This window comes from Bos grunniens, chromosome X (genome assembly GCF_055505025.1).
Source record: "Bos grunniens cultivar Pamir isolate PY7600 chromosome X, Bosgru_T2T1.0, whole genome shotgun sequence".
NCBI classification, from domain to species: Eukaryota; Metazoa; Chordata; class Mammalia; order Artiodactyla; family Bovidae; genus Bos; species Bos grunniens.
The window spans coordinates 120,878,771-120,950,859 of NC_141194.1; positions in this window are offsets into that span (position 1 = coordinate 120,878,771).

Genomic DNA, 72,089 nt, shown 5'->3' on the forward strand with positions numbered 1-72,089 from the left:
AGGGTGCATTCGAATGAAAAAAACCAACAAACAAGCAGAGACCGTTCAAGTGGGCTTTCAAAAACCAAACTAATGAGAAATTGCAGATAAAAGATAGTCACTCTCTCTCTCTACTGAAAAATAGCCTCTCAAACAGATCATCATTTTCTGGCATCCAGGGAAAGTCTGTTCAATGCAGTGTAGTGAGGGTGCCTTTGAGCATGAACTTTAAAATCAGAAATAAATGGGACTGAATTCCATACTTCACAGTGCACCATCGATATGACCTGACTTAGGCAGATCTCATATGTAAAAAATGGAGCTAGTGATACTCAGCTCCCTGGGTTGTGGTGAGGGTTGCCTCAACTGATATTATCTAGAGCCCAGCTCTCTGCTTTAGAAAGGAGGTCCTTTAGCTTTCTAAGCCTTCTTTTTATTAACATCCATTACTAATGTAATACTCTTGCTTGGGTTCTTAGGCCTTCTACGTCTATGCAACATACATCCTTTCAACTTTTTTTTTTTGTCATTTCTATATATAGTTTCTTCCAGAGAAAGATCATACAATTGTATAGACTTGTGAATTACAAGATCATCTGGGCCCACAATCCCAGCCTGAAATCCCCTGGTTTTGATCAACTTTCTATCCTGCTTAACTTTTCAAAACCTCACCACACAAACACAAGCCCCTGTCCCTACTGCCATGTCTGTGATTCAGGACAGTAGCATGAATACACTCTTCTTTCTGGGACCTGATGGAGACTGTGACCAGTAGGTCCTCCTTTTCTTGTAGGTAGTGGCATTTCCTGGCAGTAGATTACAGTTCTCTCAGACAGGGCATACATACAAATGCCAAGAGAGATTTGCTATAAGCTGAAGTGGAGCTGCCAGGGCAGTTCTCTAAGTTCAAATCTGATCCTTCCTGAGTGGATTCTTAGAACTATGGCCTTATAGTGTGGGCTTTCCCACACAAGGCTTAAGCCAAGAGCTCCAATTTGGAGACTGATGGACAGATCTATTCTCCAGGTGGAAGTGGCCATATCCTACTTTAATAAGGGCTTTACCTATTCCTTCTGTGCAAACCAGGAATCCTGCATTATTTTCTTGGCAAACATTTTCAGGCCTGAGTGAAAAATTTCCCAGCATTTCAGGGCTGCCCAAAAAATCTCTTGGGAAGAATTATAATGGCACCACAGGGCAGAAGGGCCTGCTTCCTTAGTTCCTGCCAGTTCCCTGAGTGAATCTTACTGGAAGCAGATCATTTGGGCTGGGGACCAAAGCAGTCTTTCCCAGTCATTGTGTGCTCTCACTTTAGAAGTAATGAAAACTAAATATTAATTCCTCCAGCTTTCCCTGAAGTTAGGGCAGCCACATACAATTCTAGCCAATGAGTTATAAGCTTCAATCTACTGAAGGATTCTGGGGAAATTTTTGCTTTCCTGAGAGCAATCTCATTTTGCCTTCTAACTTCCCTGAACATGGACCTGATATCGGAGCCATGTGGCCATGTTGAGACTATGAAGCAATAAGCATAGAGATGAAAGTGAACACAATCAGGATGATGACTATAAAAGATAGAGCCTGAGCTCCAAGAGCACTTTTGACCTGAACCAAAGCCAGAAACTGCCTTCCTTCAGACTTCTTGTTATATTGAGAAAAAAATATTATTAGCAAATTGTCTGCTACTTATAGCTGATGTATTCCTAACCAGTACTCCTTACATGGTTCCTTGTACCCTCAGAAAAGATCCACTCCTTAACAAGATAAATAAGACCCCACTTGATTTAGCCCCCTGCCTATGTGCCACGCCTTGTCCCTCCCACATTTGCCCTTTGCTTATAGGATCTGGTAATACAGAGCTACTTCTGTTGCCCTAACCATGCCTTGCTGTCTCAGCCTCCTAGCTTTATCTTTGCTGACAGGATACAAGCAAGAACTGTCTTCCTCATCTGGGGATCCCTAAAGTGCAGCACAGTGACATATAATAAAGAACTGCAGCAAATCACTACTACCTGACTCTCTTTTGATAATAAAATAATAACTTAATGGCACTTGTGCATTTTATGCATCATTTAATATTTCCACATCTCTTCATGTATGCAAAGGAGAGTGCCAGGATGATGTACTGACATCAACAGATCTTACAGCATAGTGTTAATTTAATAAAAGAAACCTCAGAAGAACACACCTAGTATGAGCCATCAATGTAAAAAAACAACCCAATGGAACTATGTTTATCTATCTGTGTGGATGTGTGTATATAATATAGCTAGCTAGCTATATGTGTATAGTCCAAGCACAGAATGAGCCTTGGAAATACAGATAACAAAACGTTAACAGTGATACGCCTCAGGAGCGCCAAAGCCAGGGGAATTACACTTAAACAAATTATTTATTTATGTATTTATTTATTTTTGGCTACCCTGGGTCTTCATTGCTTTGCACAGGCATTCTCTAGTTGTGGAGAGCAGTACCTATTCCTCTTTGCAATACATGGGCTTCTTCTTGCAGTGAATTCTCTTGTTGTGAAGCACAGGATCTAGGCGTGAGGGCTTCAGTAGTTGCAGCTCGCCAGCCCTATCACACAGGCCCAGTAGATGTGGTGCACAGGCTTACTTGCTCCATAACATGTGGGATCTTCCCAGACCAGGGATCTAACCCATGTCCCCTGCATTGGCAGGTGGATTCTCATCTACTGTGCCACCAGGGAAGTCCCCTACACTTTTTACTGTATAGAAATCTTTATGGTTTGAATTTTTACAGCATGGATATGCTCACACATAATTAGTGAGGTTTAAAAAGTAAACTTAGAAAGGCAGGAAGAGGCATACCAAAGAATATGGCAGACGAAATCGAACAAATTTAGACTCAAATCCCTGCTCTACCACCAAGTAGCTGTGTTGCCTTGAGTGATACACTTTACCTCTGTGAGCCTCAGTTTCTCATCTGTGAAATGGTGATTCACTCACTCATTCTTTCATTCACTCAATAAACATTTGTTGAGCACTTACTTACATGTCAAGCACTGTTGTGGGCACTGGGGATCCAATGATGAATATATGAATCTCTGTCCTCATGGAGGTACTATTTAGTGGGACAGGTAGAGAGAAATCAAACACGCAGACAAATCAATGCAAAATTATATGTGTGAAAGGGAAAATCTAGAAAATCCAAATAAGAATTTGATCTAATACAGATCAGAGAAGGGGGTGGTAAATTTTAATAAATGACACAGATTGGCTTGAGGTAAGTGAAGAAGGAGATTGCAGGAAAGGGGAAATGCATGTAAAAAGGCCTTATCATGGCAAGAACACGACTGGCTTAAGATTCTAAAATAAAGCTAGTGTGACTGGTGTGTGCGTGCGTGTGTGTGTGTGTGTGTGTTGGGGTGGTAGGGGAGGCAATACCAGTATGAAACAAGACTAGAGAAGGAGGTTGGCATCAGACCATATGGACCATGAGTTTGGCCTCTAACCTACCAGTAAGAACTTAAGAGTTATGTGATGCCATGGGAAGCTTTAAGCAAGAGCATTCTGATTTGAGTTCAAAAAAGGTAACTCTAGGTACTGTGTGGAGAACAGATTAGATGGGGGCCAGAGCAGAAGCAGGGACACCAGTTAGGAGGCCATTGCATTGGTCCAGGTAACAGATGATGTAGGCAGTGGCAGTAATGGAGATGGGGAAGCACATGGCCTCATGAGTAGGAAATAGGAGACAGATGCAACAGAACTTGGTAATGGATTAGACCTGATGATAAGGGTGTGGGGAAGGGAGAGAGAGTTCAGAGTCAGGGATGTTTCTGACTTGCATCCAATCAATAGATGGTGGGGTCATTTCTTCAGCTTGAGATCACTGGACAAGGATTAGGTTTTCAGGAGGCAGTCATAGGTTGGATTTTGAACTTGTTGATCTGGAGGTATTTTAGAGGCCCACCTCTCCTCCTCCACCTCCTTCACCTCCCCAATTCAAACACCATCATCAACAAGGCCTTCTCTCTCCCCCCTGACCTAAAAGTTCAGCATCCCTCCAATATTTGATATCAGACTTCCCTGGTGACTCAGATGGTAAAGCGTCTTCCTACAATGTGGGAGACCCAGGTTCAATCCCTGGGATGGGAAGATCCTCTGGAGAAGCAAATGGCAACCCACTCCAGTACTTTTGCCTGGAAAATCCCATGGACAGAGGAAGTGTGGTAGGCTACAATCCGTGGGGTGGCAGAGTCGGACACGACTGAGCGATTTCACTTTCACTTTCTGTTTTATTTATTTAATTTTTTTACCTTACCTCTTCTCACTATCTAGATATCTTTCTTTTCTTTCTTACCCACCAGAATGTAAGCTCCAGGAAAAAGGGATTTTTGTCTTTTTTTTTTTTTTGCTGTGCTGCAAGGTATGGGTGAACTTAGTTCCCCAACCATGGATCAAACTTGTGGCCCCTACAGGGGAAGCACAGAGTCTTAACTACTGAACTGCTAGGAAAGTCCCTACTTTCTAAATCCTTAGCATCTAGAACAGTGCTTAATATATAATAGGTGCTCAACAAATATTTACCAAGTGAACACACGAATAAATTCAAGAAGTCAAGTAGGCAAGCAGAAATCCTAGTCTGGAGTGCCCAGAGAAGTCTGGGCTATGGAAAGATGCTTGTCACCCCCTGGAAGAGAGGTCCTACCTGCAGCTATGGGTGTGGCTGAGATTACACAGCACAGGGAATGAAGTAAGGGAGCAGAAGAGTACCTGCCTCAGAGGATTATTGTGAGGATAAAATGAAATAATGAAAGTAAAGGATTTAACATGGTACCTGGCATCTGGAGGGCTTGCCTGGTGACTCAGATGGTAAAGAATCTGGCTGCAATGTGGGAGACCTGGGTTCGATCCCAGGGGTGGAAAGATCCCCTGGAGAAGCCAATAGCAACCCACTCCAGTTCTCTTGCCTGGAGAATTCCATGGATAGAGGAGCCTGACAGGCTACAGTCCATACAGTGGCAAAGAGTCAGACATGACTGAGTGACTAACACACACACATTGGCCCCTGGAAGGTGGGCAACCATTGCTAGCTCTTCTTAGTTTTGTTATTACAGAACCATGGACTTGAAGGGGGCAGACTGAGTGGGTGGCAGGATGTGGCCTCTAACATTCTCACTGGTGAGCTCTCTATTTTGCTAAGTGGGAGTCAAACGAGTCCCATCTGGGGCAGAATTCAGGTTCTGTTACTTGCTGTGCTGTATGAGTCCATCAAATTACCTAAGTTTGTGAGCCTCACATTCCTCATGGTTAGATGACTCCTCACAGGCCTGAGAGAATGTGTGTGGCACCAGGTCAATTCCCAGTCCCCAGTGTGTTGCCCAGTGTCACTAGCACACAGTCCAGGCTCAACAGGTCACCACTGGTGGAAAGTACACTGGGCTTGGAGTCAGAAGATACTTAAAAGCTCTTTGATTTTGCCCAAGCCACATACTCTCTGAAGGACATCATATCTAAGGAATGTTGTGAGCATCAAATGAGGTTGGTGTATTTTTTAAAATATTATTTATTTATACTGTACATCATTCAGAAAAAAAAGATTTGTGGTGGCTCACAGAGGTATAGCAACTTCAACAGGAGGGGAAAAAATGGATGAGAAAGCCAAGACAGAGATAAAACAAGTGTGGGAAAGTAAGAAGGAATCAGAGCTAAGAACAATATATAAAGTCTATTCCAGGGGAGTTCAAGTCTAATAAAATCATGTGACGAGTCACAGCCCATGGCAGTGGCTGTCCCTCTCCTGTTTACCTCCCCCCACTCAATACAGACCCGCTGGAGAGACTTAGGTGGTGTTTAAAATAAACCCGCCCTAGCCCCACACCATTTCTTGCCAAGATCCCTGAGGGTTCTCAGCAGAAGGCTAGGGTTGACCTTCTATGTCTGCCGTCTCCCTAGTGGCTCCTTAGGCTGTTCCCAGCAGATCTCAGTGGCCTACTTCCTCTCTCACATCTGCTTGATGTCTGGAGTGTACCTTTAACCAGCTCCTGCACATGTCATGTGTCTGCTCTCATACCCCAGCTATTCCACTAGTTCCACTAGTTGTAACACCGAGGATTCCACCCCTGAAAAAAAGCCCCTTTCAAATATACACCCACCACAGCTCAGCCCTCGAGGGGGACCCCCAACTAAAGGGGGCTGTTTGGTAAGAGTAGACCTTGCTGTTGGGGCATTGTTGCAACTGAGATTGGCACCCTGAACTCTGGAGCACCCAGAATGGCCCCAGGATCTTCAAGGCGAGGATTCAAGACAGTCTGATCCAACTTCATTGAGCGCTTGCCATGTGCTCATCACTAAAGTGAAAAGACGAAATACCAAGATTAACTACACTCCCTGGCCTGCCGTAGCTCACAACCTAGGGTGTTACAAAAAGAGTTATAATGTATTGAGTGCTTACAATGTGTCAGGCACTATGCTTTCCATGGATTGTCTCATATCATCCTAAAAATAACTCTGCTAAGCAGATGCTATTATTATTTCCAGTATAGAGATGATGAACCTAAGGCTCAAAGGGCGAGTAGCTTTGCCTAAGCTCACAGAGGTGGTACACTTTTCTCAGTCTGGTCTCCTAACTTCCCCAAAGTGTCCTGGGCATAAAGGGAAACGAGAGATCTAGTCTCTTTGGTGGCATGGAGATAGCGACAGTGGACATGCCCCAGGGCTCAGGTTTATTGCAGGAGCGCTTTGACCCTCACCAGTTGATTGGACTAGGTCAAAGGCAGACCTGAGGAAGGTCCCTGTGGGGGGTGGTACTGCTCCTGGAAAGGCACAGAGGCAGGAAAATATGGGGCATGTGTAGTGAAGCCGGTAGAGAGCAAGACAGAAGCTAGGGAAAGCAAGCAGATAATGGCAGTGACATTGGAAAGGGACACTGGGGCCAGATGTGAGAGAGGGTGTCCTTTTCTTGAATGCCCAAAGTAAAAAAAGATGAACACTAACTGCCCTAGGCCTCAAAGAAGACACTCACCTGGCTGACTGCCTCGCACAGACAAGGCCCCTCCTGGCATCTAGACAGGTCCGAGTTGCCACAACCAAGTGCTTTCTCTTGGGCCACCTGTTTCAGGGTCTGTGCCCTGGGCAAGCTCCTTGACTTCCTTCAGAAGCCATATGGCGCCTCCAGTGGTGAGGAGAGCTGCTCACACCCGATGGGTACCACTGCTGTTCCTTTTGGACCATCCTCTGAGCTACTCACTCCAGTATTCTTGGTTTTCCCTTGTGGCTCAGCAAATAAAGAATCCGCCTGCAATGCACGAGACCTAGGTTCGATCCTGGGTTAGGAAGATCCTGTGGAGAAAGGAAAGGCTATCCTACATCCAAGGAGCGGTGGCTGCGTGGGCGCAGGAGGGCCGAGAGGAGCTACTCCATGTTCAAGGTCAGGAGGGGCGGCTGTGAGGAGATATCCCTCGTCCAAGGTAAGGAGCAGTGGCTGCGCTTTGCTGGAGCAGCCGTGAAGAGATACCCCACGTCCAAGGTAAGAGAAACCCAAGTAAGACGGTAGGTGTTGCGAGAGGGCATCAGAGGGCAGACACAATGAAACCATAATCACAGAAAACTAGTCATTCTAATCACATGGACCACAGCCTTGATTAACTCAATGAAACTAAGCCATGCTGTGTGGGGCCACCCAAGACAGGAGGGTCATGGTGGAGAGGTCTGACAGAACATGGTCCACTGGAGAAGGGAATGGCAAACCACTTTAGTATTCTTGCCTTGAGAACCCCATAAACAGTATGAAAAGGCAAAATGATAGGATACTGAAAGAGGAACTCCCCAGGTCGATAGGTGCCCAATATGCTACTGGAGATCAGTGGAGAAATAACTCCAGAAAGAATGAACGGATGGAGCCAAAGCAAAAACAATACCTAGTTGTGGATGTGACTGGTGACAGAAGCAAGGTCCGAGGCTGTAAAGAGCAATATTGCATAGGAACCTGGAATGTCAGGTCCATGAATCAAGGCAAATTGGAAGTGGTCAAACAGGAGATGGCAAGAGTGAACATCGACATTCTAGGAATCAGTGAACTAAAATGGACTAGAATGGGTGAATTTAACTCAGATGACCGTTTTATCTACCACTGCGGGCAGGAATCCCTCAGAAGAAATGGAGTAGCCATCATGGTCAACAAGAGTCCGAAATGCAGTACTTGGATGCAATCTCAAAAATGACAGAGTGAGCTCTGTTCGTTTCCAAGGCAAACCATTCAATATCATGGTAATCCAAGTCTATGCCCCAACCAGTAATGCTGAAGAAGCTGAAGTTGAACGGTTCTATGAAGACCTACAACACCTTTTAGAACTAACATCCCAAAAAGATGCCCTTTTCATTATAGGGGACTGGAATGCAAAAGTAGGAAGTCAAGAAACACCTGGAGTAACAGGCAAATTTGGCCTTGGAATACGGAATGAAGCAGGGCAAAGGCTAATAGAGTTTTGCCAAGAGAACACACTGGTCATAGCAAACACCCTCTTCCAACAACACAAGAGAAGACTCTACACATGGACATCACCAGATGGTCAACACTGAAATCAGACTGATTATATTCTTTGCAGCCAAAGATGGAGAAGCTCTATACAGTCAGCAAAAACAAGACCAGGAGCTGACTGTGGCTCAGATCATGAACTCCTTATTGTCAAATTCAGACTTAAATTGAAGAAAGTAGGGAAAACCACTAGATCATTCAGGTATGACCTAAATTAAATCTCTTATGATTATGTGGAAGTGAGAAATAGATTTAAGGTACTCGATCTGATAGATAGAGTGCCTGATGAACTATGGACGGAAGTTCATGACATTGTACAGGAGACAGGGGTCAAGACCATCCCCATGGAAAAGAAATGCAAAAAAGCAAAATGGCTGTCTGGGGAGGCCTTACAAATAGCTGTGAAAAGAAGAGAAGCGAGAAGCAGAGGAGAAAAGGAAAGATATAAGCATCTGAATGCAGAGTTCCAAGGAATAGCAAGGAAAGATAAGAAAGCCTTCCTCAGCGATCAATGCAAAGAAATAGAAGAAAACAACAGAATGGGAAAGACTAGAGATCTGTTCAAGAAAATTAGAGATACCAAGGGAACACTTCATGCAAAGATGGGCTCGATAAAAGACAGAAATGGTAGGGACCTAACAGAAGCAGAAGATATTAAGAAGAGGTGGCAAGAATACGCAGAAGAACTGTACAAAAAAGATCTTCACGACCAAGATAATCACGATGGTGTGATCACTGACCTAGGGCCAGACATCCTGGAATGGGAAGTCAAGTGGGCCTTAGAAGGCATCATTACAAACAAAGCTAGTGGAGGTGATGGAATTCCAGTTGAGCTATTTCAAATCCTGAAAGATGATGCTGTGAAAGTGCTGCACTCAATATGCCAGCAAATTTGGAAAACTCAGCGGTGGGCACAGGACTGGAAAAGGTCAGTTTTCGTTCCAATCCCAAAGAAAGGCATTGCCAAAGAATGCTCAAACTACTGCACAATTGTACTCATCTCACACGCTAGTAAAGTAATGCTCAAAATTCTCCAAGCCAGGCTTCAGCAATACGTGAACCGTGAACTCCCAGATGTTCAAGCTGGTTTTAGGAAAGACAGAGGAACCAGAGATCAAATTGCACACATCTGCTGGATCATGGAAAAAGCAAGAGAGTTCCAGAAAAATATCCATTTCTGTTTTATTGACTATGCCAAAGCCTTTGACTGTGTGGATCACAATAAACTGTGGAAAATTCTTCAAGAGATGGGAATACCAGATGACCTGACCTGTCTCTTGAGAAACCTATATGCATGTCAGGAAGCAACAGTTAGAACTGGACATGGAACAAAAGACTGGTTCCAAATAGGAAAAGGAGTACGTCAAGGCTGTATACTGTCACGCTGCTTATTTAACTTCTATGCAGAGTACATCGTGAGAAATGCTGGACTGGAAGAAGCACAAGCTGGAATCAAGATTGCCGGGAGAAATATTAAAACCTCAGATATGCAGATGACACTACCCTTATGGCAGAAAGTGAAGAGGAACTAAAAAGCCTGTTGATGAAAGTGAAAGAGGAGAGTGCAAAAGTGGGCTTAAAGCTCAACATTCAGAAAACTAAGATCATGGCATCTGGTCCCATCACTTCATGGGAAATAGATGGGGAAACAGTGGAAACAGTGTCAGACTTTAATTTTTGGGCTCCAAAATCACTGCAGATGGTGACTGCAGCCATGAAATTAAAAGACGCTTACTCCTTGGAAGGAAAGTTATAACCAACCTAGATAGCATATTAAAAAGCAGAGACATTACTTTGCCAACAAAGGTCTGTCTAGTCAAGGCTATGGTTTTTCCAGTGGTCATGTATGGATGTGAGAGTTGGACTGTGAAGAAAGCTGAGCGCCAAAGAATTGATGCTTTTGAACTGTGGTGTTGGAGAAGGCTCTTGAGTATCCCTTTACTGCAAGGAGATCCAACCAGTCCATTCTGAAGGAGATCAGTCCTGGGATTTCTTTGAAAGGACTGATGCTAAAGCTGAAACTCCAGTACTTTGGCCACCTGAAGTGAAGAGTTCACTCATTGGAAAAGACTCTGATGCTGGGAGGGATTGGGGGCAGGAGGAGAATGGGATGACAGAGGATGAGATGGCTGGATGGCATTACTGACTCAATGGACATGAGTTTGAGTGATCTCCGGGAGTTGGCGATGGACAGGGAGGGCTAGCGTGCTGCAGTTCATGGGATTGTAAAGAGTTGGACAGGACTCAGGGACTGAACTGACTGACTGACCCACTCCAGTATTCTGGCTTGGAGAATTCCATGGACTTACGGTAAGTCCATGGGGTCGCAAAGAGTCAGACACCCTGAGGGACTTTCTCTTTCACTTTCTGAGCACTGGGCATTCTGACTGCCTGGCATGCCCGGTGCCGCCCCTCACTGTTCCTCCAGGGCAGGGTCCCGGGTGCATTCATCTCTGTGTCCCAAGAGCCCAGCACACTTGCAGGTTCAACACCCTGCTCTGGAAGGAAGGAACACATGGGAAATTCGCTCACCCTGATAACCTCTTTACCACGACTCAAAACAGTGAAGACCACAGGGGCACGTGGCCATCCTCCCAACTCTGCACCTGCTGTGTTTCATGGTTAGCAACATCCCCAACAATCAAACCTGCTTCGATTCAATGAGCAGTTCCAGACTGCTATAGGGCTGGACAGATGCCATTTGGGCTGGAGGCGGGGGTCGGTGGTAGAGGGACACAGCACTCACCCCAGTAGACTCTGGAGATCAGATACGTGCAAGGTTGAGAAAAACTGGGCTCTCCAGCTGCTAGTGCCCAGCTGGCTCACCCTGGATAGCTCAGCCTTGCCTTCCTCTTTGTTCCCCACTCTCTGTGGGCAGCCACGCACACTTGTGGGGCACAGTGGCTGTTCTAGTGGCAGTGGGCAGGCAGGGTGTGCCTTCCCTCCCACACGTGTTCCAGCAACACAAAGAGAATTGGTGATGACTCACTCCCTGCTTCCCTTGACCCTCCTTCCCAGCGTTTCACGGTTCAGAAACAAGGCCCAGGAAAGTTGGTTGCAGCAGAGGAGTGCCACTCTCCCCTCCTCCATCATGACTGTCCCCCCCAAGGGGGAGGGGCTCAGGGCTAAGGTTGAAGTAGGACACATGAGTCCCTGGAATTCTCACAGAACATTTGCCTGTGCTAAAGCATTCTCCCTGCTTCAGAGGGGGAGGAAACAGAGCTTCCGAAAGAGGGAAGTCATCCCTTACGTGAGGTAAGATCTGAACCTCCCAGGCTCCCGGCTCCAGCAGTGCGGCCCCGAGCCTCTGTCTATACCCCTGGCCATAACTGCAGGCTCAGCGGATGCTCTCCACTGTACTCCGAGGTCTGGTACCCACACTGGTGAGGAAGCCAAGGGCCAGCCCACCGATTAACCTGCCCTAAGAAGGGAGAATGGCCTATAGAAGATGAGGAACTTGGTTCTGCTCCCATTCTGTTCTCACAGTCATTGCCTGAACCCCACTCTCCCCTGCCAGCCCACTCAGGACCCTGTCCCCCACCCGGGAGTACTGAGAATGACAGGCGGCAGAATGAATGCAGTCAGAAGGGCACGGCCTTATTTTCATCTTGATTTGTTCAAAGTTAAAATGGCTTTTTTCCTTGGATGATTCAAGACACACACAGTTGTAAAAACACACGAACAAAAAACTACAGAAGATGACAGAACAACAACAACAAAAATCCCTCCTAAGCTCACCATTCATGGCCACTGTCAACATTTTGGGCTATACTTTCACAGGCATTTTTCTAGACACAATAACATGTTTGCAAAAATGGGATTATACCACTCATAACATTTTGTAGCCTGCCTCATCAAAAATTTCACAATACACGTATTATTTCATCTATTCCTTACAACAACCCTGTGTGGTGGGTATCACTATCCTCCTTATTAACTCGAAGGGACTTAAGGCCTGGAGAAGTCATGCAACTGCTACCTGGTACAGCTAGAATTTAAACTCTCTGCCTACTCCTAAAACCCATTCTCTCATTCATTAAAAAGTACAGTTTAGCACACATTACGACCCTGAAATGATTAAAACACGGTGGCGCAGGTGTCAGAGTCACCCGACTTCTTCCAGTCATTTATATCCTAGGAATGGTTATTGGGCACCTCCTAGATGCCAGCCTGTATCCCAAACCCTGGAGAGAGAGCAGCAAACAAGACAGGGACCCTCTTCTCTGAGGCAGGCAGGGAAAAAAACCCTGAAGTAGATGTGCCATGTAACATCAAGAAGTGGGGGGAGGTGCCATGAAGACATATACATTTAAGGGGATACAGAGTCACAAGGGGGGCTCTCTTGTTCCCTCAGAGAGGGAAGACCTCTTTGAGGAGGTGATAGCAGAGCAGTAACCAGACTGAATGAAGAGAGTGAGCTCTGTGGCTATCTGGGAGTAGACGGTGGTTCCAGGAAAATGAAATAGCCCACGTGAAGACCCTGAGGCAGGAGTATTGTTGGCCTGTTTGAGGACCAGCAAGGAAAGCAGCAGGTCTGTAAGGCGGCTTACAAGGAGAAGAGCAGGACAAGATGGATGATGCAGGGGATGCAGGCAGAGAATTAGGTCAGGCAGGGCCCTGCAGGCTATGGTCAGCCTTTTAATTTTGTTCCAAGTCTCGATCAGTGTAGGGTTTGGAGCAGAGGAGTGACATGACCTGAATTCCTTTAGAAGAAGGCCACTCTAGCTGCAGACTGGAAACAGTAAGACAGAAGAGAAATCTGGAGGCAAGTGATGAGGTGTCTGGTGTGGGAAACATCAGTTTTACATCTAACAAGTGACTGAATTGGATATGGCTGTGCTGTGAAGGGGAGAAGGCAAAGGCAACCCATTCCAGTACTCTTGCTTGGCAAATCCCATGGATGGAGGAGCCTGGTAGGCTGCAGTCCATGGGGTCGCTAGGAGTAGGACATGACTGAAGTGACTTCGTGGCAGCAGCAGCAGTGCTGTGAAGACAAATACTACATGACTGCTGCCCCTGCCCAGCTCACTGGGGAGGAGACAAGGCCAGCCATGCCACATGGGCCAGCTAAGACCACTTCTATACCAGGAGTGCTGGAAACTTCGGGAGAGAGTGCTTCCTTTTGCCTGGGGTCCGAGGTGAGGGAAGCCCTCACATGGGAGGCTGGATTCGGGTAGAATCCTGAAGGCCACACAGGAGATGGGCAGGAAGGAAGAGAGGAGGTGGATCCAGGTAGAGGGATTGAATCAGCGAAGGCTCAGAGGGACACACTCCCCAGTTCACCTTTCAGGGTTATGCCCAATCTGCTCAGTTTGACTATAAGCAAACAGTCAAGTCAGCCAATCTACCGACTTTACTTCCCTCTCCTGCCCAGGGACTTTAAACATGGTAGAACGCTTTAAATTGCAAACCACCAGCTAGTACAAGGGTTGGCAAACTTCTCCTGTAAAGGGCTAGATACTAAATATGTGAGGCTTTGTGGGCCATATGGCCTCTTTTGCAACTACTCCGCCATTGTAGTGGGAAAGCAGTTGAGGGAGCTACATAGTGAATGGGCATGGCTGTGTTCCAATAAAACTTCAATTACCAAATCAGGCGCTGGGCCAGCTTTGGTCCAGGGGCTCTAGTCTGGCAACCCCTGAGCTGTGCTCAATGTCCCCAGCCCTTACATCACAGGTGCCTATTGAAGGGACGGGTGGCCTGACCTACAGTCATTCATTCTGAGGAGCAGACAGTTATCAATCCCTTCTGGAGCTTACTGATGCCACTCAATCAGTTTTAAAGAAAAAGGTGCAAATGGGGGTATTTTATGCCAAAGAGGATGTTAATGCTTATAACAGGAGACCAGGCTGAGGTACTGGCCCTAAGAACCACATCTAAAATAAAGTAACGATTATTATCAGGTAGATGAATCAAGAGATAAAAGGCATATACTTTTCCTTTGATATTTAACCTGGAATCTACATACAGCCCTGACAATGTCTTTCTGTCTCTCTGTCTCTATTTTAAAGTTTAAGCTTAATTTCAAAGAAATGTCTTAAAGTACGGTATTGAAATAGGATCACTCCAGTAACTGCCTATCTATCTATCCAATTCATTTCCCAACTATTAAGGAAGACAGAAGAAAGAAATATTTATAGAGCAATGCTGATTTCAGGGCACTAATCTTTGTAATTCCCAACATGATCATAACAAAACCCAGTTCTGCCCACAAAAAGGCAGGCTCTGCAAAAGCCAGACCTTGTTCTTGAAATGGACTGTTAGCTTCCATACTGGGCCACGTATTGATTAGTTGCCATAGTTTATTTGTCATTTTCCTTTTAATTTCATCCTAGAGCATCACCCTTGGCTAAATGTCTTGAATGGCATCACTTGATCAGACATGCTGTCAGTTCCAAGATTTCCAGGGACTTGATGCCCAGAACAACGGATTTGTCTTTTCTCACATTGGTCATGTTGATGACCAATGGCTTTGCATTGGAGACATTTTCTTCACGGTCTTGCCACAATGCCTCTCTGAGGAAAGGACAGCTATTTTCAAGGAAATCTGAAAGAATTCATTTGGGGCAGAATGAGAACTTTCACACAAGGACAAAGCTCCAAACTGACGTCATCATCTTTGTCATCACTCTCACTTATGGGTGCTTACTCTGTGCCAATCATGGCTCTATGTGTCTTCATATCTTTCCATTCATTAAAGTCTTACAACAACCCAGAAGGTATTAACCTCATTCTACTGAGACACGAAAAGGTTATGTGATTTGCCTGTGCTCTGACAGCTCAAAGGTGGTTGCCAGGCTCTGAACCCAAGCAGTTAGGCACAAGTCCATGCACTTCACTGCTAAACCAACCAACACTGCCTTTGGTTGAGTTTTAGAGAGGATAACTCTTAGTTTTGATTTATTATCCAAACTTATACTAAAAATAATATTATTAAGTTCCTTGTGATGTCTTGATGTTTTTCATATAGTTAAACTCAGTTAGGCAAAAAGCAGCTTTTCCTTTTTCCTAAGGGAGAGGTATACCTTCTCTATAAAATTTCAAGACATGTGAAACCTCCCCTAGATTTCCAGGTCTTATTTCTCATAAATTCTATGAAGAATTTTCATGTAAGTTCTCTCAGTTGATACAGACCACATGTAGGTGAGGTAACTGATGCCCAGAGCAATTAAATAACTTCACCATAATCACAAGTCAGTAGGTAACCAGGCCACACTTTTCCTTCTACTTGACTGGCTCCCTCCTTGGGCTCAAGTTGATTTAGAATGTACCAGAAGTACATTCTGGTTCAAGTGATTGGACTTGATTGATTTTACTACATTTGTGAAAATTACAATGCTGGTATCTTTGAAAAGGATTATAGTTTTAAATTTATAAAATTATACCAAATTACTGTAGGATTCAATTATTATTTATGCTTCAGTGCATAAAGGGGATCATCATCCAGGTTGGAACTTGGTCGTCTGTGAGATCACATCTTGTGTTTTTCAGGAACCATGAAAACCAATGTAGCCTGCATGACTTTTTAATTTATTAAACACTTTATTATGGAAAATTTCAAACAAAACTACAGAAAATAGTATAATTGAATCCCTTAATCACCTAGTATAATAATTGTGAAAATGTATTCAATCTTGTGTTATTTACATGTCCCTTCACTTGTTTATATGCTGGTGAGTATTTATTTCTTATCGAAGTATAGTTGACATAGAATATTATGTTACTTTATCCATTATTCTCTTTTCAAATTTTTATTTACTTTTAATTGAAAAAATTAAGATGATTAACATATAACATTATATTAGTTTCCAGTGTACAATATATTGATTCAATTTTGTATACATTGTAAAACAATCACATCCATCAACACACACAGTTACACGTTTTTGTTTTTTTTTCCTTGTGATGAGAACTTTTAAGATCAGCTCTCGGACCTCCCTTGTTGTTCAGTGGTAAAGAATCTGCCTGCCAATGAAGGGGACATGGGTTCGATCCCTGGTCCTAGATGATTTCATATGCCACAGGGCAACTACGCCAGTGCATCACAACTACTGAGCCCATGCTCTAGAGCCCATGGTCTGCAACAAGAGAAGCTACCGCAGTGAGAAGCCACCACACTGCAAGTAGAGAGGAGCCTCTGTTCTCCAAAACTAGAGAAAGCCTGCAATGAGGACCCAGCACAGTCAAAAACAAATAAATTAATTAAATCATAAAATCTACTCTTTTAGTAAGTTTCAAACATGCAGTACAGTATTATTAACTGTGGTCACTATGCTGTATATTAACATCCCCATGACTTATTTACTTTATAACGAACTTTGTTTTAATCACCTTCACCCATTTTGCTCACCCTCTGCCTCTGACAGTCACTGATCTCTTCACTATTCCATGAATTTTGTTTGTTTGTTTGTTTTAAGATTCCACACATAAGTGAGATCATATGGTATTTGTCTTTCTCTGTCTGACTTGTTTCACTTAGCATAATGCCTTCAAAGTCCATCCATGTTGTCGCAAATGGAAAGGTTTTCTTCTTTTTTATGGTCAATAATATTCCTTTGAATATATATACCACAGTTTTTCTTTCTTTTTTTTTCACATCTGAAACATATATATATATATATTGTACATCAGCTATATCGCAAGTAAAAAGCAAACAAAAGAATAGCCTCTTATATAATCATAGTACAATAATTAAATTTCAGGTAATTTAATACCCATACAATGCTTTTATCAAATCTACAGTCCACAATCCAATTTCATCAATTGTCCCGTAATGTTCTTCATAGCATCCTTTCCAGCACAGGATCCATCCTGAGTCACTACTGAATTCCGTTGTCATACCTCCTTAGTTCCCTTTCATCCAGAACACTTCCTCTGACTTTGTCTTTCATGACACTGAGATTTTTGAAGAATACTGGTCATTATTTTACATATAGACCCTGAATTTGGATTTGTTGATGTTTCTTCATGATTGTTGTTGTTTAGTTGCTAAGTCATGTCTGACTCTTTTGCAACCCCATGGACTGTAGCCTGCCAGACTCCTCTGTCCAGGGGATTTCCCAGGGAAGAACACTGGAGTGGGTTGCCATTTCCTCCTCTAGGGGATCTTCCCAACCCAGGGATTGAACCTGTGCCTCCTACATTGGCAGATGGGTTCTTTACCACTGAGCCACCTGGGAAGCCCCTCCTCATGATTACATAAAGGTTATATATCTTTGGGCTTTCCTTGTAGCTCAGTTGGTTAAGAATCTGCCTGCAGTGCAGGAGATCCAGGTTCGATCCCTGGTCAGAGAAGATCCCCTGGAGAAAGAAATGGCAACCCACTCCAGTATTCTTTCTCGGAAAATCTCATGGACATAGGAGCCTGGTGGGCGGCAGTCCATGGGGTCGCAAAGAGTTGGGCACGACTGAGCGACTAACACTTACTTACTTATATATCTTTGGCAGGAATGCCAGAAAAGCATTGCAATGTCCTCCTCAGCCAATCATACCTGGAGTCACATGATATTGGTATGCTCCTCATGGTGATATCTATTTTGATCACCCTGTCAAGATGTTGTCTGGTTTCCCCATCATTCTAGGGGCCATAAAAATGCACAACTCAGATCTCTGGATGGGAGGAACCTAACTGAGGACCATCCCGCCTGTTGTGCTCAGAATCCATTTGCATGGAAACCTCATTGACTGCTCTGGCCAATGAGTGAACACAGCAATGATCATAAGGCAGGCTCATTCCTGCTAGACTGGTAGCCCTCTGATGCAGTCCCATCAGCCTGGTTGAAGTCCTCTTAGAACTGGGCTACATCTAAGACTCCCCTACCTAACACTTGTCTTCTCCTACCCCCTTCATGAGGTCAGAACGGCATTGTCTGACAGCCCTCCCTGCCTCCTCTGGCTGACTCCCCTTTTTCCCTCACAGAAGCCCCCTCTCCCCTCATATTCTCTTGCATTTCCCTTCTTGTCTTGGCACCTGCCTCTTGGAGGGTCTCAACTAACATAAAGTGATATTGAAAAAAGTGGTTGAAAACAAGTGGTAAGATGAACTGGTTAACTCATCACTGGTGAAAGAGGATACTGTCCTGAGTGGTAGGTGGGGCACACAGTCTCTGATACAAGGTGGTGGCCCAGTTGCCAAAGATTTTACTGTCAGTGACCTGGGAATGCGTCCTGACCACATTTTCTTTATCCATTCATCCACCAATGGGTACTGAGGCAGCTTCCATGTCTTGGCTATCATATTAATAAATAATACTGTGGTGAACATGGGAATGCAGATGTTTTTTCAAGCTAGTGTTTTTGTTTCCTTTGGATAAATACCCAGAATTGAAATTGTTGGAGCATATGGTAATTCTGAGAGGTTTGAATTGATATCTCACTGTGATTTTGATTTGCATTTGCCTGATGCTTAGGGGTACTGAGCACCTTTTCATGTGCTTGTTGGCCATCTGTATGTCTTCTTGGGGAAAATGTCTATTCAAATGCTCAGATTATTTGTTTTTCTGCTATTGAGTTGTATGAGTCCTTTATATATTTTGGAGAGAATGCTAGGGTCCTGCTCACCTTCACCCACTACCAGCTTGTAGGGCACAGGTTACACACTGGGAGGGGGGAACTGAGAAGACTTGGTGGGCGGGGGTCGGTCCAAAAGAACACATAGCTCTGAAGCGCCCCCCAAAGGACTGCCTCATTCTTCTGCCCCATAGTACTAACCAGATGGAGTGCGAAGACACTGGCTGTGTCACTCCAGCAGAAGTCTCCTGAACACAAACACAAGCCCAGAGAAATGGAGGAGCCTACTAGCAGTGATCACCAGCTTAGCTCAGACCAGAAGCGTAGTACTCAGCTTTCAATATCGTCCAGTTGTCACCACTGAAAGCTCTTGGAAGGGATTTTCTTCCTTGGCAATGAATGAAGAATTAAGAGTAAAGACAGAATCTAGACAGAGAAAGTCAAACTGTTTCAGAGGGCTGTGCCGAGAACTGGACTAATCAATGCAGGACAGCCATCAATTGTAACCAACTTCACTTTAAACACAGAATTTTAAAGGAGCATCTCTGTGGTCAAATAGAGATTAAACCTCAGAATCTCGATAGAGCACCTGCATCAGGTATTGATACAGTGTAAAAATGCCTCCTTTCTTGCACACCTTCTCTCACACATGCCTCTCTCCTTCTCTGTTAAGACCTGAGTTTTCAGACCACAAGCACCAGCAGAATTATTGGTGTCCCTTTGAAAAACCAATGGAAAAAAGGTTGATCACTTTTGGTTAACTGCTAGTGTGAAGATACAAAGACTTACTGAAATAGTTGTCAGTGTGGGGTTAGGTGGGTCTGCCCATACAAAGGTAGGCAAACTTGGTCATTCCTCACCAATGAGCCAATGGCCAAGGGAAACGTTACTTATTTGAGCAGGCCCATGTTACTGTCACTATGACCAAAAGATGCTGTCCAGTGTCTCAGTGCAGATCATTACTGAAAAAAAAGCTCTGCCAGAGAATAAATTCCTTTGTAGTTTGAATTCTGGGATGCTGGAATTGATTATTCATCCATCCTATCACTCACCTCTTCCATGTTCTAGTATTGATTTCTAAAGTGAAGGTTGAATAAAATTATTTCTGTTTGGGAACTTTCTTGAGATTTCCTATGATGATCACTGATACTGTAAAGTGGGGTGGAGTCCTGATCTGGGTTTCACTTTTTTGGAAGAAGGGAAAGTGTGCAAACGTTTGCTGACTGTCCCCATGTGAATCAGAAACTGAGCTATGCACTTTATATGGGCTCTTTCCAATAAGCCTTGAAATAACCCTGTTTTCCAAATAAAGCCATCAAGGCTCCAGAAGAGTCACAAGGTCACCAGGCCATCACTGATAGAACTAGAATGCAGTCCCAGCTCTGGTTTGCCCTAAAAGCACGTGCCCTTGCTCACTATCCCACCACACTGTTCTCTTAGTGACTAGATGCTTAAGAGAAACAAATCTAGCCAAAGGTGGCCTGTGGTTTCTCCAGGTTAATATTCTGGAAGGTCATCGATTCAGGCAGCAAATGTTTCAAAACAGCTTTTACATTTGCAATGCAGTTGTAACTGGATTTCCCACTAACCAGAAAAGAATGGTACATTATATGCACTACTTTAATTATCACAATGCATGAAGTAAATACTACATAATTTCAACACCTTTCCTTATATCTCAAAACAGAGAGATAGTGATGTACTAATGGAGTATATTACACGAAGGCCCATTTAGGCTTTTACCAAATTCATTGAATTATAAGTCAAACACTGAATGGAAGGACTTATTAGGGAAACACAGTTAAAATGCATAGCTTTCCTGACAGGTGGATGTTAATAAGTACATGTGCAGGTGTTATTAATTTTTAATTTATCATCCATAGAGCTTGTACCTCCAAAGAACATTTTTGGGGTTTCTAATTGGGAAGTGTTCCAGGATGAGTATTGGGATGAGATAGATATTCCAAACCCATTCAGATTAATGTTCAGATAAATGGAAATATCATTAGCAACAAGAAGTAAGTGATCATGGCTTCTCTCGTGGTTTTTTTTTTTTTATATAAATTACACGAAATAACCATAATGCTGCAATTTAGTGGTCCAAAGTTCATTCTATTCAGCAGGCCATCCATAGTCAACAGTTTAAAGAAAAGGGACCTGCTGAGAAAATAGTGGTCTAATCAGATGCCTTAAAATCGAGCTGATGAGATGAGTCCCGTTTCTTTTTTTGTAAGGGGATTCTAATGAAGCAATGCTTGAAGGGGATTCATAACTTTGGGCCCCCTGTTTCATTATTCAGGTCAGCTGCACCCAGTTCCAAATGAAGCTAGGGAATTTTAATTCCACAGGCAATTCATAGATCTGCTGGCTTGTGCAGGCGACTTACTAAATCCCAAATTCCTTGCTGCCAAATTGTATACATTGTCTTGGTTCCTTTAAGGATTATGGGAAAGCTTTGAAAAAGGGGGCAAATCAAAGGGAACAGTAATCAAATTAGAAGTACCGAAGGATGGTGCCTCGAAAGCTAATTCATAGATGTTGAAACTGGGAGACAAGAGGGCTCCAGTTGTGTACAGGACCATAAGAGCTCTCACAATGAGGTAAATACCTCCAAGGCTCAGGTGGGCAAACACAGGCTGGTTCAAGAGGGAAGTTTCCACGACACATTGAGTACACCTTCCTCTTTGGAAAGAGCCTGTGGAGGGAGGGTAGTGCAGGGTGACCATCTATTAATACCCACTGCCGGTCAGGCCCATGGACCTTGAGACTTCATCCACCTGTCACATCTATAAGTAACTCCTTCCAGGGACATGAAAAGTGCCCAACTGGTAGCTCCTAAATTTATCCATTAATACTTTCCCACTGGAATATAATTTCTCCCAGGAATTATATTTAAAGCAACTCCAACAATGTGGTAAGTAGGAAATAGGTATACTTCCTTTTGGCAGCACTGACTAGATTTGGGATGTATTTTTAATGCCCACCTTCAGTACTAGAAGCCTGACAACAGAACTGGCTGCTGCTTCCTCAGATTCCTGCCCTCAAACACTAGGCTGTGTCTCACTTTCTTCCAGGAGAAACAGAGGCCCAGGAGAGAAAAGAGTTTAAACTGCTATTAAGATTAAAGGAGGCAATGCAAAGCTCTTAGCAAGTGCTTGGTATATATTTAATATGCACTCAATAAATGATTGCTATATTATTATTACTACTATTAATGTTATTATTACTATGACCATCATAGGAGGAAGGAGATCACATTTTTTATTCATTTTAATATTTATTTTTATTTTATTTTATTGTGGGAAGAACACTTAACATGAGATCTACATTTTAACAAAATTTAAGGGTACAACATATTATTGTTGACAATAGGTGCAATGTTTTACAGCAGACCTCTAGAATTTATTCATCTTGCTTGAATGAAATGTTATGCCCATTTGATTAGTTAAGTCCCCATTCCCTCTCCTCCCAGCTGCTAGAAAATACCACTTACCTCTTTGATTTATGGATTTGACTATTTTAGAGACTTCATATAAATGTAATCATTACAGTATTTGTCTTTCTGTGACTGGCTCATTTCACTTATTATAATGTTCTCAATGTTCACCCATGTTGTCAAATATGGCAGAATTTCCTTCTTTTTTCAAAGATAAATAGTCTTCCATTATTGGTATATACCACAGTTTCTTTATCCATTTATCTGTCAACGGACATTTAGTCTGTTTCCACATCTTTGTTACTGTGAATGGTGCTACAATGAACATAGGAGTCTTAGTATCTCTTCAAGCTACTGATTTCAATTCTTTTGGATAAATATCCAGAAGCAGGATTGCCAGATCATTGGGTAGTTCTATTTTTTGGGGGGGAGGGGAAACTCCATACTGTAGTGGCTATATCACTTTGCATATGCACCAACAGTGTACAAGGGCTCCAGTTTCTCCAAATTCTTCTTCTTCTTTTTTTCTTTTTAAAATAAGAGACATCCTGATAGGGGGCATCTCATTGTGGTTTTGATTTATATTCCCCCGATGACCAGTGACATTTAACATCTTTCATATATCTGCTGGCCATTTGCATGGTCTTCTTTAAAGAAATGTTTATTTCAAGTGCTTAGCCCATTTTTAAATCGGGTTACTAGGATGTGTTGGGTTTTGTTTTTACTACTGATTTGTAGACGTAGTCAAAAAATCACTAACACTGCTCCTGGGTCTGACTTCACCCAGAGGATGAGGCAAAACATGGAAAGAAATTCCATGAAACTACTTCCACCATTACACTGACCCATGTGAAGGTGACGTTAAATATGTCACATGTGACCCCCAAGACTATGGAAGTGAAGAGGGGACACTTTCGATTGCCTTCCCTGGTGACTCATTATGACTAGACATCATTCCAGCATATATTTATTGAACTCCTACTATATTCCAGAGGATACACAGTGGTCCCTGCTCCTGAAGCTTACATTCTGTGACTAGCCTTGTATCACCAGTCAATGGTGGTGATCTCATATTTTGTAGAATATGCTGTACACAGTGGAAAGAGATAGTTAAAGATGGAAGTAGACCAGAAGTGTATGCCAGGCATAAAGAACAACAAATGCAAAGGCCTGGAGACAAGAACAAGCTTGGAGCATATGAGTGACAGAGAAGAGGCCAATGGGATATGAGCCTGGTGAGTGAGGGAGAGGAGGACAGAAAGGTTTCTAGCTTGTTTACCTGAATATATGGTGGCATCATTCACTAGGAAAGGGACCATGGAAGGAAGAGGTCATAATAAGTTGCCATGGTTCTCTGCTCACTGTACAATTTCACCACATGACTATCCTAAGCTTGAGGTCACTAAAATCATTCCCAGCTTAAGAGTAGGCAAGTCCTCAAAGTCTGTTTGCGAAACAACTGTTCAAAACCCAGAGTTTGTTGTCCTATGAAGTTATATGTAGCCAATAGATGGGCTGTTGTGTTAGAAATTTCATTTTCTTGGACCCAAGTGTATGGCTGGAGTAAACCCAGACTAAATATCATTTGTGGAGGGGATCTGTCAGCATCAAGGCCCTGGAGCAGCTATTGACACCACCTCAATAGTGCCTGTAGCTCAATAGTTGTTGTTGTTCAGTCTCTAAGTCATGTCTGACTCTTTGCAACCCCAGGGACTGCAGCACTCCAAGCTTCCCTGTCCTTCACTATCTCTCAGAGTTTGCTCAAACTCACGTCTATTGAGTCAATGATGCCATCCAACCATCTCATCCTCTGTCATCCCTTCTCTTCCTGTCCTCAATCTTTCCCAGTATCAAGGTCTTTTCCAACGAATCAGCTCTTTGCATCAGGTGGCCAAAGTATTGGAGTTTCAGCTTTAGCATCAGCCCTTCCAGTGAATATTCCGGACTGATTTCCATTAAGATTGACTAGCTTGATCTCCTTGCAGTCCAAGGGACGCTCAAGAGTCTTCTCCAACACCACAGTTCAAAAGCATCAATTCTTCAGTATTCAGCTTTCTTTATGGTCCAACTCTCATATCCATACATGACTACTGGAAAAACCGTAACTTTGACTATATGGACCTTTGTTGGCAAAGTGATGTTTATGCTTTTTAATAGTGTCTAGGTTTGTCATAGCTCTCTTTCCAAGGAGCAAGCATCTTTTCATTTCATGGATAGCTCAATGAATGTTCATCAAATATTAATGTGCTCCCCTCATTTCCCAGCCTCCTTTTAGTTGGGCAGGATCATGTGATTAGGTCAGGCCAATGGACCATGAGCAGAAGCAATATCAGCCAACTCTCGACCAGATCATTTAATGGCTGGAGAGCAACTCTCCTCACAGATGGCAACCAGAGGCCACGTGTTCCAGATGATGTAGCCACAAGATGGAGGAGGTTCTGTCAGTCTAGGTTTCTAAGTGATAATATGGCCTCCTCTACTCCCTGGCTACACAGCCTGGCTTTTAATAACTGCTCCCCACTGCCTGCTCAGCTTCATGACATATTTGCATGCTCTTCTCTGGCTTATTGACTTTCAGTCTCATTTGCTTCTCCTCTCTGACCACTCTCTTGGTTTGTGCCTCTTTGAAGCTATATCCAGGATACTCTCACCAACAACTGTAGCACTGCTCCCAAACCTCACTGAGCCCCCTCCCAGTGAAAACTTAGACAATAGTAAAGAATGTAACCAATGGATTTTACTGGAGAAGCAATACTGAACATGAGGTATGTAAGGCAAAGCTGACCCAATGAAATATGAGGTCAGAAGCGAGGAGGACTGGGAACCAGTGCAGAGTGTGAAATGGCTCAAGACCAAGCCACTGAATGGTGCCTGACTGACTGAGATGAACTCCCCAATCCACTTCTTTATTTGGTTCCAGCTGTATGGTGTAGGGGCATGCCTACAGCTTAAAAAAAAAAAAAAAAAAAACAGAAAAGGTAGAATCTGACATCTGTAACACTCAAGATACCAGATAACATGATTTCTATGAGAAAATGTTTCTAGAGTTGTAGCCTGGCTTCACAAGAGTACACCTCTGCCTTGCTGCTCTGGTAGATGCATGGGGGACAGTCCCACCCCAACAAGCTGAAAAAGCAGGAACCCCTGGCGAGAACTTCTACAGCTGAAAACAAGTGCCATTATTGGGACCTGCATTAAAGTATTGAAACTTTTTCCCCCATGAAGCGTATCTGTCTAAAGTCACACACTGGGAGCTGTCTCTAGTCCACTGTGTTTGTATCCAAGCTAGTTTGGGGTCAGAGCATACACACCAAAGCTGTGGGTCCTCTCATGTACAATGTCTTGATGACTTTTGCATAGGGAGCTTTTATTCTCTGTTGAAGGCAGATACTAAGCAATACAGTAAAAAAGGAAATGGATAGTCTTGGGGCCAGAAACAAAGGACACCAAGAGATACTAGCTTCAGACTGGAAAGATTAACATCTCTAGGTCTAAATTGTCATCTCTCATTTCCTAACACAACCACTTTCCCTGTCATAGATGTATGACCTAACTTCTTTGCAGGAGGAGCAAAAGCCACTGTATCTTTTTTAAAATTAATCAATTTGTTTGACTGTGCCATGTCTTAGCTGCAGCATGTGGGATCTTTATTTGCACAATGCGGGATCTAGTTCCCTGGCCAGGGACTAAACTGGGGCCCCTTGCATTGGGAGACTGGAGTCTTAGCCACCGGATCACCAGGGAAGTCGCATCACTGGATCTTTTTTCCTTCTACTCTATTTCACCATAGCACTCTGCATGTAGCAGTTGCTGAATAACATTTGTTGCCCTGAGATTTTTCCATCTGAAGAGCAACCAACCAAGTGCATTTCCTTCTCCATTCTAATGAACTCCAAACCATCTTACTTTGTTTTCCTTTCTTTCCACCAGCCCTAGAAATTCCAGAACACTGTCTATACAGTGAAAGTACTATGATTTCAGAAGGAATATATGCTTGCTGTCTTCCTCCCTAGAGACTCATCAGGACCAAGGGGAAGAGTCAGTCAACTAACAATTATCTACTGGACATCTACAGTATGCCAAGCAGGCCGCCACTGCACAGTAGTTATAGCTCCTTGGAGAAAGCTCCAAACCCAAGAGGATATTGCCATTGATAGTTTCCAATGTCATTTGTGTTCCCCCTATATTAAAGTGCTGCTGCTTCTAATTACTCAGCATTTCATCCTTGCTGTCAGCTTTATGTTTCTCTGTCTTCATAGACAAAACTAGTCTAGACATTACAGCAGGTAACAGGTCAAGAAAATTCAATTTATTCTGATTATCTATCATTTGTTGAACAATTTCAAGATTTTATAAAGGATGTGCACAACGCTTCCCTGTAGGGTCCAGTGCCAAATACCTGACAAGCCACAATATATTGAAACACTTTAAATTGAATTCAACATTTCTCAAGGAGGAACTTCCCTGGTGGCTCAGATGGTAAAGTGTCTGCCTGCAAGGTGGAAGACCTGGGTTCAATCCCTGGGTCAGGAAGATCCCCTGGAGAAGGAAATGGCAACCCACTCCAGTCCTCTTGCCTGGAAAATCCCATGGACAGAGGAGTTGTAGGCTACAGTCCATGGGGTCACAAAGAGTCAGACATGACTGAGCGACTTCACTTTCACTTTCTCAAGGAATGATGTTTTACTGCCAGGTGCAGCAAACTATGGCCCAGGGGCCAAATCCTACCTGCTGGCCAAATCTACCTACTTGTTTTTATCAATAAAGTTTTATTAGAATACAGCTAGGCCTTTTTTTTTTAAACATCTTGTCTACAGCTGTTTTCACGCAGGATAGCAGTGCATGGGTGAAAACAACTGAAATAGTTTCCCTGTCTCATGGGCCCAATGTTTGCCATGGTTGTCACATTCATTATTTCACATGATCCATACAACCCCTCTGACATAGTAGTAGCTGACATTTATTGTGTTAATCAGTCGTGTGCTTTATCTGATGCCCGGGTTCCATTCACCTGTAACTGAAAGCAAGCATTCCTTCCACTATGAATGTAGATAACAAATCAAAGTCCTACTAGCCACACCAGTGCCTTCATCACCATCTGCAAGATCTCAGGTACTTGTCCAGTACACGGCAGTCACTGAGTTCTCACAATACCATTTCCATTCATTATTACCTTGAAATAGCGGTAGATATACCCACTCCAGTGTTCTTGCCTGGAAAATTCCAGGGACGGGGGAGTCTGGTGGGCTGCCATCTATGGGGTTGCACAGAGTCGGACACGACTGAAGCAACTTAGCAGCAGTAGCAGCAGCAGCAGCAGATATAAGACAGACTCGAAACCTGTTATTTATTTCAGATTTAGAGGTGTATGCGCAAGCACATATACCACAAATCTGTTTTTAAAAATGCCAAAAACTTTATTTCATTAGAACTCGTTTCTCCTTTGTAATCTAAAGTACTGGATTTCTGCATTTAAGAGTATTACTCTGAGAAGGGGGCCCAGAGGCTTTGACAAACTGCCAAAGGAAACCATGTGCAAGAAGGTTAGGTAGCCCTATGCCAAGTGCATGCATTCACTGAGTACTCGCACCACCTGGGTGACAGGTGCTATAATCAGCCCCTGCCCACCCCCTCCTTACATTGGAGTACAGTGGGGCAGTGGGGAGAGAGCAAATACAGTGCCCAAAGTCACACAGCTAGTAGTAGGGCTGAGGTTGAAAACCAGTTTGAGCCCAGAGTCTATGCTCTTCCTAGTCAATGTCCTATACACGACTACCTTCATTGTTTAAGTGTCATTATTCCCATCTTACAGGTGAGCAAACTGATCTTTTTTCTAAAGGCTGAAGGTGATGGATGTTGTGAGTCTTACAAAGTAGTAAAAAGCATTTCTTGAGCACCTACTGTGCTCGGTGCTTTTCAAACACCTTTCATTTTACCCTCTTAACAGCTATCCTCAGGGTTTTGACTGATGAGTGAACGGAGAACTGGGGAGAATAAGCAACTCAATCACCATCGCGCTGCTGGGGGGTCATGGAGACCATATCTGCTCACTTACTGAGTGCCTCTGTCTCTGTCTCTTTTTCTCAACTACACTGTGCTTACTAATTAGTATGTAAATTATCTCAGGCAATCCTGAGGTCTTATTTCATTCATGGGTTTTTCAGTGAGGGAAAAATTATCTCAAGGAAATGTTCTTGCCCTCTTTCCTACTAAAGCTGAAACAATTTTTCATCGAAATGGATGGGTTAAATCAGGATGGATTTGCGTGGTGGATTTTTAAGGAAAATATTTCAAGTGAGGTTTAAGAATTCCACAAAACCACATGTAAGAACTAAATTGAAAAATAAAGTGATAGATTGAAATGCATTATTATGATGGATGTTTCAAAATAATATTGGCAAAGGTTACTTTCAAGCAATCCTCATAAAGACCTTTTTTTAAGGAATTGCAAGAAATTATGGTGCAAACCTGTTTTAAGGGTTTCACATAAAATGGCTTAAACAATACTGACTTAACCTCAAAAAGTATACTCTTACTCAATTACTTGGCCTGATAACCTCAGTACACTTCAAATCATGGCAAAGTTTCAAGTATTTTGTATCAATCCCAATTTAAAAGTCACGGAAAGCAGCTACGGATGGGGAAATTCTTTTTTCTGGGTAAGAACCGCTTTGCTTGGATCTGAACTGTTTATACTCACAAATCACAGTGTCGTTCAGACACGGCCTAAGCTTTTCCTTGGCAATAATGCTTAAGTCGGCCCTAAGAGAATGCAGAAACCCCGCCCCAGAAAGCCGTTTCATTAGCAGCCTGGCTCTTCCTGCTAGGAGAGCTGCGTTTCCCAAGGCTCTCTGTGGTCGCAAACCACGTTTCTAATGCAACTAAAAGATGCCTCTTCACGGACACTTAATGATGCCGAGTGTGTCATTACGACAAAAACAAACAAAACCTTGTGTCTTCAGAAAGGAAATCTAGGGCCTCATAGTCCAGCAATGAACACAGAGGAGTGAAATGAAATAGCCCGTGTTTGAAGAAGTCCTTCAGGATTCTATGGGGCGTAGAAGGAGGCCCCGCATTTGCATTTGGCAGAGTTCAGTCCTGGCAGCGCGATGCTCAGCCTCTCTGAACCTCAGCCACTTCATTTGCTCAGTGGCACGGGATGCCACCAGCGCCACATCCAGCCATGTATTTATTCAACTCCGTGTGACAGGTCCTGTGCTAAGCATGGGGTGGTCTCGGTGAACGATACATGGGACCTGGGCGTGGGAGAACGGTCGGTTACTGGGACAGCGTGAGACTCGCATCAGTATTACGGTGTCACCGTCTCAGTGTCTCTGAAGCCTCTCCCCTTCAGTCTGCTAGTCTGTTTCATTTCTATTGTGAACCGTGTTTGTTAAGAGTTTCCCTAATAACAGAAATGATTTGTGACTGTGTTCAATGATCTAGAAAACACTCCCAAAACAAAGGGAAAATATAAAAACACCCATCGTCATGTTCAAATGAGCCAACGCCACCCGGTCCAGTGGATTTCTTGGACGAGAACTAAGGAAGCCGAAACCCAGAGGGCTGAGCCACCCGTGTCTGCACGCGTCCTTGCCACCGTCCCTCCGATACACGGTGCCGGCCCCCGCGTCGGTGCTAGGCATCCCGCATCCCCTGACCCACTGGATGCAGGGGGCGGGCGGGGTGGAGTGGGGGCGGCCGATCAGGGACCGCCCGGGCGCCCCTCCATCTTTGCCAGAGGAGGAAGAGAGGACGGCTTTGTCGCGGCCGCTCCGCACGGGAGACATTCCTCGCCCGGCCCTCGGCTTCCAGGGCACGCTCCACGTGGAGGACCCCAGCTCGCGCGGGCCGGGAGAGCACTCGGTTTCTAAGAAAAGCGCCTCCCCCGCCCCTCAGCAGCCTCCCGCTCGGCCGCTCGGGGGCCGGATCAATGCGGCGGAGCGCTCGGGGCCGGGCCTGCATGCCCTGAGCTCGCCCAGCCCGGGGCCTCGGGGGCCGAGCGTCTCAATTCAGGCCCACTGAACTGTATTTCCCCGGCCCGGCCCGCCCCCGGCCTTTGTGCCGCGCCCGGCCCGCCCCCTTTGCTCACTCTCCCTTCATGCTTTGTTTGGCAAACACAAAACGCCCGGCCCGGCGGCGGGCCCTTTTCAAGCTTCGCAGGCAGCCCTTGAACACGCCGCGAGGCTCGGGTACCTGGGAACACCTCCAGGGGCCGGGCCGGGTGGACGCCGAGGGGCCCCGGCCCCCGCCGCGCGCGGCCCCCAACCCCCAGACGGCCGGGCTTCCCCAGCGCGCCACCCCGGATGCCCCGGGCACCGCGACTTCTTGGAGGCGCCGGCGTTCCTTTTGAAAAATCCGGGGCACTTCGGGGCGGTGGGGGGGTGGGGGAGGGGTGGGCCTTCGCCTCGCCTTTGTGTTTTAAATGGCCCCGAATTTCACTTGACACAGCATTTAGAAGCCTGAGAACCGGTTTGGAGGCTGCAGCCGGGGGCTGTAACCTCTGCAGCCCGCACAGGCCACCGAGGACTGCAGAGGCTCTGGCTGGACAATCAGTAAGAACAGCAGAGACTAAGAGCAGCTATCGTTTACTGAGCGCTTACTCTGTGCCAGGCGCCAAGCTAAGCGCTTCCCAAGCTTGATGACAGTTAGACTTCCTTTACAACCTGGAGATGTGGAGATTGGGGCTTCCGGCACTGACTAGGAAGCTAGGGATCAGAGGGGCTGAGAAGTGCCCTCCTGAACTCCCAACGCATACTTCCTCAGTGTAGTGTTCTTTTTCCTTCCCTGGTGGCTCAGTGGTAAAGAATCTGCCTGCAGTGCAGGAGACCTGGGTTCGATCCCTGGGTCGGGAAGATCCCCTGGAGGAGGGCATGGCAACCCAGTCCAGTATTCTTGTCTGGAGAATCCCCATGGACAGAGGAGCTTGGCGGGCTACAGTCCATGGAGTCACAAAGAGTTGGATACAACTGAGCGACTAACACTTTCACGATTTTCACTTTCGCACCCCAGTACCGGCATACTTCCTCAGTCTATTCTCTTTACTTAAACAGTGGAATCCATTGACATCTTTTGGCTCCCAAGGAGAAATTATTTTTTCCCTTCCCGAACATACCATGCTCTGTTGTGTTTTTGCCAGTTGCCTTCGTAGCCTGAGTTGAAGAAAGTTTTTACGTGTTGTCACATAATCATTACCAGGGTGGCCACACTTCACTGAAGATTTCTGGTGTGCCAGGTACTTAACTAAGTGATTAAATACACCCTATCATTGGATCCCCACAACAATTATCTGGGGTGGGTTCTGCTAGTTTCTCCCTTTTACAGAAGGGAAAATCAGTAAACTGAAGTAACTTAGCCATGGTCACACAGCCAATGAGGACCCAGCAGAACCCAAGCTTGTCTGAAGTGAATGCTTGTTCTCTAAATCATTATATGACCTTGTCTTCAACTACTACTAGTTATGTTTTGATTTCCACAGTTCTTCAAAAGATAGCCTTTTGTTTTCCAAAACTTGCCTTTCTAGTAAAATAATCAGCAGTTGCTTCATGTTATTTTATGTCTCTTTGGAATTAGTTTTTCCTTGAAGAGATTAAAATAGCTTCAAACTGGAATAACACTGGAGGGAAGAAAGGGGACTGTGGCTTCTTACTTGGGTATGTGCAGCCATCAACAGGTGTCTTCTGGAGGCATGCCAAACTCAAAAGTGTTAGAACTTACCATCTCGTTTTTAGAGCTCGAGCACAGTCTCAATAAAAATGGTGGCGCTAGCTACCTGCCTCTCAGTGCTAGAATTATCTAGCACTGGAAGAAATTTCAGAGATCAGCTGGTTCAACTCTTTCATTGTAACAATGGGGAAACTGGAGCTCAGAGAGGAGTGGGACTTTCTCAAACTTAAAGAGCCCCCACTGGAATTCAGATACACTGACTCCTTGATATATTCATTCCTGCATGGATTCATCATGTATTTATCAAGTGCTTATAGTGTACCAGGTACCAAGGTAAGGCAAACAGTGTTTAACAAGATCCCCACCCTCACGGAACTTCCATTCTAGTGAAAGAGACAGATAATAAATAAAATAAATCAGTAGCAAATCACAGTTCTCAGTGTGGAGAACTTATTGGGAAGCCTAGTAGATCTTGCAAAACAACTGATAAACTATTGTAGTTGTCCAAGCAAGAGACTAAGGATGATGACAGTGATTTTCCACCAACTTGTTGTTTGCCCAGGGGCTGCCCATGTAACTTCTAGGGTCCTCACTCTCTTCAGCTGTCTACCTCAGAGAGGTGTTATGAGGATTCAATCAAGAAAGCACTATCCAGGGCTTCCCTGGTGGCTCAGTGGTAAGGAATCTGCCTGCCAATGCAGGAGACTCAGGTTCCATCCTTGATCTGAGAAGATCCCACATGCCTCGGGGCAGCTGAGTCTGTGTTCTAGAGCCCGGGAGCCTCAAGTACTGAGCCCACATGCCACAATTATTGAAGCCCACACTCCCTAGAGCCTGTGCTCTGCAACAAGTGAAGCCACTGCAATGAGAAGCCTGTACACTGCAACTTGAGAAAAGCCCGTGCAGCAATGAAGACCCAGCAGAGACAGTAAACTAAAAAGAAAGCACTATGCAAACACACCTGGGCTTCCCAGGTGGCGCTAGTGGTAAAGAACCTGCCTGCCAATGCGGGAGAGCCAGGTTAGATCCCTGGGTCGGGAAGATGCCCTGGAGGAGGACATGAAAACCCACTCCAGTATTCTTGCCTGGAGAATCCCATGGACAGAGGAGCCTGGTGGGCTCCAGTCCATGGGGTCACAAAGAGTCAGACATGACTGAAGCAACTTAGCACACACACACACAAATGCAAGCCATCCATTTGCTTTAACAATACTCCAGGTTTAGTGAGTTTCAATCTTAATGAAATAATATCCAGCACTTTTAATCATCATATGATGACAAGGCAGAGCTGTGCATTTTTTCCCCTAAGTGTTAAATATACAAGGAACACCTGAAAAAGTTCTCCCTATAAAGACTCAAACCATTCTAGATAAGGTTAAAGTCTCCCTTCGGAGAAGGCTATGGCATCCCACTCCAGTACTCTTGCCTGGAAAATCCCATGGATGGAGGAGCCTGGTAGGCTGCAGTCCATGGGGTCTCATAGAGTCAGACATGACTGAGTGACTTCACTTTCACTTTTCACTTTCAGGAATTGGAGAAGGAACTGGCAACCCAGTCCAGTATTCTTGCCTGGAGAATCCCAGGGATAGGGGAGCCTGGTGGGCTGCCGTCTACGGGGTCGCACAGAGTCGGACACGACTGAAGCGACTTAGCAGCAGCAGCAAAGTCTCCCTTGACTTCCATCCTGTATCTTGGTTCCTTCTTGTCTCCTCACAGGAATGTTTAAAGTCCTTGAAACGTGAACTTCAGAGATACAGAATGATAATGCAGACCAGTCACTTGTAGCTGAATGCATCTAGAAGCATAATGTTGGGGTCACCTGGCAACACCTAAACAAAGGCCTCTCTCTATTGGGCACCAACTTTGTAATGGACACCTGTGTTCAAACTTCCTCTATCCCACTGTGGTCAAAGATCAGGTGAATCTCTGCAGGATGGAATGTCCCCAACTTGTACTATAAAATAAGATGTGACTTTTTTTTAATATGTCATATATCACTGCAAAGATGGTTGTTGTGTTCAAGTATAAATATTCTATGTCTTGAACCCGATCATACACTGAAACCAACACCCAAGTCAAAGCCAGGGATTCTCTGGTGGCTCAGCTGGTAAAGAATTCGCCTGCAATGCAGGAGACCTGGGTTCAGTCCCTAGGTTGGGAAGATTCCTTGGAGAAGGGAAAGGCTACCCACTCCAGTATTCTGGCCTGGAAAATTCCTTGGGGTTGCAGAGTTGGACACGACTGAGCGACTTTCACTACCAGTAGCTCCAAAGCCTTCTCTGTGACTACTCCTCCCCCAAGGCAACCACTGTCCTGACTTCTACCATCATAGATTAGTGTTGCCTGTTTTTGAACTTTATATAAATGAAATAATACAAGATGATGTTTTTGTGTCTGGTCTCTTTTGCTGAACATTAGGCTTGGGAGATCCATCCATGTTTTCTGCATATGGCAGTAATTCATTTGTTAACCATGTCCTATAGTTTTCCACTGTGCAAATATACCTCAGTCTGTATCCATTCCATTGTTGATGGACATTTGGGTTGTTCCCAATTTGGGGTCACTTGATTCTACTTTATATATATAATTTTTAAATTACACCTGAACAGGGTTTTCCGCTTTAAACTTATACTGACATGAGAATAGTATACTCACAAAACAAAGCTGATCATTCCACCCTCTGAAAATGAAATTTCTATGTGCAACCCCCACCCCCACAGAATATTTATTCCCTCAAAATAAAACCTGAATTCCTCAGGACATCATTCAACGCCTCACCACCTGTATCCCAAATTAAATCTTGAGCCTCCCCTCACCACCAAGCTTCAGCTACTCACTTCTCATTGTTCCCCAGACACCCCCGCCCTCTCCTGACCCCTGGGCTCCTGCTGTGGCATGTGGGTGCTTTCTTCTATGCCTGGAAACCTTGGACTGTTTCTTCAAGATTCTGCTCTAAATAATTGGTAGGATTGAGTGTCACCTTTCTCTGGGTTCCCCACTACAATCAATCCCCGTATTGATTTTGTTCTAATTTAACAAACACATAGTATTTAGTGCATGCCAGCCACTGTTCTAAGCACTAAAAATACTAAGTGAATCCTCCAAATAACACCTATGAGAGAGGTATTATCAAAAAAGTACTCTCGCTCTATGAAGAAATTGAGACAGAGAAGGTAAAAAATGGGAGGTGGCTGTAGATGTAGAAAGTCCCACAGCCTAGATCCAATCCCAGTCCAGCCCCAGAGCCCACACTCTCCCCCACTCTGTCACCCTGCCAGGCTTACTGGGGTGGCACCACCCACCCTGGGCTGGGACAGACCCACTGGTGGACACACAGTCAACTCTGTCCGTCCTGTGCAAGTTCCTGTCTCTTTCTCTTCTGTGCCCTGAGACTTGCCAAGAGTGCTCAGTAAAATGAATTATTTCCAGAACACAAATAATTTAAGAATTAATAGAACAGAATATGTTCTATTATAGAAAGAGAAACACGTGTAGAAACAAACTTAAAAATCATTTCAAAAAAGAAACAGTATGGTTGGTTTCATGAAGATGAGTGGTTCAAAAGAAACTGGGGATTGCTAGGTGTGAAATGCAAATAGGTTTACCAAGTAATTAACTCAGGAACACGTTAGCCCAGGTATAAGGGCTAAAGGCTTACACAAGATAATAGGTGTAAAGCGATTAACATAGTGCCTGGAACATGGCAAGTGCATGTAAATGTTACTTGGCACCATACTAACAATAACAACAGCTCACTTTTAACAAGCAATTACCACATACCTGGTGCTGCTCTAAGTGGTTTAACTCATTTAATCCTCATGATAGCACTATAAGTTCTATTGTCCCCACTGCATCAGTCAGGGTCTAAGCTGTAAAGCGGAAACCACTTCAAGTGTAAACAACGGGGAATTTAGTGGAAGGAACTGGTGACACAGGTGAGTGATGAGCTGAGGAACCAAAAGGATGAAGTAGGCTGGGTCTCAGCAAGGAAGCCAAACGGACTGAGGGAAGGGACAGGGCTTCAGAGCCAAGGTCACCCAGTAGAAGCTGGGACCACAATGGCTGTCTCTGGGACTGGGGAGGGAGGGGACCTCTAGCAAGAACTGGAGCCACAGAAGAGAGAAACTGCTTGAAGCAGAGATGGAGGGACCAGCCATCCTGGGTTTCCCAGAAATGCAGGGTTTACTGAGACACCGGACTTTCAGCACTGAAACCAGGAGCTGCTGCTGCTGCTAAGTCACTTCAGTCGTGTCCGACTCTGTGCGACCCCATAGACGGCAGCCCACCAGGCTCCGCCGTCCCTGGGATTCTCTAGGCAAGAACACTGGAATGGGTTGCAATTTCCTTCTCCAATGTGTGAAAGTCAAAAGTGAAAGTGAAGTCACTCAATCGTGTCCGACCCTCAGCGACCCCATGGACTGCAGCCTACCAGGCTCCTCTGTCCATGGGATTTTCCAGGCAAGAGTACTGGAGTGGGGTGCCATTGCCTTCTCCAGAAACCAGGAGAGATCTGGACAAATTGGGACCAGCTGGTTACCCTGGGACATGGAGAAAAAGGCAGCAGAAATTTCTTGGCTTCTCCCTTCCTCTTTCTTCTCTGTCTCCAGCCAGTACCACTCACTGGCTGGAGCAGGTGTGAGGTCATTTTGGGAAATATCCTGCAGGGGTCAGACCCACTGCCCGACAGAGCAAAGCAAGCAAAAAGCTAGAGATGGGCTTGTGGGTTGGTGGGCCCAGGACTGGCACAGCCACGTTACAGATGGAAAAACTTGGGTAAAAGGGCAACAAACCATTGCAACCTGGCTCTTTGAGTAGCCCCGATCTCCAGGGTGGTGCTTGGGCAGCCAAGAACTAGCTTGGGCTGCATAAGGCCATTTTCACCCCAAAGGGCGGTAACTATTCTGTGACTGCATTACTTGTGACACCAGCCTCTATTGCGACACAGTCCTCTTGCCCTGGAGGCTCAGCTCGGTCCTGCATTAGGTCTAGCCTGATGCTGAACAGCCATGAGGACCAGGGCTGCTGGGCACAGGGATGGCACTGACTTAGAGAGTTTGTGCCAGTGTAAATCGATGGCATCACTAAGCATGCTGTTTAGTTCAGCTGATAATTTATTTGCATAGCAAGACCATTTCAATGAAGCAAGCAGCACACTGATTTCCATTCTGGTACTAGCTCCTTATCTTGTCATGGACCTGTGACAAACAGTTCTAGGACCCCACTGCCACCAGTCCTTGGGCCACCCTATTGGTGATGTCCTCTTTGGAGAAGCAATGTAGTATAAAAGTAGAGAAGAAAAAGCACTGGATCGGGGCTTGATAGCTACTGTGCTCTCTGTGTGGGTAAATCACTTACACGCTCTCTTAGATCAGTTTCCTCTGAAATGTACCAACCCAAGCTGCCCTGTTGGCCACACCAAGCAATTTTGAGGCACTCAGACAGGCAAGGCATCCTACATGTCTGAAGACTGTTTCCTTTATAGTAGGGCTGAATCCACGATTGGTTGGGAGAGGGGCAATCGTATCCTAAATCTGCCATGATGGCTTGGAGTGGGGAGGCACAGGACTACAGAGGCACAGCTAAGCTCAGTGACAGAGGGCACTGAGGAATAGAAATAGCTCCCAAAGAGATGTCACAAAATACAACCAGCGGCACTAGTCTTATGACAAACTGTGTGAGTGTGTGTGCATGTACACGTAGGTGGGTGAATGTACTGGGAGACTGGCGGTAGGGTCATGTGTAGAGGGAAGAGGAGAGGATTGGAGAGACAGGAGTGGGATGCTGCACCTGGGAGAGCTGTCCAAGGGGAGGAACGAACAGATGATGCAAGTACAAGGGGAAGGGTTCAAAGATCCTTCAGGAGAACTGCCTCTGTGGGTGGGTGTACCAACAGGTGGATGCCATGTGTAAGCCACTGGTGTGTCATGCCAAGGGTTCAGTGGAAGGGGTGAGAAAGCAGTGCCTGCCAGGGCTCACATCCTAGAAGAGGCACAAGGTTGGGAGCCAGACTGGCATGCTCTCCAAAAATGTGGGCAGGGCCACTGGGGCCTGGCCTGCAGCCCTCACCTCGGCCAGGAGTGCAGATGAGGGGCAGAGCAACCCCCCTCCATGTGCACCTGTGTGTTCGCTCACGACAGCTGGGCCACCCCTTTAAGGGCAGCCTTGTATTCCTCTGGTCAGAGGCCAATCTGCCAGCTGCTCTGCTGGGAAGGGACTTAAGCCATTAGTTAGGACAGAAGGAGACAAAGGGGACCCTCTTGTGTCTCCAGCTCCTGCGGCTCCCTAGCTGTTCCGACGGGCACAGATGTCTGCAGGCTCTGTGAACCTTGTCTGATAGCCAAGGAGGGCAGTGGGCCAGGTCAGGGAACCGGGACTCCAGCCAGCACTGTCTGCTCTGAACGACTGCCCAGTCTGGGTCCTTTCTGCCAGAATCCACACCAAGGGAATGTCCAGTGGCAGATTCAAGGATCTCAGGCTCTCCAGGCCCATGATGTCTTCATAGAAAAAAACACTATGCCTATTTTAAGAGGGCCTGGTATCTTGTACTAAGGCCAGATGTTAGAAGCTGGTATCTGGAAGCTGCGGCTAGAGAAGAGTGTGCTTGGGGCGCCCAGAGCCCATCTGGGGACAAGGAACATGCTTAAAGCTCTGGGGAGTTCTGGGGACAGCTCCAGGCTTAACTGAGTGTGACTGGGCAGCTCCCAGGAAGGACAGTGAGGTATGAGGGGCACAGACCCCGGGGTCGAAAAGAAGGCTGGGTATACAACTTACTACTTTGGGCAGGTCATGCAAACTATCAATATTTAACTCGAAGGTTCTTCAGCTGTTATGCAGAGACACAAATAGTACCCATCTCATAGGATTGTTGTGAAAAATGCATGAGAAAGTGAAAGTGTTAGTCACTCAGTCATTTCGGACTCTTTGTGACCCCATGGACTGTAGCCCGCCGGGCTCTACTGTCCATGGGGATTTTCCAGGCAAGAATACTGGATTGAGTTGCCATTTCCTTCTCCAGGGGATCCTCCCATCTCATAGGATTATTGTGAAAACTGCATGAGAAGAAGCAGGTAAAATGCTTACTTAGCCCAGTGTCTGGCACATTAAAAGCACACAGTAAGGGATGGCTATTACTACTATTATTGCTGAGGTTGTATTAATATATGAATGACTCTACAAGCTTACATTAAGTTTTGTCTTCTGATGAAGCTTTGCTTGAATGCCCTAATTGAATGATTTTTCTTTCCTCCTGCAGCCCAGCCCCTGACAATTATATGTTGTCTTCTTAGTTGTTTCAGGTGTGTGTCCCCTTTTCCCCAGGTGACTGAAAGTTCTATGAAAACATGGGTTATGTCATTATTTTGCTATAACTTGCACAGCAGCTAAACACAGTGTAGGCCCTTTGCAGATGCTGAGTTACTGTTAACTAATTGATTGACTTACATTAGCAGGGATTCAGGGGTGGTGAGGAGTATTCATCTGTGTGTCCAGCCTTTGAATTATCTCAACTTATGGGACTGATTTTTTTAAATTAATTTATTTATTTTAGGGAGGAGGAGCCAAGATGGCGGAGGAGTAGGACAGGGAGAACACTTTCTCCCCCACAAATTCATCAAAAGAGCATTTAAACGTCGAGTAAATTCCACAAAACAACTTCTGAATGCCGGCAGAGGACATCAGGCACCCAGAAAAGCAATCCAACTCTTCGAAAGGAGGTAGGAAAAAATATAAAAGACAAAAAAAGAGACAAAAGAGGGAGGGACGGAGTTCCGTCCCGGGAAGGGAGTCTTAAAAAGAGAGAAGTTTCCAAACACCAGGAAACCTTCTCACTGCCGAATCTGTGCCGAGCTTTGGAAGCACAGAGGGCAACATAACAGGAAGAAAAAATAAATAAACAATTAAAACTCGAAGATTGCGAGTCCTACGGTAACTCCCCCAGCGGAGAAGCAGCTTAGACGCCTGCACGCGCCATTAGCAAGCGGGGGCTAGGCAGGGAGGCGCAGCGCGGGCTGCATCGCTTAGAATAAGAATCTGGCCTGAATACCCTGAGCACTATCTGAGCGAAATAATTTGGGCTAGCAAACCAGACTGTGGGATATCTACCACGCGAAAAGCCAGCCCCAACTTAAGACACCGCCAGGCCCGCGCACGGAACAAAGAATTGAACAGAGATAGCCGGCTGCAGACCTTCCCCCTCCGGTGACAGGCAGCCAGAGCCTGAAGGGGGCAATCGCAGCCCCAGAGAGACATTATCTATAAAACTGTAAGCAGGCTTCTTTGCTAACTAAAACTTCTTGGGGGTCTGGACGGTTAACATCTGCCTGAGAAGGTGCGCCGGTTTTACGCCCAGATAACCGAGTGGCGGGGAGGCGATAAGTAGCAGCATTGGCGCTCGCCAAACACCTCATCACTTGAGCTGCTCGGACCTGGGAAGAGCACAAAACTCAGGCCCAACTGAGTCTGCGCCTCTGAGGACTCCCGAGTGCCTGAACCTGAGCGGCTTGGACCTGGGAGGTACATGCAACCCAGGGCCAGCCTCGGATTGTTCCCGGCGGAACAACCTAGAGCCCGAGCAGTGTGGGCAGGGAGGCTACACGCGCCGTGAGCGGGGGCAGACCCAGTGTGGCTGAGGCACTGCGAGCGCACGCCAGTGTTATGTGTTTGCAGCATCCCTCCCTCCCTCCCCACACCGCGACTGAACAAAGAGAAGAAATACAGCTCCACCCATCAGAACACCGACACAAGCTTCCCTAACCAGGAAACCTTGACAAGCCACCTGTACAAACCCACACACAGCGAGGAAAAGCCACAATAAAGAGAACTCCACAAACTGCCAGAATACAGAAAGGACACCCCAAACTCAGCAATTTAAACAAGATGAAGAGACAGAGGAATAGCCAGCGGATAAAGGAACAGGATAAATGCCCACCAAACCAAACAGAAGAGGAAGAGATAGGGAATCTACCTGATAAAGAATTCCGAATAATGATAGTGAAATTGATCCAAAATCTTGAAATTAAAGTGGAATCACAGATAAATAGCTTGGAGACAAGGATTGAGAAGATGCAAGAAAGGTTTAACAAGGACCTAGAAGAAATAAAAAAGAGTCAATATATAATGAATAATGCAATAAATGAAATTAAAAACACTCTGGAGGCAACAAATAGTAGAATAACAGAGGCAGAAGATAGGATTAGTGAATTAGAAGATAGAATGGTAGAAATAAATGAATCAGAGAGGATAAAAGAAAAACGAATTAAAAGAAATGAGGACAATCTCAGAGACCTCCAGGACAATATTAAACGCTACAACATTTGAATCATAGGGGTTCCAGAAGAAGAAGACAAAAAGAAAGACCATGAGAAAATACTTGAGGAGATAATAGTTGAAAACTTCCCTAAACTGGGGAAGGAAATAATCACCCAAGTCCAAGAAACCCAGAGAATCCCAAACAGGATAAACCCAAGGCGAAACACCCCAAGACACATATTAATCAAATTAACAAAGATCAAACACAAAGAACAAATATTAAAAGCAACAAGGGAAAAACAACAAATAACACACAAGGGAAATCCCATAAGGATAACAGCTGATCTTTCAATAGAAACTCTTCAAGCCAGGAGGGAATGGCAAGACATACTTAAAATGATGAAAGAAAATAACCTACAGCCCAGATTATTGTACCCAGCAAGGATTTCATTCAAGTATGAAGGAGAAATGAAAAGCTTCTCAGACAAGCAAAAGCTGAGAGAATTCTGCACCACCAAACCAGCTCTACAACAAATACTAAAGGATATTCTCTAGACAGGAAACACAAAAATGGTGTATAAATTCGAACCCCAAACAATAAAGTAAATGGCAACGGGATCATACTTATCAGTAATTACCTTAAACGTAAATGGGTTGAATGCCCCAACCAAAAGACAAAGACTGGCTGAATGGATACAAAAACAAGACCCCTACATATGTTGTCTACAGGAGACCCACCTCAAAACAGGGGACACATACAGACTGAAAGTGAAGGGCTGGAAAAAGATTTTCCATGCAAATAGGGACCAAAAGAAAGCAGGAGTAGCAATACTCATATCAGATAAAATAGACTTTAAAACAAAGGCTGTGAAAAGAGACAAAGAAGGTCACTACATAATGATCAAAGGATCAATCCAAGAAGAAGAGATAACAATTATAAATATATATGCACCCAACACGGGAGCACCGCAGTATGTAAGACAAATGCTAACAAGTATGAAAGGAGAAATTAACAATAACACAATAATAGTGGGAGACTTTAATACCCCACTCACACCTATGGATAGATCAACTAAACAGAAAATTAACAAGGAAACACAAACTTTAAACGATACAATAGACCAGTTAGACCTAATTGATATCTATAGGATATTTCATCCCAAAACAATGAATTTCACCTTTTTCTCAAGCGCACATGGAACCTTCTCCAGGATAGATCACATCCTGGGCCATAAAGCTAGCCTTGGTAAATTCAGAAAAATAGAAATCATTCCAAGCATCTTTTCTGACCACAATGCAGTAAGATTAGATCTCAATTACAGGAGAAAAACTATTAAAAATTCCAACATATGGAGGCTGAACAACACGCTGCTGAATAACCAACAAATCACAGAAGAAATCAAAAAAGAAATCAAAATTTGCATAGAAACGAATGAAAATGAAAACACAACAACCCAAAACCTGTGGGACACAGTAAAAGCAGTCCTAAGGGGAAAGTTCATAGCAATACAGGCACACCTCAAGAAACAAGAAAAAAGTCAAATAAACAACCTAACTCTACACCTAAAGCAACTAGAAAAGGAAGAAATGAAGAACCCCAGGGTTAGTAGAAGGAAAGAAATCTTAAAAATTAGAGCAGAAATAAATGCAAAAGAAACAAAAGAGACCATAGCAAAAATCAACAAAGCCAAAAGCTGGTTCTTTGAAAGGATAAATAAAATTGACAAACCATTAGCCAGACTCATCAAGAAACAAAGGGAGAAAAATCAAATCAATAAAATTAGAAACGAAAATGGAGAGATCACAACAGACAACACAGAAATACAAAGGATCATAAGAGACTATTATCAACAATTATATGCCAATAAAATGGACAACGAGGAAGAAATGGACAAATTCTTAGAAAAGTACAACTTTCCAAAACTCGACCAGGAAGAAATAGAAAACCTTAACAGACCCATCACAAGCACGGAAATTGAAACTGTAATCAAAAACCTTCCAGCAAACAAAAGCCCAGGTCCAGACGGCTTCACAGCTGAATTCTACCAAAAATTTAGAGAAGAGCTAACACCTATCCTGCTCAAACTCTTCCAGAAAATTGCAGAGGAAGGTAAACTTCCAAACTCATTCTATGAGGCCACCATCACCCTAATACCAAAACCTGACAAAGATGCCACAAAAAAAGAAAACTACAGGCCAATATCACTGATGAACATAGATGCAAAAATCCTAAACAAAATTCTAGCAATCAGAATCCAACAACACATTAAAAAGATCATACACCATGACCAAGTGGGCTTTATCCCAGGGATGCAAGGATTCTTCAATATCCGCAAATCAATCAATGTAATACACCACATTAACAAATTGAAAAACAAAAACCATATGATTATCTCAATAGATGCAGAGAAAGCCTTTGACAAAATTCAACACCCATTTATGATAAAAACTCTCCAGAAAGCAGGAATAGAAGGAACATACCTCAACATAATAAAAGCTATATATGACAAACCCACAGCAAATATTATCCTCAATGGTGAAAAATTGAAAGCATTTCCTCTAAAGTCAGGAACAAGACAAGGGTGCCCACTTTCACCATTACTATTCAACATAGTTTTGGAAGTTTTGGCCACAGCAATCAGAGCAGAAAAAGAAATAAAAGGAATCCAAATTGGAAAAGAAGAAGTAAAACTCTCACTATTTGCAGATGACATGATCCTCTACATAGAAAACCCTAAAGACTCCACCAGAAAATTACTAGAACTAATCAATGATTATAGTAAAGTTGCAGGATATAAAATCAACACACAGAAATCCCTTGCATTCCTATACACTAATAGTGAGAAAACAGAAAGAGAAATTAAGGAAACAATTCCATTCACCATTGCAACGAAAAGAATAAAATACTTAGGAATATATCTACCTAAAGAAACTAAAGACCTATATATATAAAACTATAAAACACTGGTGAAAGAAATCAAAGAGGACACTAATAGATGGAGAAATATACCATGTTCATGGATTGGAAGAATCAATATAGTGAAAATGAGTATACTACCCAAAGCAATTTATAGATTCAATGCAATCCCTATCAAGCTACCAACAGTATTCTTCACAGAGCTAGAACAAATAATTTCACAATTTGTATGGAAATACAAAAAACCTCGAATAGCCAAAGCGATCTTGAGAAAGAAAAATGGAACTGGAGGAATCAACCTACCTGACTTCAGGCTCTACTACAAAGCCACAGTTATCAAGACAGTATGGTACTGGCACAAAGACAGAAATATAGATCAATGGAACAAAATAGAAAGCCCAGAGATAAATCCACGCACATATGGACAGCTTATCTTTGACAAAGGAGGCAAGAATATACAGTGGATTAAAGACAATCTCTTTAACAAGTGGTGCTGGGAAATCTGGTCAACCACTTGTAAAAGAATGAAACTAGAACACTTTCTAACACCATATACAAAAATAAACTCAAAATGGATTAAAGATCTCAACGTAAGACCAGAAACTATAAAACTCCTAGAGGAGAACATAGGCAAAACACTCTCTGACATACATCACAGCAGGATCCTCTATGACCCACCTCCCAGAATATTGGAAATAAAAGCAAAAATAAACAAATGGGACCTAATTAAACTTAAAAGCTTCTGCACATCAAAGGAAACTATTAGCAAGGTGAAAAGACAGCCTTCAGAATGGGAGAAAATAATAGCAAATGAAGCAACCGACAAACAACTAATCTCAAAAATATACAAGCAACTCCTACAGCTCAACTCCAGAAAAATAAATGACCCAATCAAAAAATGGGCCAAAGATCTAAATAGACATTTCTCCAAAGAAGACATACAGATGGCTAACAAACACATGAAAAGATGCTCAACATCACTCATTATCAGAGAGATGCAAATCGAAACCACTATGAGGTACCATTTCACGCCAGTCAGAATGGCTGCGATCCAAAAGTCTACAAATAATAAATGCTGGAGAGGGTGTGGAGAAAAGGGAACCCTCTTACACTGTTGGTGGGAATGCAAACTAGTAGAGCCACTATGGAGAACAGTGTGGAGATTCCTTAAAAAACTGGAAATAGAACTGCCTTATGATCCAGCAATCCCACTGCTGGGCATACACACTGAGGAAACCAGAAGGGAAAGAGACACGTGTACCCCAATGTTCATCACAGCACTGTTTATAATAGCCAGGACATGGAAGCAACCTAGATGTCCATCAGCAGATGAATGGATAAGAAAGCTGTGGTACATATACACAATGGAGTATTACTCAGCCATTAAAAAGAATACATTTGAATCAGTTCTAATGAGGTGGATGAAACTGGAGCCTATTATACAGAGTGAAGTAAGCCAGAAGGAAAAACATAAATACAGTATACTAACGCATATATATGGAATTTAGAAAGATGGTAACGATAACCCTGTATACGAGACAGCAAAAGAGACACTGATGTATAGAACAGTCTTATGGACTCTGTGGGAGAGGGAGAGGGTGGGAAGATTTGGGAGAATGGCATTGAAACATGTGAAATGTCATGTATGAAACGAGATGCCAGTCCAGGTTCAGTGCACGATGCTGGATGCTTGGGGCTGGTGCGCTGGGACGGCCCAGGGGGATGGTATGGGGAGGGGGGAGGGAGGAGGGTTCAGGATGGGGAGCACGTGTATACCTGAAATTTTTTTAATTTTAAAAATAAAAAAAAAATAAATATAAAAAAAATAAAATTAATTTATTTATTTTAATTGGAGGCTAATTACTTTTCAATATTGTAGTGGTTTTTGCCATGCATTGACATGAATCACCCATGGGTGTACATGCGTCCCCCATCCTGAAACCCCCTCCCACCTCCCTCTGCATCCCATCCCTCAGGGTTGTCCCAGAACACTGGCTTTGAGTGCCTTGTCTCATGCATCGAACTTGGACTGGTGATCTATTTCACATATGGTAATATACATGTTTCAATGCTGTTCTCTCAAATCATCCCACCCTTGCCTTCTCCCACAGACATCTAGCTATATGCTTGGTATCACTTTTCTTTTTTTTTCTTTTTTTAAAATATAAATTTATTTATTTTAATTGGAGGTTAATTACTTTACAATATTGTATTGATATCACTTTTCAAAAGCAATAGTGTGGGGACTTCCCTGGTGGTCCAGTGGCTAAGATTCTGGGCTCCCAGTGCAGGAGGCCAGGGTTCAATCCCTGGTCAGGGAACTAGGTCCCACATACCACAGCTAAGACTTGAGGCCATCAAATGAATAAACAAATAAACAAATATTTTAAAAAAACAATAGTGTTCCATTGAGTATTGTTTAGGGCTTCCCTAGTGGCTGAAATGGTAAAGAATCCTCCTGCAAAGCAGGAGACCTGGGTTTGATCCCTGGGTTGGTAAGATCCCCTGGAGAAGGGAATGGTTACCCACTCCAGTATTCTTGCCTGGAGAATTTAAATCATCTAACTACCACACTATGTACACACACTGCAGTAAATAACTTTCTATTGCAAAGGGGTTAGATTAGATCATATTTAAGTGTTAAACTGATTCTGAAGATTAAAACATGCCCTGAGTGGGTGGATAGGAGAAATGAACTCAAAGGTGCATTTAGAATCAGACTGTGAAGAGAACTGTGGTCAGTTCATGCTAAGGATTTGAGACTATGTCTCATAGGCCTGGGGGGCCCCCAATAGAAGGGAGAAGATTCTGCTGCTTCTGCAGCTTCTCTGGTGAGTTCACTTTCCCAGCCTCATTAGTAGAGGGCCTATAGGCAGCATTCTTTTTTCTAGCTGTTAATTGCTGGTTCCAACCACTACTCTACCCTGCCATTTTTCTTTCATCAGTCAACCTCTTGGTTACTCTTAACATCATGGGAGATTGTAAGCCCTGATCCTTTGGTGACAACCCACCCACCTATGCTTCTCATTCTCCTGACATTATTTACAGGGGCCTTTCCTCCCCTCCACCCAAGCCATACACCTATGGCCACAGCTTAGTCTGTGGGCTTAGTTTGCCTTTTTTTTTTTTTTTTCCTAGTTCTTTGAGATGTAAAATTAGGTTGCCTGAGATCTTTCTTTTTTTCTTCATATGGGCATTTATTGCTATAAACTTCCCATATAGAACTGCTTTTGCTGTATCCCATAACTTTTGGTATGTTATATTTCCATTTTCAGTTGTCTCAAGATATTTTTAATTTCCCTTTTGATTTATTCTTTGATAAATTGGTTGTTCAGGGAGTGTGTACATTTTTGTGAATTTTACAATTTTCCTCCTCTTGATTTCTAGTTTCATACTGTTGTGGTCATAAAAAATACTTGATACATACTTTCTACTTTCTTGAAATTATTGAAACTTGTTTTGCAGTCCAACATATGATCTATGTTGGCAAATGTCCTGGAGAATGTCCCATTACACTTTAGCAGAATGTGTAGATTCTGCTGCTGTTGGATAGAATTTTCTTTATATGTCTGTTAGGTCCAGTTGGTATAAAGCATATTCCAAGTCCAGTGGTTCCTTGCTGCTGCTGCTAAGTCTCTTCAGTCATGCCCGACCCTTAGTGACCCAGGGAATGCAGCCTACCAGGCTCCTCCGTCCATGGGATTTTCCAGGCAAGAGTACTGGAGTGGGTTGCCATTGCCTTCTCGAATGTTTCCTTATTGGTTCTTACTGTCTGGATGATCTGCCCATTGTTTAAAGTAGGGTATTGAATTCCCCTATTATTATTGTAATTTGTCTATTTCTCCCTTCAAATCTGTTAGTGTTTCCTTAGTATATTTAGGTGCTTTGATGTAGGATGCATATGTATTTACAATTGTTATATCCTTTTGATGAATTGAAACTTTTATCATTAAATAATGACCTTTTTGTCTTCTGTTAGTTTTTGACTTAAAGCCTATTTTGTCTGATGTAAGTATAGCTGCCCCTACTCTCTTTTGGTTTCCATTTGTGTAGAATATCATTTTCCATCCTTTCAGTATCAGCCTATATATTCTTAGAGCAGAAGCAAGGCTCTTATATATCATATAGTTGAGTCTTGTTTTCTTGTTTTTTTAAATCCATTCAACCACTGTATGCCTTTTGATTGGAGAATGTAATCCATTTACATTTAAAGTAATAATCAATAGGTAAGGACTTACCAATGCCATCTTATTGTTTTATAACCTGTTAATATTTCCTTTGTTCTTTTCTTCCTCTCTTGCTGTCTTCCATTGTGAATTGATGATTTTGTATAGTGGTATGCTTTGATTGGGCTTCCCTGGTGGCTCAGAGGTTAAAGCGTCTGCCTGCAATGCGGGAGACCTGGGTTCAATCCCTGGGTCGGGAAGATCCCCTGGAGAAGGAAATGCAACCCACTCCAGTATTCTTGCCTGAAGAATCCCATGGATGGAGGAGCCTGGTGGGCTACAGTCCACAGGGTTGCCAAGAGTCGGACACGACTAAGCAACTTCATTCATGCTTTGATTCCCTTCTCTTTATCTTTTCCATATCTACTGTAGGTTTCTGCTTTGTGGTTATAATGAAGCTTACATAAAATATAACATTCTATTTTAAGCAAATAACAATATAACTTCAATCACATACAAAAACTCCATGTTTTTACTTCCCCCTGCTGCACATTTGTCTTCCCTGATAGCTCAGTTGGTAAAGAATCTGCCTGCAATGCGTGAGACCTGGGTTTGATCCCTGGGTTGGGAAGATCCCCTGGAGTAGGGAAAGGCTACCCACTCCAGTGTTCTGGCCTGGAGAATTCCATGGACTGTATAGTCTGTGGGGTTGCAAAGAGTCAGACACGACTGAGTGACTTTCACAGCCACACATTTTATGGTGTTGATGTCACATGTTACGTCTTTTTATATTGTGTATCCATTGACAAATTATTGTTTTAATACATACGTCTTTTAACTTTTATACTGGAGTTAAAAGTGATTTACATACCACCATCATAGTATTAAGTTTCTGGATTTGACTAATCTACTTACCTTTACCAATGACTTTTATACTTTCATATTTTTTCACGCTATTGCTTAGCATTCTTTTGTTTCAAATAGGACTCCTCTAGCATTTCTTGCATGCCAGGTCTAGTGTCAATGAACTCCCTTAGTTTTTTGTTTCCTGGAAATATCTTTATCTCTCCATTTCTGAAGAACAGCTTTGCTGAACATAGTATTCTCGGTTGGTAGTTTTAGCACTTTGAATATATCATTCCACTACCTCTTGGCTTGCAGGATTTCTGTTTAGAAATCCACAGATAGATTTATGAGGATTCCCTTGTAAATGATGAGTTGCTTTTCTCTTGCTAGTTTGAAAATTCTCTCCTTTTCTTCGACTTTTGACAGTTTGATTATAATGAGTCTCAGGGCTAGTTCAAGATCTGCAGTCAGATAGAGATCAGTAGGTCTGCTTTGAGGGCACGGATGTATGTGTCTCCTGCTCAGACCCTGGGTGGGCAGGACTGCACCTGGACTGCAGCTGGGAGGGGCTAGAGCTGAATTACAGGGTCTTTTGGGGGAACTTCCAGAGAAGGCAATGGCACCCCACTCCAGTACTCTTGCCTGGAAAATCCCATGGATGGAGGAGCCTGGTAGGGTGCAGTCCATGGGGTTGTTTAAGAGTTGGACACGACTGAGCGACTTCACTTTCACTTTTTACTTTCATGCATTGGAGAAGGAAATGGCAACCCACTCCAGTGTTCTTGCCTGGAGAATCCCAGGGATGGGGAAGCCTGGTGGGCTGCCGTCTATGGGGTCACACAGAGTTGAACACAACTGAAGTGACTTAGTAGTAGTAGTAGTTGGGGGAACTTCAGTGGGGCAGAAGTTAGCAGGTATACATCCAGGGGCTTGGACAGACATAACTCTTGGTGGTTTTCTGGGAGGGCAAGACTACTTTCAGTTTGCAGCTGAATTCCTCAAAGCTCTCACAAAGGCACTTTTGTCCATGTATGCTGCCAAATTCTTGTCACTGAATAGGAAGATGAGCAGGGGACCTCCTATTTTGCCATCTTGCTGACTACCTCTCAGCATTTTCTTTATGAATACTATCCTATTACCTCCACTATCATTCCCCCTCATCCTCAGTCTTTCTAATTTACAAAAAAATTGGAGCAATCAGGTAGAACTTCCTCAACCTATTCCCTTCTTTTCCACCACACACAGTATTTATGTTTAGCTACACCATTCCTTCCTATCTCATGGAAGAAGTATGTCCTGTTATTCTTAATGCTACTTTCTTCCCTTGTACCCTGAATTCTTTCTTTGCTCTATGACAATATTTCCTCTCTTTCCTATTTTCTTCAACATCTCCCTGAATAACCTGTAAATATATTTATTTACCATATTAAAACAATAATCCCACATCCCTCCCAAGAATACCAAATTCTCTCTCTCTCTTTTCCTGATAATGGCTTTTGTTGATATTTTTTATGGTTTTATATATATATAGCCTATCCTTATTTCCCAAGAATGGAGATATATATATATGTGTGTGTGCCCTGGTGGCTCAGATGATAAAGAATCCATCTGCAATGCAAGAGACCCAGGAAGATTCCCTGGAAAAGGGAATGGCTACGCCCTCCAGTATTCTTGCCAGAAGGAGCTTGGTGGGCTACAGTCCATGGGTTTGCAAAGAGTCAGATGTGACTGAGCAACTAAGCACTAGCATATATATATATTTGTATTTATATATGTTGCACACACTCACATATGTATGTATGCTTTCCTTTCTTAATAACAAAGACCATCCTGGGTACATGACTGTCTAGTTCCTTTACTACACTGAGTTCCTGAGTTACATGGGAGCAATCTTCAAAGGTCTCTGCCATATTTTAATAGCCAGTTAACTTTTCCTTGGTTAGAATTAAGTCCTTCTAATGAAGGAAAATTGTACTCTACTCAAAAGAACATTTTACCAGATGCTTTCTTGTTAGTCAACCAGTATTCCTGACAGACTCTTGCCATCAATAGTTCAGTTAAAGAAACATTTTCTGAATGCATAGTACATGTCAGGCATGATTTGTAGATTCTCTCTCACAGTTTTGTGATCTGTACTAGGAAAATACTTTTCATGGCCTCTTTCTGGTCAGTTTATAGTCCATATGCACAAGGATCAGTTCAGTCGCTCAGTCATGTCCGACTCTTTGTGACCCCATGAACTGCAGCACGCCAGGCCTCCCTGTCCATCACCAACTCCCGGAGTTCACCCAGACTCATGTCCATCGAGTCAGTGATGCCATCCAGCCATCTCATCCTCTGTCGTCCCCTTCTCCTCCTGCCCCCAATCCCTCCCAGCATCAGAGTCCTTTCCAATGAGTCAACTCTTTGCATGAGGTGGCTAAAGTACTGGAGTTTCAGCTTTAGCATCATTCCTTCCAAAGAAATCCCAGGGCTGATCTCCTTCAGAATGGACTGGTTGGATCTCCTTGCAGTCCAAGGGACTCTCAAGAGTCTTCTCCAACACCACAGTTCAAAAGCATCAATTCTTTGGCGCTCAGCTTTCTTCACAGTCCAACTCCCACATCCATACATGACCACTGGAAAAACCATAGCCTTGACTAGACGGATCTTTGTTGGCAAAGTAATGTCTCTGCTTTTCAATATGCTGTCTAGGTTGGTCATAACTTTTCCTCCAAGGAGTAAGTGTCTTTTAATTTCATGGTTGCAGTCACCATCTGCAGTGATTTTGGAGCCCAGAAAAATAAAGTCTGACACTATTTCCACTGTTTCCCCATCTATTTCCCATGAAGTGATGGGACCGGATGCCATGATCTTCATTTTCTGAATGTTGAGATTTAAGCCAACTTTTTCACTCTCCACTTTCACTTTCATCAAGAGGCTCTTTAGCTCCTCTTCACTTTCTGCCATAAAGGTGGTGTCATCTGCATATCTGAGGTTATTGATATTTCTCCCAGCAATCTTGATTCCAGCTTGTGCTTCCTTGAGCTCAGCATTTCTCATGATGTACTCTGCATTTAAGTTAAATAAGCAGGGTGACAATATACAGCCTTGACGTACTCCTTTTCCTATTTGGAACCAGTCTGTTGTTCCGTGTCCAGTTCTAACTGTTGCTTCCTGACCTGCATATAGGTTTCTCAAGAGACAGGTCAGGTCATCTGGTATTCCCATCTCTTGAAGAATTTTCCACAGTTTATTGTGATCCACACAGTCAAAGGCTTTGGCATAGTCAATAAAGCAGAAATAGATGTTTTTCTGGAACTCTCTTGCTTTTTCCATGATACAGCAGATGTTGGCAATTTGATCTCTGGCTCCTCTGCCTTTTCTAAAACCAGCTTGAACATCTGGAAGTTCATGGTTCACGTATTGCTGAAGCCTGGCTTGGAGAATTTTGAGCATTACTTTACTAGCGTGTGAGATGAGTGCAGTTGTGCGGTAGTTTGAGCATTCTTTGGCATTGCCTTTCTTTGGGATTAGAACGAAAACTGACCTTTTCCAGTCCTGTGCCCACCACTGAGTTTTCCAAATTTGCTGGCATATTGAGTGCAGCACTTTCACAGCATCATCTTTCAGGATTTGAAATAGCTCAACTGGAATTCCATCACCTCCATTAGCTTTGTTCGTAGTGATGCTTTCTAAGGCCCACTTGACTTCCCATTCCAGGATGTCTGGCCCTAGGTCAGTGATCACACCATCGTGACTATCTTGGTCGTGAAGATCTTTTTTGTACAGTTCTTCTGTGTATTCTTGCCACCTCTTCTTAATATCTTCTGCTTCTGTTAGGTCCATACTATTTCTGTCCTTTATCAAGCCCGTCTTTGCATGAAGTGTTCCCTTGGTATCTCTAATTTTCTTGAAGAGATCTCTAGTCTTTCCCATTCTGTTGTTTTCTTCTATTTCTTTGCATTGATCACTGAGGAAGGCTTTCTTATCTCTCCTTGCTATTCTTTGGAACTCTGCATTCAGATGCTTATATCTTTCCTTTTCTCCTTTGCTTTTCCCTTCTCTTCTTTTCACAGCTATTTGTAAGGCCTCCCAAGACAGCCATCTTGCTTTTTGCATTTCTTTTCCATGGGGATGGTCTTGATCCCATATAATAGCTTTAACAGATGATCCTAATGCCTTGCAGCATATCTAACTTGAACATGTAGGAGAGTTAGTGCTCTTGTAGGATGGGAACCAGGTATATAAATATCCCCTCCTCCCTGTGCTCTGATGGGACACTTCAGAGGCATGTCACATTAGCCTTCTCAAAGGGAATTTCTGAATAGGATTCTGCTGCACTTGTCCACAGTAGTAACCTGCCCATTAATGCACATATTATTGGTTTTTTTCCCTTCCTGCCTCACTACTCCCAACTCATCGCCAATGCTACCTCCCAAATAAATCACCTGCAGTATTCTTGCCTGGAGAATCCCTACTACTGCTACCTAGTAGTCCTAATTTTAGGCAGAGCACAAACTGAAAGAGTGACTAAGACTAAATGAGCACTTACTATGGGCCAGGTATTGTAATATTTCCTTCATATTCCTTAAGATAGTAGTGGGAGTGAGATTAAATTAGTTAAAATATATTAAATGCTTATAATAGGACCTAGCAGATAGTAGGTAATCAATAAACATTATGTAGTATACAATACTATATAGTATATCAGCCAGGGTCCAGTCAGAGACAGAGACCACACCAGTTTTACAAACAGAGAGAATTTAGTATAAAGAATTGATAACTAGGGATGATAAAGTTATTTCTTAGGTAACTGAAAAGGTAAAAAAAAAAGAACTCTAAAATATCAAAAAGATAGCAACTGCAGAAGGTAGCAACTACCCCTGGGAAGACAGAGAAGAGGTTGAAATGATTAAAACTTAGAGTCTTGGAGCAGGGCCCCCTTGGAACTGAAACTCAGACCTCTGAAAGGAGAGCACTGCTCGCATGGGGCTGCTGACTTCAAGCGTGGAGGACCAACCTGATGAAGCTGGGACAGAGAGCTCCAATGAGGCTAGAGTTGGTATCTCTGAGAGGAGTGTGATAAGGCTGCTTCTACAAGTGCTAGGAAAATGAAAAAACTAGATACAGCTACCGCTTCTGGTAGGAACTTCAGCTGCTGGAATGAAGAAGATTTGTTAGAATAATAAATTATGAAGAGGGTATGGAGAAAAGGGAACCCTCCTACACTGTTGGTGGGAATGTAAATTGGTGCAGCCACTATGGAAAACAGTATGCAGGTTCCTCAAAAAGCTAAACATAGAGTTGCCATTTGATCCAGCAATCCCACTTCTGGTCATATACCCAGACAAAACTCTAATTAAAAAAGATACATGCACCCAAATGTTCATAGCAACACTATTCGTAATAGCCAGGACATGGAAACAACCTAAATATTCATCAATACATGAATGGATACACACACAGTGGAATATTACTCAGCCATAAAAAGCAAGAAATAATGCCATTTGCAGCAACATCAATGAACCTAGATAGAGATTATTATATTAAGCAAAGTAAGTCAGAAAGAGAAAGGCAAATATCATATGATATCACTTACATGTGGAATATAAAATATGACACCAATGAACATATCTATGAATCAGAAACAGACTCACAGACATAGAGAACAGACTGGTGGTTGCCAAGGAGGAGGAGAGTGGAGGAGGGAAGGATTGGGATTTTGGAATTAGCAGATGCAAACTGTTATATAGAGGATGGATAAACAACAAGGTCCTACTGTATAGCAGTGAAAGAAAGTGAAAGTGAAAGTTGCTCAGTTGTGTCAAACTCTTTGTGACCCCATGGACTTTACAGTCCGTGGAATTCTCCAGGCTAGAATACTGGAGCGGGTAGCCGTTCCCTTCTCCAGGGGATCTTCCCAACCCAGGGATCGAACCCAGGTCTCCCGTATTGCAGGAGGATTCTTTACCAGCTGAGCCACAAGGGAAGCCCAAGAATACTGGAGTGGGTAACCTATCCCTTCTCCAGGGTATCTTCCTGACCCAGGAATAGAACCAGGGTCTCCTGCATTGCAGGCAGATTCTTTACCAACCGAGCTATTAGAGAAGCCACTGTATAACAAAGGGAACTATATTCAATATCCTCTGATAAATCATAATGGGAAAGAATATGAAAAAGAATATACATATGTATAACTGAGTCACTTTGCTGTACAGCAGAAATTAACACGACACTGTAAATCAACTATACTTCAATAAGATTGAAAAAAAAAGTGTTGTTAGAGTGAAATATGTATATGAAACCTACAGGAAGCACCAAGGTAGAAGCAAGTCCCTTCTTCCTCCTCCAGCCCTGCAGTCAGTCTTCCTCTGGTGTCTCCATTGGCAGAGCCTAACAGGAAGCCAGCTGGCAGAAGAGAAATGCAGTTTGTGAGTCTCTGTTCCAGTATCACAAAACAGACTATGGATGGATGGGTTTCAAGCTGCAAGACAATAGCTGAATAACTGACATGTGTGGTCTCCACAACAATCCTTCGAAGATTTCCTTGAGTTTAGCTCTTAATAGATTTTATTTTTTAGAGCAAAATTGCATGGATAGTTATTGTTCCTGAGTTTTGATGAGGAAACTTGGACTGAGAGTTACTGGTCCAAGATCATACAGCTAGTCAGTGGTGACATCAGGATAACAGTCCAGGACCTCAGCTTCCAGAGCCCACACTCATACCTACTCCCCACCTAAACAAATTTTCATTTCTTTCTCCTTTCATCCAACCTCATATGCTCTTCAATATCATTCAGTATTCTAGAACTTTAACCTTTCATTCATTTAGTTAGGACAACCCTCTCTTCCCTCCCCATCTTTTTCTAAGTTAGTGGCTGTTTTCTACACTCTGGGATCACAGCAAATGAGGTGTTTTTCAGGACAATACTCAGAACATCAAATAGTTTTGATGACATTTGTGTTCTGTTGGTTCTATTGAAAAGCACAACAAACTGGTGATGCTGTTTAAATATTTATTTGCATGCAGTTGGCACTTTCCCTAATGTAGTAGGCAGAAGATGAAATTAGTGATCATGAGATGCTGCTTGCAACATCTGGTAAGGAGGAACAATCCAGGCATATCTAGTTTTCACCCCTGAGATAGGAACCAGCTGATTTTCCTTCTTGGACCAAGCTCCCTCATGACAATCAGCTTGTTCTCTGTTGATACTATCTTTCTCTGGATCCAATTTCTCCTTCTCATCATTCCTAGTCATTATGCTAGGTTCAGAAACACTGGGATTGAGTTTGAAGGGTAGGTGTGAGGTCATCAGAGGGTCACTAATACCTCTCAGCAAGTTGGGGAATTTTGAGACAAGTGATTGTCCAATTGTGAAACCAACACCTGATAGCCTTCATGCTAGAGGGTAGAGATCTCTACAAGGAAAACTGCAGCTGGAATCCTTCTCAGGGGCTGCCCTTCAACAGGAAGTCTGGTTTCACTCAGCACAGCAGTGTTGACTCTGGTCTGGACAACTCATGTGTGACCACGTTTTAGAGACGACAGTTATCACCTTTGTATAAAGTTGTGATATTTCATGGTGCAGAAGTTCTTCCTTCCTTCCTAACAGGTAGGAAGCTTTCTACTTGCCCAAATCCCCAAGGAAGAAATTTCTAATGTTACATTATGGACAGTCTTAAGCTTGGCATGAGACAGACTTTGCTTTGAGGATGTGCTTTGTAGGGAGAAGCCTCAGTCCAGTTCAGTTCAGTTCAGTCACTCAGTCGTGTCCGACTCTTTGTGACCCCATGAATTGCAGCACACCAGGCCTCCCTGTCCATCATGAACTCTTGGAGTTCACTCAAACTCATGTCCGTCGAGTTGGTGATGCCATCCAGCCATCTCATCCTCTGTCATTCCCTTCTCCTCCTGCCCCCAATCCCTCCCAGCATCAGGGTCTTTTCCAATGAGTCAGCTCTTTGCATGAGGTGGCCAAAGTATTAGAGTTTCAGCTTTAGCATCAGTCCTTCCAATGAACACCCAGGAGAGAGCCTAGATGTCATAATTAAGGCTGTTCAGAGATACTCAGTGATATGTGACTGACATTCTAAGTTTCCTAATTGTGATGAGGATTTAATGAAATTTATGTCTAGGACAATATTTTTCCATCATGGTAATCAGCAAGCTGGGCCATCCAGACCTTCTCAAGCTGTGGCCACCAGTCAACTACAGACATTTCATGGTGATGGCTCCCATCTTTAGCAGCCCACTATTAGTGCAATGTAGTTATGTAGAATGATGATTCATCAGCAAAAGAATTGAACGAAAAACCCGCACACCTATGGTCACCTAATCTATGACAAAGGAAGCAAGAATATACAATGGAGAAAAGACAGTCTCTTCAGTAAGTGGTGCTGGGAAAACTGGACAGCTCCATGTAAAAGAATGAACTAGAACACTGCCTAACACCATACACAAAAATAAACTCAAAATGGATCAAAGACCTAAATGTAAGACCGGATACTACAACACCCTTAGAGGGAAACATAAGCAGAATGCTCTTTGACATAGATCGCAGCAAGATCTTTTTGAATCCACTTCCTAGAGCAATGAAAATAAAAACAAAAATAAACAAATGGGACTTTATTAAACTTGAAAACCTTTGCACAGCAAAGGAAACCATAAAAAAGATGAAAAGACAACTTCTAGAATGGGAGAATATATTGACAAGGGATTAATCCTCCAAATATACAAAGAATTCATGAAGTTCAGTATCAAAGAAACAAACAATCCAATTCAAAAACAGACAGAAGATCTAAATGGACATTTCTCCAAAGAAGACATACAGATGGCCAAAAAGCATGTGAAAAGATGCTCAATATCACTAATTATCAGAGAAATGCAAACCAAAACTATAACTCACACCAGTCAGAATGGCCATCATCAAAAACCTACAAATGATAAATGCTGGAGAGGGTGTGGAGAAAAGGGTCCCTCTTACACTGTTGGTAGGAATATAAGTTGGTACAGTCACTATGGAGAACACTATGGAGGATCCTTAAGAAACTAAAGACAGCTACCATATGATCCAGTAACCTTACTCCTGGGCATATGTCTGGAGAAAACCATAATTCAAAAAGATACATGTACTCCAGTATTCATTGCAACACTATTCACAATAGCCCTGACATGCTGCTGATGCTAAGTCGCTTCAGTCATGTCTGACTCTGTGCGACCCCATAGACGGCAGCCCACCAGGCTCTGCCGTCCCTGGGATTCTCCAGGCAAGAACACTGGAGTGGGTTGCCATTTCCTTCTCCAATGCAGGAAAGTGAAAAGTGAAAGTGAAGTCGCTCAGTCGTGTCTGACTCCTAGAGACCCCATGGACTGCAGCCTACCAGGCTCCTCCATCCATGGGATTTTCCAGGCAAGAGTACTGGAGTGGGGTGCCATTGCCTTCTCCGAGCCCTGACATGGAAGCAATCTAAATGTCCACTGACAGATGAATGGATAAAGAAGATGTGGTATACATATACAGTAGAATATTACTTAGCAAAAAAAAGAATGAAATAATGCCATTTGCAGCAACATGGATGGACCTAGAGATTGTCATACTGAGTGAAGCAAGTCAGACAGAGAAGGAGAAATATCACATGATATCACTTATATGTGGAATCTAAAAAATGGTGTAATGAACTTATGTACAAAGCAGAAACAGAGTTACAGACATAGAAAAAAAACTTATGGTTACCAGGGGGTCGAGGGGAGGGAAGGATAAATTGGGAGATTAGGATCGACATATACACATTCAGATCAGATCAGTCACTCAGTCATGTCTGACTCTTTTCGACCCCATGAATAGCAGCACGCCAGGCCTCCCTGTCCATCACCAACTCCCGGAGTTCACTCAGACTCATGCCCATCAAGTCAGTGATGCCATCCAGCCATCTCATCCTCTGTCGTCCCCTTCTCCTCCTGCCCCCAATCCCTCCCAGCATCAGAGTCCTTTCCAATGAGTCAACTCTTTGCATGAGGTGGCCAAAGTACTGGAGTTTCAGCTTTAGCATCATTCCTTCCAAAGAAATCCCAGGGCTGATCTCCTTCAGAATGGACTGGTTGGATCTCCTTGCAGTCCAAGGGACTCTCAAGAGTCTTCTCCAACACCACAGTTCAAAAGCATCAATTCTTCGGCACTCAGCTTTCTTCACAGTCCAACTCTCACATCCATACATGACCACTGGAAAAACCATAGCCTTGACTAGATGGACCTTTGTTGGCAAAGTAATGTCTCTGCTTTTCAATATGCTATCTAGGTTGGTCATAACTTTCTTCCAAGGAGTAAGTGTCTTTTAATTTCATAGCTGCAGTCACCATCTGCAGTGATTTTGGAGCCCCAAAAAATAAAGTCTGACACTGTTTCCCCATCTATTTCCCATGAAGTGATGGGACCAGATGCCATGATCTTCGTTTCCTGAATGCTGAGCTTAAAGCCAACTTTTTCAGTCTCTTCTTTCACTTTCATCAAGAGTCCCTTTAGTTCTTCTTCACTTTCTGCCATAAGGGTAGTGTCATCTGCATATCTGAGGTTATTGATATTTCTCCCAGCAATCTTGATTCCAGTTTGTGCTTCTTCCAGCCCAGCGTTTCTCATGATGTACTCTGCATGTAAGTTAAATAAGCAGGGTGACAGTATACAGCCTTGATGTACTCCTTTTCCTATTTGGAACCAGTCTGTTGTTCCACGTCCAGTTCTAACTGTTGCTTCCTGACCTGCATATAGGTTTCTCAAGAGGCAGGTCAGGTGGTCTGGTATTCCCATCTCTTGAAGAATTTTCCACAGTTTATTGAGATCCACACAGTCAAATGCTTTGGCATAGTCAGTAAATGTATATGTATGTATATGTATGATTCACTTTGCTGTACATCTGAAACTAACACAACACTGTAAATCAACTCTACTCCAACAAAAATTAAAAAGAAAATAAGAGAAATGAACAATTTGTATTGTCTGCCACTCTGAGGAGAATATCAGGTCCCAGTACCTTCTATCCCTTCTCAATATTATCCCAAATCCTAACTCACTTGATCAGGATTTAATCTTTCGGCTCACCTCCAGATGGAAACTTCTGGAACACCACACAATTTCTGATATGTTAATAGGACCTAGATGTATCACAGGACCGAGGTGGACTCATGCCACAGTTTCAATTCCAGGGTCCAAAACTGAGGGAGAACAACATATTCATGAAATCCAGGAACAGAAAAAAAGAGGATGACTGCAAACTAGAGCCATTAGAGAGCATCAGGAGCCAGGAGCTAGGAGGACCTTGAACAGAACAGAAGCTAAGTGGGGAATCAAGTCAGGAGAATCAGGAGATGGTACAAAACAGATCTAAAGTATCTGCATTTATGTGCCACTGTCTGAACATGGCATGGATAGGGTGGGCTGGCTTAAGGTATAGAGTCAGAGCAAGTAGCAGTGAACATGTAGGAGTGAGGAATTTCAATCAATATGGCCCATAAAGTTCTTTTAATCCATAGGCTGCTCATTTGTAGGCTGAAGTTTGAAAAAATAACATAGAGCAGCCTCTAGGTTGTATCATGAATGAATTTACTGATGACATTGATGTCTTCCCTGAAATAGGGACATTATTTCATTAATTTTAGTGAAGTTTTACAGGTGGCAGTAGGAGAAACAGGTGTTTGATAGAGGCGTTGTTTCCACCAGAGTCTTTCACAGACGGAGTGGGAATAACTTTAATCTGCATTGCCAACCTCCTCGAACAACCTCCTCAACCAACACCAACAACATCAACTTTGAAAGATTCAGCATCCCTCTAAAATTCTAACATGCTTGCTCTATTTGTTGTTGTTGTGACTTTGGTGTTCCGAATATAGTCCTTCAGAAGGTAACTTTTGTAATGGCATACTTCCTAGCTTAATCCCTTACCACAGAAATGGTGGAAACTAATATTCAATTGTTACTTTATTGCCACTGAAGGTTTCTGATGATATGTTACTCTTGGAAAGAAAATAAAAGATGTTCTCACAAAGACTGGGTATTTTATTTCAGTGAGAGAGGAACATAAAATATTTTCTCAACTTTACCTGTTTGACTATAGTTGACTGAAGTAGTATAAGATATTTACCAAAGTTCTACCATTACTGAGGAATATAAAATCACTACTATACATACAATGGCCAGTTTCTAGTAAGGAGGTCCAGCAATTACAGTCTCTCCTTTCATCCATAGATATTTGATTTGAATTGCTGTAGTTGTAGGCGTATCCGGAGAAGGCAATGGCACCCCACTCCAGTACTCTTGCCTGGAAAATCCCATGGACGGAGGAACCTGGTGGGCTGCAGTCCATGGGGTCGCTAAGAGTCGGATACGACTGAGCGTCTTCACTTTCACTTTTCACTTTCATGCATTGGAGAAGGAAATGGCAACCCACTCCAGTGTTCTTTCCTGGAGAATCCCAGGGATGGGGAAGCCTGGGGGGCTGCCGTCTGTGGGGTCACACAGAGTCAGACATGATTGAAGCGACTTAGCAGCAGCAGCAGCAGCAGTAGGCATATCCTAGTTCTAAGATTAAAAACAATAAAAAAAATAAATAATAAAAAAAAATAAAACATAAAAAAAAATTAACATCTCCATATCCAGGTCACTTTTTAAAGTCTGACTTAGCAGCCACAAGGTATTTCTTGGAAAGAAAAGTAAATCTCAAATATTTAGAAGCCATTGAGTAAAAAGGAGAGTTTACCCTCAGTTGGTTTCTACGGTTTGGCTAATTGCTCTAAAAAATTTTTTTTTTTCACAAATTTAACACTTTAAATGTATTATGTGACATAACATGACATGACTATCATGCTTGAAATATTATACCATTTTCATTCCAAAATCTGAAGATGCCTGACCAGCAATACATAATTGCTTAGGCAAATTTCCAAGTGCACTGCAGAGATAAATAATAATAAATAACATTAAGTGAATATTTAAGTACAAGTATTATCATCCCATTCTACAGATAAAGGCATGAACTTATAGAGATGTTAAAACACCAATACAAGGGCACGCATGTAGAAATAGCACAGCTGAACTTCAAATCCAAGGCTTAGACAAAGCCTATGACTTTAACCATGCTAGGAACTGTAAATTGCATTTTGATCTTGATCAAAGTCATCTCACGCTTTGAAATTACAGGTCTAGAAATCCTTTCAATAATTTAGATATCTACTCCAGTATTCTTGGGCTTCCCTGGTGACTCAGACAGTAAAGAATCCACCTGCAATGTGGGAGGCCTGAATTCTATTCCTGGGTTGGGAAGATCCCTTGGAGAGTGAAATGGCAACTCACTCCAGTATTTTTGCCTGGAGAATCCCCAAGGATAGAGGAGCCTGGTGGGCTACAGTGCATGGGGTCGCAAAGAGTTGGACATGACTGAGCAACTAAGCACAGCACTTTGTACAGCTAGTTTATGAAACAAGTAAAAAGTGTCTCTATCAACCAGTATTTACTGAGTGCTTCCTCTTAGTCTTCTATGTTTCAAACTCAAGAGATCACCATATACAAAGCACCTTTCAACATGTATTTTCTCATTGTACATCCAGACTACTCGATCCCAGTATGGCGTCAGGGCAGTTTCTAGGCTTATCCTCAGTCAGTAGGTGAAGGAAATGAGAGCTGAGATAACTCTCTCAAGGCACCACAAGCAGTCAAGGGCTAAGCCAAGATTGGAAGCCAGCTCCCCCAGTTCCGAATCCTGGGCTCTGCCTTTAGCCCAGTGAGAACATGCTGCAGATCCTTCTTGCCTGGAAAGGTGTGTACATGCAACAATTTAGTCTAGTCTACATCCCCACTATGCCACAAAAGAACCTTTCTGGGTTGCATTATGACTTTCACGCTTCCTAGGCATTTTTGCCTTTGTGGGCACCTTTTTCCATTAAAAAAAAAAAAATCAAAACATATTTTACTACTGCATTGATGTCAAAATGAATATGTTGCAGTATTTTTTTGTGTAATAGTTCAATTTTCTTCTGATTTGAGAAATTGAAGACATTATCCTTGGGTTTCTGAAAGTACTGTAGGTGCCCAGGCTCCGTGCCTCCTGGGCCTAATGGAGATGATGGCCCTGGATGTGTTTCTGGGGAGTGAGAGGAAGCAAGAAAAGGAGGACTTCCTAGACTAGGAGTTCTTAATCTGAGGTAAATAGACTCCTATAACTAAACCCAATTAAGTGACAGAAAATTCTGGACATATGTAAAACCATGCACTTTTCTGAGGAGGGGGTGCAGAGTTTACATTAGATTCTCAAGGGGATCTGTGAGCCAAAGACAGATTCAGAAGGAGACTGTCCGTTGTAATGAAGGTGCATGGAGGAATCCATTGCAAGGCTGTCTTGAGAGAATCTCTATATGTCTGAGGATTACAGAAGCAGTTGCATAGGTTTTGATGCTCCTTGACTCAAGCATAGATACCGCCCCTTTCCCCATGACACACAGTGATGGTCAAATCAGGAACTCTGTACTAAGACAGCCCTGAGGGAACAGTCAGGTGAGAACTCTAGCATCTGAAGCTGGCCTCCAGGATCCCAGGATTAAACCTCAAGTCTACTCCCTCCTCCACCAACTTCTGAGGACAGTGCTGTGAATCAGGAGGACATTTACTCTGAAGCGAGAAAGATCCAAAGGCTGTGAGCTTTGGCTGGGGGACAGTGGCTGATTGTTGGCAAAGTAAGACGTCAGGTGGTGTCACTGGATTGCCCTCAAGCCAGCCCTTGGCAACGGGTCCCAAATTCCTCAACAGAAGGCTCCGTCAACTAAAGGAGCCACAACACCCTTTAGGAAGCTAATAAAGAGCCGCAAACATTGGCAGAGAGAGAACTCACCCACACATTGGCAAGAGCCACAGCCGTGGCCAGGAAAGGCCTACAAAGGCTGATGAGCAGGAGCACAGATGTGGCAGCTGCTAGTCAGGGCCGGCAAGAGGCTGACGGAAGTGACTTTGGTGCTGGCTGCAGAAGAAGGCAAGAATGCCCGCCGTTACAAGACAAGGGGACAGGCTGGAGAGCCTGGGGGCTCCCAACTCTCTGAAGATGTGAGGGCTCAGAACCCCACCCCCCACCTCCACCACAGGGGACTACCCAAGTGGAGCAAGCAGGGTGGGAGTGGGCAGCCCCACAGGAAGAAGCATTTCCTCAGTGACATTCCCTAGAATGGCCAGGACACAAGAACATGAAAAGCAGACCCACTTTTCTTCAGTTTTATGATTGCTTTTGAATTCACCACACGCAGTGTACCCTGTCTTCCCGTTACAGCCTGCCCACCATCCCTCCCTCTTTGGTACACCACTGTCCCAGTCCCTGAGGCTGAGCAAGAATGAGGATGAAATGAGTCTACTGCTCTTAAGGAACTGCAAAAGAACTCTGACTCTCCCAGAGAGAAGGCCCAGCCATTTGTAGTTCCTCCCACGTTAGGTCACAGGAGGTGAGTGGGCAGAGGCAGAACATGCTGGGTCAAGCCCTGGCTGGAACCATGGCAGCCAGCAGCCCACAGACAGGGAGAGCTCCTTTCTGCTCCCTTCTCATCACTCATTTCAGACACAAAGGACATCAATCCATGTGGGCTGCAGAAAACACTCACATTCGGGCACAGTACCGGATGCTTGGTTCTTCGAGGTCTTACACTGAATGGAAAAATGTGAGCAGACTTTTCATCAAGTCCCATTCCAATTATCTCGCCATTGAGGGGGTGGGGTGGGCAAAATTTGCCTTCTTAGCATCCTAATAAAGATCTCTTGTAGAAGTTTCTTCTAATGACTGGGAGAAGTATCTGCCTACTTTCTTTGCATTTTTCTGTTCTCAAGTTGTATTCCCCCCTGTTTTTATACTGCTTTTCTCCACTAGCCTCTCCTTGGAAATACAAGTTTCCATTGGAGTGTCTATTTAAATGGATGCTGTATCTCTTTAACTCATACACTAGAAACTTAGAAATCTGTTTTTTTTTTTTTTTCATTCCAGGAGGATATTTTGGGAAGAGTGGCAGGGGTCGGGGGAGGAAGACATTTATTCACTTGTCAATCAAATGTGTATTTGCAAATACTTGGTTTGTATCAAACAGTACAGACTTGGATGGGAAACAAATGTATTATACTCATTAATTTTTTTTTTACAAAAAGATGTGCCAGAGAAAACATATGCATTCATGTGTGTTCAACTACTTTAATTTTTATGATATGATTTATTCTTTTCTTTTGAAAAATATCCTTTACCTTCAAGCTTATAAAAATAATAAATTATTTCTTTCCATGTCCAAGTTGATTCCCTACTGTTTGATTACTGTTACACAAAAAGGAGAATAAATACACCGTGTGTCATTAAAGTAATTTAGTGCAAATTGGGCATAACACAAAATTACATTATTAACAGCTGTTAAATGACTATAAAATGTAATTAGACACACTCAATTCACTACTCATGAACTGGACCTGATTTCTAAAATATCGATATAGAACTTTGATGATTCACGACAAAAGAGAACATATTCAGATTCTAGGTTTAAATTCCTAGTAATGGATGTATCCCCCTAAGACCTTTATTGTAATTCCAAATAGGAGGAGGAAACAGTTTTTAAGCGCAGAAGGAAGGGGATGTTGAGTTATCACAGAGGTGCCGGCCGAGTTCCCACTGAATCCCCGCCAGCTGCAGTGAGGCATGAGTTCCTTGGTTAAATTTTAACTCTTGGCTTACAAAGAAGCAACAAAGCCCAGCACAGATACTTCTCCTATAGCTGTTTATGACTATTGCTCCTCTCAGCTTCCTCACTTTCTTGGCTGCCTTTTCAAGCCATTTTGTTCATCTGTTTAATACAAAATAATATAAGAAAATAAAAATAAAGTAAAAGAAAGCCAGCAAAACAATATAGAGATGTTCATATCTGCCCTTTGCTTCTTTAAGGCTGAATGAATGAAAGCAGGGTGACGGGATGTCTAATAAATGCTTTGGGATCTTCAAGTAAAACATAGTGGGTGCTCATTCAGAACTCCTTACTCAGTCATCCTGGCCCCTCGTATTCTGTCCCTGACCTATCTTCTCAGTCTGATCTCCAGCTTCTCCTCTCCCCAACCAGGAAGTCTGCTATTTAACCAGATGTTCCTGGGCTCGATGACTCTTCCTTTTTCACAGTTCACTCTTCCCTTCAAGGTATGGTTCCACCTGCGTTTACCTTGCCTCCCTGGAGCTTAACTAAATCCCCCACTGGAGGTCTGCTTTTCCTCCTCAAATTCCTTGTAGCCCTTAGTCTGGGTTTCTTTTATGATCACTGTGATACTGTGTTCTTGGATGAGACAGTAGGATGGTTCAGTGGTTAAGGGCATGGACTCTGGAGTCAAGACAAAACTGCCTTTCAATCCTGTTGCTTCCCGTTCCTGGTGGTGAAATTACAGGAAAGTTGCATCCCTTTTCTGAGCTTCACTCTCAGTGTTTATAAAATGGACACCATCATGGTATAGTTTCCTTATCCCTAAGTCCTGATGCCATGAGTTTTGGAATTTAGAAATTTGGGGATTTTAAAAAGTATGGTACAGACTTTGTGTCCTACAAAACACCCCCTACCATGGGTTCTGGGGTAGGGCTTAAAAGCAAACATCTTAGTATTTTAACAGTGAAACAAATGAATAATTACACAAAGTGGAAAAAAATGACAAATAGCCTCATGTCAGTTTATGAAAAAGTTCAGGTCTGCTTTTGCTGTCAGATTAGTTCAGTTCAGTTCAGTTCAGTCACTCAGTTGTGTCCGACTCTTTGCGACCCCATGAATTGCAGCACGCCAGGCCTCCCTGTCCATATGAAAAAATCATATGACTCAACTCTGGGTTTTTAAAGCGTTGTATTTTAGATTTGAGGATAAAGAACTGTGGACCCAAGAGGATTAAATGAAATATGTATAACATCATGGCACTGGCACGTACTAAATGCTATGTGAAAGTCACCTATCATTAGCAATCATTCACTGACTTGTTTTTAATGCCTTACTGACAGCGAGGTCTTGGAGAGGCAGAGGTTGTGTCTCAAATATCCAGTGCTTCACATTGCACTGTAGTTTGTAGGAGCTTAATAAATGATGTCTGACTGCATGAAAGACATCACCTCAGTGCTTGAATACATTTCTGGTCACAGAAATGTCTAACTTTATACAAGGATGAACAATCCAAAGACTAGGCCCAAATTCCTCCAAATGAAGTTGACAGTCTGGATCACAAAGCAGTGAAAGAGAGCAAAATGAAGCCACATGGATTTTTTTCCAGGAAAGGCTGGATTGCGTCATTTGTCATGACATCAAAACACATGACCAGCTTTCACACAGAGTGGGAAAAGAATGCTGTTGGGATGAAGGGCATGATCCACACCCTGGCAGGGGAGTGAAAGCCAGGGCCAGAGAGAGGCATTTGACCCAGGGGTCATGTGAAGCCGGGGTGGGAACTGAGAGGGAAAGCAGCTGACTCCTGGGTGGGATGAGCGCTTCAGTGGCACGAGTTGGTGGTCTGAGGGCAGTTCCCCTCCAAAGGCAGCCGGCACAATCCAGACTAATTGGTCTTTGTTGGCAGCCTCAATGCAGGCCCCCCATTTGAATAGGCCTCCTTCTCTCAGGCTGACACCCCTAAGAGGATTCAGAACTTGTGAGTAAGTTGACCAAGCTTAACTTGAAGCAATAAAAGCTTCAGAGCCCTTCCAAGATCTTTCCACAAGGAAGAAAGATCTTGCCAACAGGTTAGAGGGGTCTGTCTTCCCTCCACAGGGGGAAAGGCCTCAGCAAACCATATGTGAGATATTCATACAGAGGAAGGAAGAAGAGATCCCTGTGGAGAAAAATGAGCTGGCTTCTATATCAGCTGAGATATGGTTTATTGAATGGCAGGTCACTTCGCCTGGATGATCAGCCATTTGTCATATGTGACTAGAGGCCCCTGGGAATCAGGGCCTGGGAATATGAAAGGAAGCAAAGGGAGCTCTGGCCCAGGGAAACCTTTTCCAGCACAAATTCATTCATTAATTCCTCTAAAGTCTGCTTTTGTCTTCTAACCTCAAGGCCACCTCTGAGTTCAAGATGGCCCCAAAGTGTGAACCAGTACTATTAACAGGACAAAGTCTACCAAGAGCTAGCTGATAGAGGGTCATTGCTCCTACAATACTCTGCACAAAAGTAGTCATATTCAAAGAGGTTCTGTATGCACATGAGACTCTGTAAGTACATATTTGAAGAGACTCTGTAAGTTCCATGTGGCTTCATTCTGCTCTTTCACTGCTTGGTGATCCAGACTGTCAACTTAGAAGGACTATTTGGAGTCCTTCTAAAGTGAAGATCTTGTAGCTAAAGCTATACCTGGAAAGTCATGAGCCTGCTGTTGTCATTTCAGCAAATGTATATGAATTAAGCTAATCCACGTGGTTCTAGCCAGTTAACTCAGTGATGTTGCCACTATCAAAACCATTTTTGAATCCCCTTCTGGGGGAGTATTTCCAGTTTGCACCATATTCTTAAGAATCTCTACAATGGTGACAAACCTGTGTATTTGGAATTTGAGTTTTGGATAGAAGCCATATATTACCCAAAGACAAAAATTAAGTAGGTGGTACAGGAAATTCCATTTGAGAACAGAATAATGAAGAAGCAATGCTTTCTTGAGTGACTAACCATATAGAGAGATGAATGTTTACTGAGCTCTCACCATGTGGCAGGTATCTTTATATGGCCTAAATCTCATTTCTTTTTTAAAATAACCACCTTGAGGCAAGTATCATTACTTTCATGTAGAAATTGAGACTCAGAGAACTCAAGTAACTCCTGCAAGGTCACACAGCGTATCAGTGGGAAAGCCAAGATTGCTGGCCCTTTCTTCTATTTATCTGTAAACTAGTGGGTGCTCTTCCTGTTATAGCATACTGCTTTCTTTGAAAGTCATTAATATAGGTGAAAAGGAGTAGGCCTTTCAACTTTGATATACTCACAAAATGTCTTTATCCTCTTTTACATCCTGGGAATTCTTTGATAAATGTGATAATTCTGATGGAAATGACTTATTTTCCTGAATTAATTTGGTTTTTAACTTCCAAGTACACCTCACAGTGCTAGTGGTCCTTAGAGAGTTTTCATTCTAGTTGGGAAGAGAGACCCACCCTCCCCCACACCACTCACACCAAAATCAAATAAACAGATGAAAAGCAAGTAAACAGATACTATAGGTTGTAATGAGATCTGTGAAGAAAACAGCTAAGAGGCTGCGATAGAGAATAAGGGTGCCTAATTTTTAGGCTTCTCTAAAGCTGACAGGCTGAAAGGACAGACATACAAAGCGTGAAAATAAAGAGCATTCCAGACAAAGGCAATAGCGTTTGCAAAGGCCCTGAGGCAGGAAAGAGCTTGGTATGTCCAATGGACAGCAAAAAGGTCAATATTATGTGAGTATGGTAAATAAAGGGAAGCAGTGGTACAAGATAAGGTGGAAGGGAAAGTTAGAAGCAGATTATGTAGAATTTTCTAAAGTGGTAAAGACTGAATTCTGTCTCAGATGAAATAGGGAGCCATAGGAGAATTTGGGGCAGAGGGCTAACATGATATGATATTCACTGAAAACAAGTTACTGGCTGAAGTTGTGGAGACGGAATTAGACAGAAGCAAGAGTGGAAGTGGGAAGCCCTTCATTGCAGGTGTAAAGGAAAGTGATCCTTGTGACTTGGGCTAGGGGGATCACAGTAGATATGGAGAAAGGGGGATGGACTGGGAAATAAATTTAGGAAAGGATGCAATGGACTTCCTAATGAAATGGATGTGGGGCCTAAGGCAAAGAGGCTTGCATGACTTGGTGAATGAATGGTAGTGCCATCCACCGAGCCAGGGAAGACTGGAAAAGGAACAACAGTATGCTGAGGGAAAATCAACACTTCACTCTCAGACTTGCTATGTTTGCAAAGGCTTTTAAATATCTACATGGAAATGCCAGTTAGGCAGTGAAGATGTGAATCTAGCCTAAAAATATAAATTTGGGAAGCATCAGCATATGTTATTGTCTATAATCATGGGACTTGATGAGATTACCTAGGGAGAGTGCGTACACAGTAAAAAGAAGATGGAAACTGACCAAACTGGAAGGTTTTCCGACTTTAAGAGGCTGAGCAGAGGAAGGGAGTCAGTAAAGGAGACTGGGATCACAAAGGAGACTGGGAAGAGGAAAGAGCTTTAATTTCTGACCTCCTAAACCCTGCTGCTGCTGCTACTGCTGCTAAGTCGCTTTAGTCATGTCTGACTCTGTGCGACCCCAGAGACGGCAGCCCACCAGGCTCCCCCGTCCCTGGGATTCTCCAGGCAAGAACATTGGAGTGGCTTGCCATTTCCTTCTCCAATGCGTGAAAATGAAAAGTGAAAGTGAAATCACTCAGTTGTATCCGACTCTTGGCGACCCCATGGACTGCAGCCTACTAGGCTCCTCTGCCCATGAGATTTTCCAGGCAAGAGTACTGGAGTGGGTTGCCATTGCCTTCTCTAGGACTCCAGAATTCTAGGATAAGGGGGATGGGAGCTGTTACCTACCTTTACAGCACATGGACCTCAATGGTTCCTATAAAGTAACAGTGCCTGGTTTTCGTGCTTGATAATCAGTACTGGGTCCTGGCCTCAAACTACTATTTCTTGGGGTCAGCTCCTCTGCCAAAAAATCTGAGAAGCTCTCTGTATGGTTAGTGTACTTTCCTGGTGCCTTGAGCGTTAGTGAGCCAGGGCAGGAAGCAGCTCACAGGCAATGCTGTTAAGTATTGCCAAAGCCACGGCTTTGGGACTTACAAGCACCCACAGGGAGGTAGCACAGAACGTGAATATTCAAAAGATCTAACAAGAACTTGCCTTCTAATGTCCTTAAGAATTCCTCATGCCCACTGGCTGCATCTGCTGGTTGACAGGCCCTGCCTCATACAGGCTGAGCTGATTGTTAAGTGGGGAAGGAGCACGAGCAACTAAGACAAGCCCACCCTAATGTTCACAGCCAAGTGTGAATACAAGCGCTGGACTAGCGTCTAACATTGGCAAACTTGGCCTCAGGCCATGTGGGTGTACAGGCTGACCTTCCCAGAACTGTGTTATATTCACTTATCGTCTGTCTCATGTACTAAACACGTCCCCTTGAAGCAGGAATCATGTTCTGATGTGTTCCCCACTTTACCCCCCATGCCTAGCACAGGGCCTGCTCGTGCTGATGACGTAACTTATGATGTGACTCCCACTTATCCCAGCAGTGGGGGCTTGGAGTGGGTTGATAGTTAGGCCTGATGGAGAAGGAGGCCAAGTCTAAATTCCTGGCTTCCCAGAGACCACTAATATTAGGATTCTCTAGGTGGGCACCAGCTCCAGTGGCTCTACAGGCAGCCTGAACAAATTTATTCACAATGTTTAGAGAAATGGAGGTGAAGCTATAGATCTGAGATTGGGGGCTGTCCCATGACCATGAGGCCTGAGTGTTTTCCAGGGTAGTAGTTTTCCAGGGGGTAGTCAGCCTGTACACCCACTCGGTGTGAGGCCAAGTTTGCCAATGTTAGACGCTAGTCTAGTGCTTGTATTCACACTTGAGTGTGAACATTAGGATGGGCTTGTCTTAGTTGCTCGTGCTCCTTCCCTGCTTCCCAATCAGGCCAGCCTGTATGGGGCAGGGCCTGTCAACCAGCAAATGTGGCCAGCGGGCAGCCCACTTGCGATGCATGGACAGTAGGCCCCAAGTTAGCCTTGGATGCCTCTCTGTTAAAGGAGAACAGCTCTGCCCGAAGTAAGGACTGCATGGACCCCATCTCAAAGCAAGGAGCTCTGACCAAGAGGATG